This window comes from Malus domestica, chromosome 05 (genome assembly GCF_042453785.1).
Source record: "Malus domestica chromosome 05, GDT2T_hap1".
NCBI classification, from domain to species: Eukaryota; Viridiplantae; Streptophyta; class Magnoliopsida; order Rosales; family Rosaceae; genus Malus; species Malus domestica.
In genome coordinates, this window is record NC_091665.1 from 32772585 (window position 1) to 32844673 (window position 72089).

At 36.4% G+C, this 72089-nt stretch overlaps 3 protein-coding genes and 1 long non-coding RNA gene across 8 annotated transcripts; 2 read left to right on the top strand and 2 right to left on the bottom strand.

The window, feature by feature from the left end:
• Positions 1-8825: 8825 nt before the first annotated feature.
• LOC103435673 (uncharacterized) lies at positions 8826-12386 on the bottom strand. Its single transcript, XR_529457.4, has 2 exons — positions 12017-12386; positions 8826-11599 (listed from the first exon to the last, which is right to left on the bottom strand). It is a non-coding gene; the product is annotated as an uncharacterized lncRNA (long non-coding RNA).
• A 2875-nt stretch (positions 12387-15261) lies between these two features.
• LOC103419884 (ubiquitin carboxyl-terminal hydrolase 15-like) lies at positions 15262-22578 on the bottom strand. Of its 4 annotated transcripts, none has more exons than XM_070822607.1 (14): positions 22149-22578; positions 20967-21413; positions 19803-20238; positions 19234-19693; positions 19008-19156; positions 18787-18875; positions 18205-18290; positions 17940-18102; positions 17645-17768; positions 17347-17504; positions 17156-17240; positions 16716-16928; positions 16336-16397; positions 15262-16099 (listed from the first exon to the last, which is right to left on the bottom strand). In XM_070822607.1, the coding sequence occupies exons 2-14, from the start codon at positions 21260-21262 to the stop codon at positions 15448-15450; spliced, it is 2973 nt and encodes a 990-aa protein (XP_070678708.1). In that variant the 5' UTR covers positions 21263-21413; positions 22149-22578; the 3' UTR covers positions 15262-15447. The 4 variants fall into 4 exon arrangements, with proteins under 4 accessions (XP_070678708.1, XP_008356195.2, XP_017183458.2 ...); XM_008357973.4 differs by having other exon boundaries at positions 15262-16144; XM_017327969.3 differs by having other exon boundaries at positions 19785-20238; positions 22149-22499.
• Positions 22579-25519: 2941 nt separating this feature from the next.
• LOC103419883 (cationic amino acid transporter 8, vacuolar-like) lies at positions 25520-27733 on the top strand. The gene has a single exon (XM_008357972.3). It carries the CDS (start codon positions 25739-25741, stop codon positions 27506-27508), a length of 1770 nt encoding a protein of 589 aa, XP_008356194.2. The 5' UTR covers positions 25520-25738; the 3' UTR covers positions 27509-27733.
• Positions 27734-56635: 28902 nt separating this feature from the next.
• Positions 56636-58945, top strand: LOC103435672 (gibberellin 2-beta-dioxygenase 1-like). Of its 2 annotated transcripts, none has more exons than XM_008374069.4 (3): positions 56636-57230; positions 57487-57844; positions 58446-58945. In XM_008374069.4, exons 1-3 carry the CDS (start codon positions 56827-56829, stop codon positions 58695-58697), a joined length of 1014 nt encoding a protein of 337 aa, XP_008372291.2. In that variant the 5' UTR covers positions 56636-56826; the 3' UTR covers positions 58698-58945. The 2 variants fall into 2 exon arrangements, with proteins under 2 accessions (XP_008372291.2, XP_008372292.2); XM_008374070.4 differs by having other exon boundaries at positions 56638-57191.
• Positions 58946-72089: the final 13144 nt, after the last annotated feature.

The window sequence follows — 72089 nt, forward strand, 5'->3', positions numbered from 1 at the left end:
GCTTGTTTTTCTTCTTTTAGATTCCACCATCTAGTCCTTGGGCACTTCCAAGTCTTGTTCTTTTTTCTCACTCTTTTGATATGTACATCCATCACCAACAAGCGATGTTGATTAGCCACGCTCTCTCCTGGTATAACTTTGCAATCCTTACAAGTTATACGATCCCCTTTCCTCATTAGAAGAAAATCTATTTCTGTTTTTGACGACCCACTCTTGTAGGTGATCACATGTTCTTCTCTCTTCTTAAAGAAGGTGTTGGCTAAGAAGAGATCATATGCCATTGCAAAATCCAAGATAGCTTCCCCATCCTCGTTTCTCTCCCCAAAACCATGGCCACCATGAAAACCTCCATAGTTGCCTGTCTCCCTGCCCACGTGTCCATTTAAATCTCCTCCTATAAATAACTTCTCTGTCTGAGCAATTCCTTGCACCAAGTCTCCAAGGTCTTCCCAAAATTTCTCCTTCGAACTCGTATCCAACCCTACTTGAGGTGCGTACGCACTAATCACATTGATAAGTTCTTGTCCTATTACAATCTTGATTGCCATGATTCTATCTCCTACCCTCTTGACATCTACAACATCTTGTGTCAAGGTCTTGTCCACGATGATGCCAACACCGTTTCTCGTTCTATTTGTGCCCGAATACCATAGTTTAAACCCTGAGTTTTCTAGATCCTTTGCCTTACGACCAACCCACTTAGTTTCTTGTAGGCACATAATATTTATCCTTCTCCTCACCATAACTTCTACTACTTCCATAGATTTTCCCGTCAAGGTTCCTATATTCCACGTTCCTAAACGCATTTTGCTCTCTTGAACTCTACCCTTCTGTCCTAGCTTCTTCACCATTCCCCGTCTAATAGGATCAAAGTACTTCTTTTGTGTGTCCCGTGTAAAGTTGATAGGAGCATATGCTCCCAAACAACTTTGAGTGGAGTCGTTCGAAAAGAAGTTTCTATAGCCCCCTTGCTCATTTAACACTGCATCTGGGTGCCGATGGAGATACAGCGACCCTTGCTCACTTATCACTGTGCTCAGGCCACACAGCGCACCACTTACGGGTGACGCCTTTCAAAATTGTATTATCTTCCCCCAACTAATACCATAGTCTATTAATTTTTTTCTTCGCTTATAATTGATACGTTTCATGTTCGACTCATATGGGCGTTGGTGTTCTCTATCAATACTAGATTTAAACAAGGGCATTTTAAGAAACAATAGTAGATGAGAATACATATTGAGAAAGGGTTAATAAGATTGGTGATTTCGTAAGAAAACTAGTAAAGCTAACTTAGGTACTAGATTGAACATATTAAAGAATAATTAAGATCTAAAGAAAATGTGTAAAAAATGAAAAAAGAGTGCAAAAATCACTCCCTTTTTTGGGGTTGGAAGCTCTTCTTATCTTAAAATTTGAGTTTTCTTGGTTTATTTTATACACAATAAAGTTATCCACCAATAACTCCAAGTCCAAGCAAACAAGTTACCAATAATGCTAGCCCCCTTTGTACTACATTCAATTAAGGTCATCACTGACCAAGCGGTATAGGCCACTGTTAGCACCAATTTTTGTGCCACTGTCAGCACCAATTTGTGCAAAAATTGTCTCCGATGAAGGACAAAAATGAATCTGCCAAAAAGAACAGGACTAGTTTAGCCAAGGGTATATGCCACATATAGCAATTAAGCCATCAAGCCCCTTGGCATGCCCCAACATGGGTATCCCAACTCAAGATGAAAAGATTTAGTCTTGCATGGTTGGAGATGAAAAAAATTTAATCCTACAATAATAATTCTTTTAAATATTAATTTTTAAAGGACTAAAACACAGCTAAAGGTCGGCTACATTTAGCTTTCCATGACTGAAGATGACCTAACATTCACACATAAACCAACTAGCTTATAGTAGGAAAACAATAATATGTGGTACTGGAATATATGCATACGTGATATAATCCATTTATGTGTATAGTATTGATTGACGATATGATTGATAATTCCCTTTTTAAGGTATGTTATCAATAAAATATCCACGCATACTCTACCAAATAAACTGATTATACCACATAACAATACACTCGTACCAAACATCCAACATAAAAAAAAATTAGTACCAGAGAAATTGTAAGTTCAGATCCCCCCATATAGAGAAGGGACCTTAAATATTAGCACCATTAAGTTTACAAAATAAAATTCCAATTAAAAGGAACCCACAAGCTCATGAGTTCTGACCAAACCGAAATAAAGTACGAAAATAGTTATAAAAGAAACATGCATGAAAGGCAGACCTCCCGACTTCAGTTAAGCTTGATCAGTACCAACATAACTTCCTATCAGAACCCACCAGACGACCCAGATCTCTTCCAGGACCTGCGCATGTAAAAGAAGAACACCATTTTAATTACATGTGAAAGCCAAGATTTGATTAACAAAAGAAAAGTGAAATGATATATAGAAATTGTATAGTTATATACTAACCCTACCTAGCTAGAAATGGTGCCAATAGTAGTCGTCTTCCTTCCTCTCCCTCACCGCCAGAGGGACATAGGTCTTGGGGTCTTCACCCAGCTTTCTCTTCCGCCTAGCCGGAGCGCCCGATGGTTTGGTGTTCGTTGAAGCCGGAGTTGGTGAGCTGTTTTTAGGTGCCTCTTCCAAGGTATACCTACAACATATATTCACACATTAACTAATTAATTCTGAACCTGTTATTGTATATACGTACAGTGCTTAATTCAATGTCTAAGAATTCACACATAAAAATTAGAAAACGACAGCATAATCTGTAGCTAAACTGCGACAGCATATATGTGTATTTGTAAGTTGAGAAAACATAATAGGTTAGGGTTAGGTTTAAATAATTAAATAATTAATAAACTTCATTTACCCAGTATCAACTGTCTCCTGGGCTGGAAAGAACATGTTTGAACGAATCGGGAAATTATTATGATTCTCCCCATTCCTTTCCATCTGACCATGGAGTGCTAACCCCATCTGCCAAAGGTAAAATATTACCAAGGAGTTAATAAAACCAGGCAATATATATATGATACATCCTCACGGTAAAAGGGGGATATAATCAGCTCATATGCAAGTAGACTAATATATATTTTGTTAAATGGTAACTGAAAACACGACCATTTGCGATAAAATTTCCAAACCTGTTGGTCTAACATGTAGAGTATTGAAAACAAAATCGTTATATTGAAGCTGTTCAACTTACATTTGGAGCACCATGTAAATGATCGACGGTAATATTTCCAGAGCCATTCCCCAGGATAGCATCTAAATTGATTTCTGGCTCCACGTCATAAATGTGAATACTGTCGAGAAAGGATATAGGAGGCGAATTTGGTACATCTCTCAATTCATTAGAGGAACCTGTATCATCTAATTCGCTTTTGTGAGATTTAAATTCTCTAAAAATATGGAAAATACATTACCATATAGTTAATATGCACATAACAACATTCACAACTCCTATATATATATATATATACTCCACACCCTAAACTTGATACATATCAATCGATCTCCAACAAAGCACAAGAAATTGAAGTACTACTACAAAGTATAGGTTTATAATTGAGGAATGGTTAGGACTACAACATTCAGCATTTCCTCATTTTGTTTTGTATGCAATTGACTCTAATGTGGAAAACTAAAAGCAATTATTATGAGGGTAGAAATGGCAACAAGATATGAAATTCTTATACTAATTGCAATTGACTGTTTCATATTGTAGTGTATGAGGTTTAAAAACATGGACGTCATCATGTAAGACACGTAAGACGCAACCATACAGTTAATTGTTGTTTGTTCAAAAATATTATAGCCGTACTATCACGTGTCGCATAAGAAATCTTTATTAGGAGAAAATTAGGTCTTGAATAATTAAGAATCAATTCTAGCTATTAGATGATAAGAAAGATCTCTACTAGTTGGGGTAAATTAAGCTATGTGCCTTAGATTTGAGTCCAATAATCATTATGATTTAATTATTTCATGTTGGGATGAAATAATCATATCGTATGTCTTCACGAGGGATTCAGAACTAGTGAATTGATCCTTCTCTTTTGGCTGCAGACTTCGGTCAAGGAAAGATTCAAGCTAGCCTTTCTTCCTGGGCAATGAGGCTATCTTCAGGCCTTCCAGCTTAAACTAAAGGAGTTGAGTGAGTAGCGACTTCTTAACTTAATAAGTAGTTGAAATCAGACTATTTAGGAAAAGGCGCGCCTTTACGTCTTAACGAATCATTGGGATTCGGTGTCTGAAAGTGGAGTTCGTGATCCTTAATTAAGAGTTCAGTTAAATATAATCAAAATTGGGGGTATTTTGTTTGAATATTAGATCCCTCAATATTGTAGCAAATAACTTTGTGGGGATTAATTAGAGGGATTATGAAAATTAATTGGATATCTCTCACTAAAAAGGAACATTGGAAAATATAATTCTGAAAAAAAAATTAGCAAGAGAAATTGATTTGAATTTTAATATAATTTCCCTCCACCTAATGCTACACAAGATTTATCTTTTAATAATTATTTCCTTTCATATCGTTTTCCTTCTACAAATCCTTCGAATCACAACCCTCTTTCTCTTAATTAAATAATTAAATATATAAAAAAGACTTTCCAAGTGATTCAAACCCTTGTCACGAAAAAGTAAAAATAAAAACAATTCAAAAACCATCAATTTCTTGATATATATATATATATATATATATATTTTTTTTTTTTTTTTTTTTTTTTTTTTTTTTTTTGGGTGATAGATTCAGAACCTTCCCAGATTGAGAACAAATTAAACAAAAGGGCTATCCAGATAAACCAATTTTTATCTGATAATTAAAATCCAAACATTGACATGCGTGGATAAGATTAGCTTGCAGGGTGTCTCAAGATTTCACCTGCTAAACTGATAACATGTTTATCCACCGGATCACTCATTTGGAGGCTGCCGAGATCGTGAAAACCCTAAAAACAAAGATAGCCATACAAGTCCAAAAGGTCAGATAGATCATATATATAGACAAATGTGGGCATATATACGCGCACACAGATATGTAGCTTAAATCTAGGGAAGAAATCAACATGCCTGAGGAATTGAGCTGAGGAGAGAGAAGCAATTACAGACAGAGACTCTCAGACAGCTGCTGCTAGAAAATATGTTTGGCAATTGAGGGTTTCATATTACATGTATATATAGTGCTAGAGGCTTCCTCTTCCAAGGGTTTAATCGAAATTTAACTCCTCACCAACTCATCAAAAGACACCTGCAATTATAACGCTCATACAAGTCAGCATAAGCACTTACATCAGCTGCCATGTGGAAGCTAAGTGTCTTTGTTAAACCTAGTAGTTCATAGCCATGTCATTAAGTCTAGTAACATGTAAACATCTTGTGCATGCAGGTTTCTAAGTTTTTTTTATACGACAATATATTTACATTACGGTTCGGAATAAATTAGTTGCAAATATTATACATGAATATACATATATTGCTATTCTTCAAACAATTACTGGTTAATTTTTCTATGCTGTTAACATATGTATTATTACGAAAGAGTATGTAGTAGCTAGTAGAAAATCTAAAACAATTTTTTAATTTAAATTTCCAGAGTTTATCTCCAACGGTAAATATTTTTCCAATAATCCTGGCTCGCCCAAGCATGTATTCACTTTTTCCTCCTAAACCGTAACGCAAATAGTATTACGAAATATACGAGGTTTCATTTGACGGTGCACACATATTGTTCATATTTAACTTCAACAGTAAACTATTTTCCCGCGTAAGCGCTTGCGTACTCATGCGCTCTTTTCTCCTAAACCATAGCGTAATTAAACACATTAGATGTACGAGGTTTCATTTGACGGCGTTGTTGTTCATATTTTTCAAATTTTTGTATATTCTTGCTTACAATTAACATATATTTATTCAATATGTGACAATTACTGTTAGTATTGAGATTAGTTTGATGATACTCTTTTTTTGAGTACAAAAATTCTCCTAATAGCTCATGAAAAAATAAAATGAATTTTTTTTTCTTTTTCTTTTTGTTGGATTTGATAACAAAGTAAAAAGACGTTATTGCACATCAAAGCATATGGTTGACACTTGGCATCCAAATATATATCTCACGAGATAGTGATTTTTCCGAAGTGCAATCCAGATTACATACCTTAATTGTCACCTAGCATGAACGACATGTGTCCTATGTGGTTGGTGGTATCCTACATGGCCTGTATTTCTGAAGTGGAAATTTAATTTTCATTTCCAACAAGTTTTAATTATTTAAGGCAGGTCATTTATTTAGTCGCATTATTGTAACTTTGTTGGAGCCATAATTATTAATTAATTTTCTTTCCAATTAGTTGAGGATGTAAAATTGAATTCAATAAAAAAAAAAGCAAATCCAATTTTTCATGGTCTATTGGTAACAAGTTACAAGTGTATATATGATAATCCAACCGTTTTTAATGAATATTTAATATCAACTTTTTTATGTTTTGCATATAATGATAAATGATAAACGCGTATCTTTTTAAAGTGTAAAAAAAAGTGGGAAACTAGATTATAATTCTCAATAAGATCTATTTTCATTAAAGTTTGATGTTAGCTAGATTAAATATTGATATTGATCCTTTAATGTGTAATCAATATGTGTACAAAAGTTACAGTGTGCTATTAAATATCATGCATGTTTCTATAAAAACAAATACTTATCAATGTGGAGAGACCGTCCTAAAAAATTAGAAGAAAAAACCTTTACACAATGATCACGCTACACATATATTGCTTAAGTGGTAACAATATATATTTTTATGCGCGCGCGCGCACATATATATATATATATATATATATATATATATATATATATATAATTTGATACTATTAACAACGACTATAAGGTCGTGAGAATTGTCACTCTATTGGAGCAACCTGGGTTACCAACTTTAGGCGAGGTTTATTCCCTAGCCAAGGGTTCATGGACCAGTCTTGGTCGCATTTCTCCTGCATGTCTGATGGATAAAGCTGCTGCCAATGTTATTGTTAATGGGGCTCTTCATTGACCTGTGTCTCGAAACACAAAGGATGAACGTGACTATTTTATATTGAAATTTGACTTGGGCCGTGAGGTATTTCGTCGGATGTCTTTGCCACACACTTTTAAATGGAAGTTTGAGTTGGGATTGCGATTGACTGTTACAGGAGATGAAAAATCTGTTGCTCTGTTTATCTTGGATATGAGGTCTGAAGATTATGCTCTTGATATATGGGTAATGAAAGAGTGGCAGAAAGGATTCGTGGACCAAATTGATAACTCTCGGTCCACAAGGTCCAGAAAGATTTGCACCCAGGGCATTAGGTTTTAGAAAGTGTGGTGAAGTATCGATGTTGCTGAGCAAAGAATCAAGTCATGAATTGGCATCGCTGGACCTTGTGAGCAAAGAAGTTCGAAATCTTTGGATTTCCGGATTTCAATTTTGCTCTGCTCATTTTTATGAAGAGTGCCTCATCTTACTGGACAAGACCAATGCGGAGTCTTACTAAGAAATAGATAGAACAGGTAATTTGATTATAGCCGTGAGATCAGAACATTGATTGTTATGAACATTTTATTTCTTTGTGTTCCGGATTTTTATGTTCATCAACACTTCGACTGGTGACTAAATTGCTGCGGGTTCCTATCGTATTCATCAAGCTCCTGTTGAGAACATTGCATGTTGACTTGTTGTGGCTTCTTTCTCTTAGCTGATTGTCTTGCTTCTGTTGCTAGAACAAAATATATGACTAAAACATACTCTGCTCTCATGTAAACTCAATTGGGAAAGCAAGAAGTTGACATATCAACTTGGTGAGAAGGTCGTTTTGAGCTTTTGCTAATATAAGAACTCGTGATGAATTTAAACAGTGGAGTGATCATGTCGTTGCTGCTACCGTATGAAGTTAGTTTGTTCTTATTTCATGGTTTTATTTTCTGCGGTAAAAGAATATTAGAATTGTGCGATAGTTCATGCGTTAAATCCCTTTTCCTACGGATTTCATCTGTTCAATAATTTATTTTCCAGTTTAAGAGAAGTTTCATTTGCATTCCTTAGGAAGTTATGACAATCGATGCCAACTATAATTATGTACCAATTACTGCAGTGGTTTTCTTGTTTCATTTCGTTGCAGATTTGAAATGCAGTGACGTCCTTTGCCAGAAGTTCCTGATGTAACCATGCAATTCCCTGACGTGAAACTTCTTATGTGACATGCTGACATGGTCTCGTTTCCTTGTTTCTCTTATTGATGTTTTGTAGAGCGTTAAACGTTATGCCTGAAGTGCCTACGTGTGTTGCATTCACTTGGCACGGACATATTTGGTCCAGCAGCTCTTCGTTTGGTTTCGGAAGTTTGAAGCTCTGCACCTGTTTCTGTTAAATGCTTTTGCAATTTGATTTTCGAAATGCTACCCATATGCTAGTCACGGGATGTGAATTGAAAACAAAAAACAAGTTCAAATCCAAATAACTATTATACTAAAGAGCAAAATATTGTAGAAATATATAAAATATAAGAAAAATATGGACTAGTTTTTGTAAAACTGTCAAAGAAATTACTAAATTTCCCTACTCGAGTAATTAGTGATTTGCAGTTTGACCAAAACCAACTGGTATACATTGTAACGGGTGATGAACGGCTCCAGTCGTTACCAACCTAACCCGGTATACTTCAACACAACTGCAATTTTCATGTGAGTTCGGGTCATGTTAGCCGGTCGTGTTATTGTAACGGCTCCAGTCGTTACCAACCTAACCCGGTCATGTTTATTGTACGTACGTATGGTATGACATGTCTTAATTAATCTTAAACCGATCATGCAAGAGATGAACATCTTTTTACAATTCAAGACTCTGAGCGATGCGTTATGCCCTCTGTACACGTCTGGATTGTCTTCATAAATGTCCACCAAGCCAGTAATGCAGAGATCAAAATGTGGTTCCAAAAGACAACTTAGTATTTGAGGCTGATGATTTGCAGAATAAGTTTCGTGCTAAAGCTCAGGAGAGAAAAGTTCACCACTGGAAAGAAATTCAGTACCAAATAAAGCACGGATCTTATTCTCTAAATCGAATCAACTAGCTTTCCAAATAAAAATTGCCCATCAGATCAAAGAAATTACGAAGAAACTTAATGTTATCGCATTAAGTAGGAGTTTTCAGTTGGAAGAACTCTTAATTGAAGATCTATGGTTTAAAATTTGAGAGATGGCAAGTCATACATTTGCGCATGCAGATAATATAGTTGAGAAAAATAGATATAAAAGGGCAACCTTTTGACTCTTGTTGTATCCCATATATCAAGAAAATGTATCCATCGTTCCAATAATCGGGATGGAAGGATTGGGCAAAACCGAACTTGCCCAATTCGTTTTTCATGATGAGGAGGTGGCTCAAAATAATTTTCAGTAAAAATGTGGGTGTGTGTCAAACACATTGACTTGCAGACACTTGACAAAAAGATTATATTTCTGACACTATATAAACCCAAAAACCTTGGAAGAGATCAAATGCAAAAAATCATGAGGGAGAAAATAGATGGGAAAATATTCTTTTTTGTGTTGGATGATGTGTGGAATGAGAATCATGAGAAGTTGCTTAGCTTGAAAGAGTTACTGATAGGTGGTGCAAAAGGTAGTAGAATAATAATAACTACTCGTTGTGAAACTGTTGGCACAAGATTGGACATATCAAAGATGTAATTTTACAGGGTTTAGATAAATTGCTTATTTTTTAAGAGGATGACTTTTGAAGATGGAAGAGTCAGGGAATGCAACTATTAAGACAGTAGAAAGGAGATTGCAAGCAATTGTTTAGAAGTTCCACTTGCTATAAGAACGATAGGTCAGATAATATATGTTGAACAATTGGAAACAGAGTGGCTGATGTTAAGAATAAATAACTTTTAAGTATAAGTCGAGGAAATTGATATTTTACTCACGCCTAAGCTAAGTTACGATGTTCTCCCAACGCATTTGAAGCATTGTTTTGCTTGCTGTAGCTTATTTCCCACCCAATTATTAGATTTATGTGCAAAAATTAATTAAACTTTGGATGACACAAGGGTTCATTAAGTCTTTAGACGAAAATGACAATTTGAAAGATATTGGTTAAAGATATTTTATGTAATTACATTGGAGATCACTTTTCCTGCAAGTTTATTCTCTAAAATAATTACATAAAAAATATCTTCAAGGTAATTCCATAAAATATTTATAACCAATATCTTTCAAATTATTAATTTCATTTGAAGACTTAATGAAGCGTCATCACAAGTTTTATTAATTGATGCACAGAAATCTCATAATTGGGTATGAATAAGCTATAATAAGCAAAACAATGCTTGAAATTTGCTGGAAGACCATTGTAACTGAGAATGGGCAAAATATCAGTTTATTTTTTACTTATTCTTGAAAGCATTTTACCCTTAAAACTCAACCACTTTGTTTCCACATTGCAGCATACATCATCTGACATATCGTCCTTCATGACAAGCGAAACTCCTTGATAAATACTAACAGTCTCCTCCCTTGCTGTCTTAATTGTTGCATTCCTTGGTTTTTTTCTATCTTAAAAAGTCAATTCTCTTAAATAACAACCAAGATTTTATTTATCCAAACCCTTTAAAATGTATAGCTTGGATGTGTCTAATCTCGTACCAACAATTTCACTACGAGTAATTATTAGTATTCTACTCATTTTTGCAACACCTATCAGCAAAGCTATGTCACTTCTAAAGATTCTCATTCCATACATCATCTAACACAAGAAGGAACCTTTTCAAATCTATCTTCTTCCTGATTCTTTTTTGGCATTTGATTACCTCAAGATTTTTGGATTTTTCCTTAGTGCCAGATTAAATAATCTTTATGGCAAGTGTATTAAGTCAATGTGTGTTTAACACACACACCCACATTTTCAGCTAAAAATTACTTTTAACCACCCCTTTGTCATGGAAAAAGGGGTTGGACATTACAATTTTGCCCAATCCTCCTATACCAACTATCAAAGCAAAGAATATAATCTCTTGACATATGAGATTCAACAGGAGTTGAATCATTGCCCTTTTATCTCTCTCTCAACTACATTATCTGCATGCACAAACAAATGACTCACCCTCTCACTAATTTGAAACTGTAAGATCTCAAGTAAGCAACTCTTCTAACTAAAAACGTCTAAGTAATGCAAAAACATTAAATTTCTTTCTAATATCTTTGATCTTATGGGCAATCTTCATCCGAAAAACAAATTGGTTCGAACTAGGGAAGAAAATACGTACTTTCTTTAAACACTGTATTCCCTTCAGCCATGAAGGTTTTCACTGAGCTTCAGTACGGAATTCATCCAGCACGTCATCAACTTCGAAAACTAAATCACCTACACATTGGAGCCACACTTTGATCACTTCATAACTGGTTTGCTCATGGAGCACAAATTGGAGTTGGGCAACAATCAGCTCAAGTTTCTGCAGCTTATCTCCCACACCCCAAAGCAATCCAATCTCTTTGAAAGCAGGGAGCTCAAATCGTCCTCACCTTCAGCCATTGCTTTGATAATCTGATCAGAGGTAATGGTCAAGGTAAGACTAGAGTCTTGGAGAGATTAACCCATATTGAGCAAAGATTAAGGAACAACGTAGACTAATCGTCCCAAAACGCCAAGGAAAAATAAAAAAAAGAACACATTGGACAGATGATCTTAATATTGTTCAGGGATTAGATATTTCAAACTGTGATTGTTGACTGATCAACCAACCAAAGGGATTTACTCTTAAGAATGCCGTATAAGATATAACAGAATTAAGGTACCAATGAAACTTGAGATATAACCAGATAAATTACATGTGCAAAGCTTATAGCCCAATTTCTAAAAAGAAATGACAATCGAAACACTTAAAAGCTTAGCAAAGATCATATAAACAATCAAGCAATAGAAACACATATTTCGAAACTGATTTTTGAGTGAGCTAAGTACCTTAGGAGGAGGAACAAGGCAGCAAGCGGCTGAGGATGGAGGATCAAGGTCAGATGGATTGATGGTGGTGCGGCAGGCGAGCAGATGGGATCCGGGTCGGCGACTATGGATCGCTGTGTCGATCTGGCGGTGCGGGACGGATTTGGGTCTGGGCTTCATAAAACACGGATTTGGGTCAGGCCGTGGTTCAGGCGGACGGAAGATTCATCGCATCAAGGTTCTGTTTCACGACAGATGAGGCGGGATGCAGGGGCTCTGGGTGCAGGGGTGGAGGGTTGGCGCAGTGGTTCCTGCCAGCATTTATAGAGAAACTTAAAAAACCCTAATACCTAAAATATCAAAATTATTTAAATAATAAAAAACTTAGGATACTAATCTCATTCACTTTCAACACAGGCTGTCCAAAGCGTGTTCTTATCGAACCTGCCAGACACCATGGCTCCTTCTAGAATCTAAAAAATCTAATCAGATTTTTGAAGTGCTAATAATAATTTTCTTTCGATATATGTCGAGGATCCTTCTTGTAAGAGGGCCAGCCTTAGGTTGGTTCCAATCAGGTATCTCAACTTGTCATTCAGCCTTCAACTTGTTTACTTCCTTAAAGAGCTGTAGGACAAGAGGGTCCTAAATGAAATCATGTACCACTGAAGCTTTCTTTCGTAAGTGTTTTTATTGCCTAAACCCGTTTACATAAATCTTTCTCCCATGTGATATATTTTCCTTTTTTTCATACATTTTTCAATTTGTTTCTACCCTTTAGATTAATAAATCCAAGAAGGAATCAACGGACAAAAACCAAGCATAATTGCATAGAGATGCTAAAAGTGTGCACGCATCACTACCTTTTTTTGGTATGGTTGGTTTTAGATAGATATCTAGATAAGCATTAGAGCACTTCTAGCGTTGGCTGTAGCTCGGGGGACCGGCCAGCAAACAGGGCCTGAGAGCCCGGCCTATTGACTCCAGCATGTGGGAGCCCGAGGGCCAAGGTAGGCCTGAGCACCAAGCCTGTCACGCCAGCTCGCGAGCCCGAAGGTTATCTGACACAGGCTGACGTCAGCCCCTTTTGTTTTTTTTCGTTTTTTCTATCAGGCGCGTGCACTGCATCCGCGCGTGGGGGCGCATCACCCGACATATTTTCAACGAATGGGTCTTGCGGTGCAGTTTCAAATTGTTACCGTTAGGAAGCCACGTGGCTTCCCATGGTCTGTTGGATCTCAACATCAAGAAAATGTGAACCATCAGATTTGCAACGATAGAAAAAATAAAAAAATCTTATTTAATATCAACAATTGGATCTGAGATCAACGGTTGATATTATTCTCCTTTATAAATAAAAAAAATAGTTTTAAAATTCAGAAATGTTACCGTTGTGTCACGTGGCACAATCTGAAGTTTGTTTTTACTTTTCTATAAATACCTTCTACGCTCATCATCCTCTTCCATCTCATTTTGGGCCACTTGGAGATTGAACATTCCTTCTGATTGGTTAAATAATTCTTCCTCTTACTGATTGATTTCCCACATTATCCTTGAAAAAGAAGTCATTGTAAAAATGAAGCAAAAACTATGAATAATGATAGAGATTTTGGTGAAGAATGAAGTAGAAACTATGAATAATGATAGAGATCTTGAGAAAATTGGTGTGAGATTTGTGAGGATGGATAGTGGATTATATGGAGGATTCAGAAAGGATTATGTTGTAGATAATGTCATGTGTCATGCCGTCATTCGTTAAAAATCTGATGGAAATCTATCCTCAAAGATTGTGACACGTGGCACGACGTAATTGGTTAATAATTTTATCGAAAATCCATCACCAATAATTGTATTTTCGGATAATGACACGTGACGCAACGAGTACGATTAAAAATCTTTTCGGAAATCCATTACCAATAATTATCTTTTCGGATTTTATGACACATGGCGCAATGAGAACGATTAAAAATCTTATCCGAAATTACAAAAAAAATTATTTTGTATTATTTTATAACTTTTTGGATAATACCACGTGGCGCAACGAGAACGATTAAAAATCTTATCGGAAATTCATCACCAATAATTGTCTTTTTGGATTTTATGACACGTGGCGCAACGAGAACGATTAAAAATCTTATCCGAAATTACAAATAAAATTATTTTGTATTATTTTATAAATAAAAAAAATACTAATATTTTATTGCCTATTGCTAGGGCTATTGAACTGCAACGGTGGAGATGCAAAAGGCGGTTATTGTTCATTAAGGGCAGTTATTGTTCACTGGATGGATAACATAGTGTATTACCTAGGGGTTCCCACGCTGGAACTGCTTTTATATCGCGGACAAGAGTCCTTGATTAAACATTGGCGTGGAGTGTGTCTACTGCGGAAAATGCCTTCCATTCTTCTCGGTTTCATCGAGACGGATTTCAGGTATTGGAGAATAGAGTCACCCGTTATTATTCTCTTCATATTTTAATTTTTCTTTCTTAGTCACATGTCTACGTTGAGTAACGCTTTGCAAGAAATGGTGTCATTGGTACTAAAAGTGATAGGGTTGATGCTTAAAGTTAAAAGTGATAGGGCTGGTGCTTAAAGTTGTAGTGTAACACATTCAAACATTTTACTCTGTTTTAAGTTAACGATGTTCTTAAGAAAGTTAAAGCATATCCTATTCTCAAAGAGTGGTTCAACAATATTAACAATTGTTTAGTCGTTTGATTGTCAATATTTTTATTTTCACTTTGTCTAATAAACTATGGTTTGTTGCGCTTTTTAGATGATCTAATATCTTTATATTTAAATAATTTTTTGCAAGAATGACCTTTGAATGAAGAGCTAAAATATAGACAACTTCGATAATTGAAAATGGGTAGCCTCAACATGAAAAGTTGAGAACATATCCTTACAGAAGGACTGTTAACCCTACAACAAAATCTCCACTTAAATATTGAAAGCAATGAGAGGTGAAACAATAACTACTTCCAGCATGTTACAGTGGGAAGTCCATACCTGCTAATTATTTATACCTTCTTTTTCCTGTGCATAATGTTTTTTACTACTTACTAGTGTCAAACTTTCTCACAGTTTACCATCTAGCAATGGATTCCAAAGGTAGGCAGCCATGGATTTTAACTTTTCCAAGTAAAAGTAAAGAACATCTCCTTGAAAGAACTTCAGCTGGTAGCAAATAGTTTCACCAGATTTTATGAGCTACAGGTGAAACACAAGTTTATTCGTAAGCAAAAGATATTCCGAAGACAGATTGAAGCAAAGGAAAATCCCGGGACTCTACAATTTCCGGTGTTAATTAGATCGCTAACAAGAAGATTGTTACATTTACTTGTTTTGATATGAAACATGCCCCAATCAGCAATACATTGAAAACAAAAATGTTGGGGCACAGCTCCTACCAGACTAAATAATATATTCAATCAGTATCTCATATAGATTAGAGTTTACAATGATCCGAGGTTCGGTCAAGACTATATATTGGGTTAGTCCCATATCTTACAAACGAGCTGCATTTAGTATCCAGAGGGTGTTCAGTTTGTGAATCACTGACCTTTCTTGAATAGTTTCGTTTCTGTGCTCTGTCAACGGGATGGGTTGATGAGTACGAATCCAAAATAACACCCTTATCCTTGGAAACAAATCTAGTGTGTGGCCTACTATTTGAAAATTTTCTGCAGGATGCAGAACTGCGAGAATACTCCGGTGCATATAACGTGTTGAAAATTGAAGAGATTGGATCCATATTGCAAGCATCGGCACAATCCACAGTACTGAAAGAGTCTCTAGTACTCTCAGTCGTGAAAGAGGCCTCATCAGAACTTGTAAAAAGGGACCAATCACTTGACGTAGCATCAGAGAACTCCACGCCCATGGGCTCACCATATGTTTCCATCATTGGGAAAACATTCCCGTTAGAACTCCTATGGATGTCATTGGTGGTGCTGTTGCCAAAGCCATTTGCAATCTCTGGCCTGATATCATCTGGTAAATGCTCTGGACTAGCAAATTGGCTGCTGTGTTTGCTTTGGCCTGGCCTTGACTTCTGAGCTTTCGACGTGCATTGATTTTCGAAATTTGGAACTTGCTCCCTGATAGCTTTTCCAGAAAATCCTCTGTGAGGGCGGGGACAAGACCTGGGAAAGAAAGATGAATATGTAGAACACCACCAATTGAACCCCTCCCAGTTCACAACCACCTTAGTTCGTACTATCTACTAAATGCTAATATATTCCAACATACAATCATACGAATGCTAAAACCCCCAATAAAGAAACGGTAAGGAAAGAGATCATGGTGGGTTCTTTTCAATGCCAATAAGACTCACCTCATGTAAAATAAGATATATGCTCCTTCCATCATAACCTGGCTCATTGAAACGGGGTGAACCTGTTTATGAAGTACGACCAACCTTAGGACCCAAATTCATTGACGGAAAATAAAACAAGAAATATAAACTTCAATCATTCCTTTGTCTGTCAAGCATATGCACCAAGGGAAACCATGTCAACACTCAAAAGGCATAAATGCAAGGAAAGCAAATAAAAGGAATTCTAACCTAGAGATCCCCTTAATATTTACACGCACTCAGCAGGTATATTCAGATTGAACTTCCATTTTATTTGTGTTTAAGGAAAACAAATTTAAACCATTATCACAAAATCCCCAAACCCTTGCTCTAAAATGTTGATTAGAAAAGGCGTTTACCTCAGTGTCATCTATCCTGAACCAATCGCCTCGCATATCTTTCACATATGCCACATAATGTCCAGAGAAAGATGCATTCTGCGTATCCAAATGCACCACAACACCATAGAGCAAGTAAAGAGGAGGAATGTCACCCGTTCCAGTCATAAATGGAATCATATCCAGCATGTCTGGAAAAGTGATGCACTTGTTTATTTTTCCATATTTTCCCTCCTGGTGAAGAACCAGCTGTTATTTAGGATTCCAGCAACAGAAGTAGTGCCCAGCATATAAAACCAGAAAGCCCTACAGTTATCTAGCAGGAAGGTGCCAAATCTGAAAATCCTTTTTTCATGGGTGGAAGTTGGAAGCACGAGATGACTAGGGATTTGAATTGTGATTCGAACCAAAAACCAGAAAATTCTTCACTCTCAAGTCTCAATGCTAAATCTAATCAATACCTGAAATCTCTTCAAGACAATTGTGAGTATATTTGGCGCCTCATGTATGCTCAATTGCTTCCTGGCTCGAACATATGCAGCACACCTTTTCCACAAAAATGTGAGTTTGTAAGTCACTGAAGTTCTAAGGTAAAACTAAAAACTCATACATAACCTGGGTTCTAACAAATACTAAATTTGGGTTACCAGACCTTCCACATCTGTACATGTTTTCTCCATCCAAATCTTCAGGGGTTGTAAACTGAGTCAGCGCATCTTCAAGTGATTCAACCCAACCAAATATCTCTAAGGTAAGATCCATGATGTTCTCATATCGTTCCGACTCATGATGACATCTCAAACACTTGACCTGGTGGCATTAACATTGATATATCCATGATTAGTGTGGGCAAAGAAGAATATAACTTAAAAAACAAGGGAAACAAAGAGCAGTTCGATGAAAAAACGATTTATAACAACTTGAGAAGTGGGAAAATACGCAATAAGCACCTTTGATCTGAGATGTCCGCCAAATGTATGTTGTATAAAAGTTGTTTCTTGCAATCTAGGATCAACCTTGTTTTCACCACCCAGCCCCTCCAAGCATATAGATTGCATTGACGTAACTAGAAGCCTGGATAAATACCGCACACATGATAAACTAAAATTCCTCCCACAAAATTTGAAACTTCGATATTTTAAATTTAATTTCTAAAGCTGAATACATATGGAGGTTGGTACAGATACAAATGCTTGCACATCAGTATTAAGAAAAGGAACACATAACTGGTAAGTTTAGACAGACCTTAAGAATTCATGTGCATCTTCTTGACTTCCATCACCAATTTGGCAATTGATACTCCTCATATGAAAAAGAATTCGGCTAGGAGAAAGTGGGCCCCCACTTTCTCGTAACATCATCACATGTTGCTCCAGCTCACACATGAGACACCAATCTTTACCACAACCTAATACATATCACAGCAAAAGTGATTCAGATGTGCTTATAAACAAAATGCCGACATGTAAATTCATTGGAAGATTAAAGGGATACGACGAAAGGTAAGTACAGGCTCTTGAATGTGATCTGCGAAGCAAATAGATAATGAGAGGCTTTGTGCAGGTTAAACACTGCAAGACAGCATTTGCATAGCAACTGCAAGAAAAATAAATTATTATTAATCACGATAACCCAATGATACAACACATCAACTATGAAAAAAATTAATGGTTCAATTTCAGGACTTTATTTATATGAATCTGATTATCAACAACCCATCTGCATCTCCACAAAGTACATTAGTCACCTTTTAGTCAAACTTTATCTCTCTTCTATTACTATTAGTCGTATATTCTTTTATGTATAAAGAAATGTAAAGGTTATCATAAGAATTCAAAATCAGGAAATTACAGGCAGGCTATGCAGACAATCACCAAAAATTACAACACATGAACTAATGTATTACTAGAAGCAGTGCAATGAGATCAATACTTGTTTTACTTCTGATCTAGTCATGCTAATCAACAAAACTTCACCTCTTTATTTTACCGTTAAGTATGAATGGAGTATTCAATTCTAATCTATGAAAGAGTTCAAAAAGAAATTCTAATCCATGAAACTAATAATGCAAACATAAGCTATCATAATTTACCTGTTCCCACAATTCAAAAGGCCCCGAGGTGATAAGTCAAAGAATTCACACTGAAAGTACTTCACAAACTCATCATAAGGGAACAGGACCTGAGAGGCAAAGAATACATCAGTGACAAGTCCATTCAACTCAGAATCAGAAAAAGAATATAACTCATGGAGAAGGATAGTAAATAATTCAGGAGATATATTATGGTGATATATTCAAACAGAGATAGTGACCTTCTTAGTTTTCTGTCGGTAACCATTCACTTCGGGGACTTCCTGTCTGGTCAAGTTCTTTGGCTTCTTTAGATCCATCATTTTCATGATCCTACTGTTTGCAATTCCATTGCTACCCTGTGCAGTGGTATCTCTCATTCTAGTTACTTCTGCAGCACAAACATAGAGTTATAGCAACTATGAAGTGCAAAGGTATATTTACAGAGTAGTAGTTCAATAGACTGACTTGAATCTTCAGCAATATGTCCCTGCCTCTCTATCTCTGAGTAACACTGCTCTCCTGAGACTTCCATTGTTGAATTTGGCAATTTAGACACCTTTCTCCCAAGAGAATACGGAGCTCTTTTAACCTTTATGCTAGCCTTCATTGTTGTCATTTCAGCACATTTGAAATCTGTTGTTTCATCATTGGATAATATTTCCCCTTTAAGGGATTTTCCTCCATTTGGAATGAAGTCCAACCCATTTTCATGCACATCTATTCCACTTTTTGAAGAATATGCCGAGGATGTTAATCCAGAGTTGCTTCTTGATTCATATATGTTGCCATTTTGACCTTGAGACTTATCATTCTCATGCACCGTATTTCTTGAAGTAGCTTGTCCCTTCATATAACTATCAGAAATATTGACATTTTGCACCATAGGATTGCCCTCCCCTGCTAACTGAGTGTCATAATTTCTTAACTGCAGCCAACAGTACAACATAATTATCAGACATGAAATCACATAATGTATAGAAAGATTAATGATAGCAGAATAACAAAGTGACACAAACTTTATGCTCCATAAAAACCTCTTTTGATGAATTAACATTAGAAGATTCCAAATGGGTAGTCCAACCAAAAGATGTTTCTTCAGAAGAATCAAATGCAACTCCAACTTTTTTTCTTAATTCTCTCTGGGATTTTCTGGAAACCCGTTTGTCCACACTTCTTCTCTCCGGCATGGAAACTTGAGAGGTATCAACCGAAGAACAGTCAAGCATATCAGGGACACCAGTGCTTGTTGAAGGATAAATTATATTATCAGCTGGTGCTTGCTCTGCTAAAATCTGCTCCATCTTACTCCCAAAGTACTGTGAATTGATGCTGTCATTAGGTAAGAACTTCTCGTGAAATGATTCTCCAAATGAGACAGCCTTAGGAGATGAGCTTGAACAAGTAGGTTCCAACTGCAGACATTCTTGCCTGTGAACTTCCCTCCAATGAATTATTTGACAATTACCAGAACTGCATATAATCCATATAAACATTTAGGGACTGAGATCATGTTTGCACCTTTAGCTCATAAGGAGAAATATTTATTTGATAACACGTTCTTGCTGAAAAGTATCACATGTGTTTGCATGTTTCTGTTTTGCGGTTCTCCTTTTTACCATATTTGGTACAAGACCATGAAATCCCCAAATGAGCTACTTGATTTTAGTTAGCTGAATGTTGCACACTTTTTTTCCCTAGCTCGATCTTTAGTTCAGTGCTTGCATTCTAGTTCCCTTTCACAGAAGACTTTTAAGAGAAATATATATCATCCACAAGCATAATACTCTTTAACTATTAAAGTCACTCTTTCCCCAAAATCTAAATCATGGTTTAAGGTAAAATAAATAGATATTTGAGTTCACTGCTTGAATAAGGTGAAGACTAATTTGACCAAAAGGAACCAAATCAAGTTTTCATTTTTTTCTATTCCAAAACCACAGTTTGAGCACACAACACAAGCACCGATGTTAGTTTATATTATATAACCAAAGCAAGAAATTAAACAGAAGATACAGCTGTAATAGATCTTGAACAAAACACCAATCCTGTAGTGCATACGTCACAATGGTTGCAAGACTACAATTTTAAATTCAGTTTCAATCTCTTTAATCAGACAAGCATTTTTTTGTATTATTGAAATATAAAGGGAGAATATACTGACAGAAAATCTGTGTTCTTGCTATCAAATTAGAGCATACCAATATCTGACAGATTTGCATCTAGAGCAGCGGGTTGTAGCTGTACTATAGCATCTGGCACATACTTGAAGTCCATTCTTTGAAGGACTTGAGGAAGACACAGGAGGAATAACAGCAGCAACAGCCATTGCTTCTGCTCTGAGAGCTTCTTCTGCAGCCAGTTGAGCAAGCAAACTTACCCTGTCTCTCTTCTTTGATGAATCACTCCATTTTCCAAGTAAAACGTAAGCAACCAAAGGGAGTACAACGAAAACCAGAAACAGGACCGGTATATCAGCTTCCCTTGGCTCAAGCATGTCCTCACCAGCATACTCATGTCCAATACCCCGTCAAAGCCACTAACCGGGAGATGATCTCTCAAAGTTACAAAATTTAAAATAAATTGACATCTAGGTCGGCAGCATGAAGCGCAAGATAAATCATATTCCACGGGACCACCACTCCGACCTGTCAAATTTTCAGATTTAAATTTTTACAAAATATAGTTTTGGTTCAAAACATAAAATTCAAGACTACATTTTTCATTTTTGTTCAGAACATTACATATATTTACATTCAAATGACTAAATTCTGAGCCTTTGAATTCAAAACAGACTGGTCATTCAACTAAAAAGTAAATATGACCTACATTTACCATAACATTGTTGATATAGCTTGAATCTATTTTGGTTCAATGTGACTATTGTCGTCAAACATTTCATCAGTCCGATAAAACAGAATATACGAAATATTGCTTATCGAAACAATAACAGAACCAATGAACCCTAACGGGTTACAGAAGCAATGTGAACAGCAACAAATCTCTCCCATTTCAGCACACCCATTATTCAAAATCGAAATCTAAGAGAACCGATTTGAGATATTTATCATGTTTTCCCCAATCTTGGCACATACCACGGCATTCTGCTAACCAAATCCCTAAAAGGAGACCCAGCAGTGTTTCACCAAAATGCCAGAAACTCAAAATTTATCTAAAAACTTCTGCAAGAACATTACTTTGGCAAACTTACACTTCCACAATTGAACAAACCAGCTAATTATTCCTGTCATTTCAAATTTAATGAGAAAACAAAAGGGAACCCAGTACAGAACAAGCAATGCAAATCTGAGATGTAAGTACAAAATAGTGAAAAACCATTGGAAAAGTAGAGAGAGAGAATGGAGCAGCTAGAAGAAGCATACCAGATGCCCAAGCAAGAAATCTGAGCCAAACCCAACTCACACTCTGAGCTCTGCTTCCTCCCCTCCACTCTCCTCTTCTGGAAAAAAAAAATTGGTTCTTTGATTCCTCAGATGATAAGCTCAAACAAAACAAACAAAAACTCTTCTCTCTCTCTCTCTCTCTCTCTCTGGTTCTTCACTTCGTACTACGCAACTCACTTTTTAAAGCTCGGTAATTCTCCTCTCCATCCTCGCAAACCCACATCAGTGTGTGCTCATTGAGAATCTGGACACGTGGCGCGGACCCTTTGGACGCCAATCCTTCAGGTGCGCGGCCCACCAGACCCATGTTGCAGAGACATGATAAAAGTTGATTTGATTGATTGGTTTGAGGCCGTAGGATCTAGGCCGGAGGGGGTGGACTAGGGTCAAAAAAATGTTCAAATGATTTGACAAAAAAAAAAAAAAAAATTGTCCAAATGACATGATGGGGAGTTAGGGGTTGGGACCCGCCGGATGACGTTCCCAATAATTTTTAGCAGCGGGCCACGTTAATGGTCGATTTCCCGTGGGATTGAATTGAACTTTCGAAGAGAGGTAATTGTTTGCGGAGGCCAACCGGCCCGACCTGGTGAATTGAAAATTTGAGGGAAGGAGGAGAATCGTACTGCCTTTTTTACAATAAAGAATTCAAATTTTTGGGGGATCGTGTGATTTTTATGCCTCAATTTCAATAAGTATGCATGAAAATAAAGTAACTTAGATGGATTAGATATATTGTTGAGGTTCTGATCGATATCGATATATAAGAAACTAAACTCCGTACATGTCAATATCTTACACGATTTTACTTTACCACTTGAACTAATTTCGTAAACCTAACAATGTTTGCAATGTGCTTTTAGACTACATTTTGTTTTCATATGAGTTGCAAAAATAAAATGTATTGATCATGGAAAATGAGTAATTTGTAAATTCAGTATGGATTTTAACTCTAACAATAATGGGTTTTTAACCCTTTTGTAAATTCATTGTGGTGAAAATAATGCGTGTCAAAGTGTAATTTGGTTACAATTAACATGATATTTTTACTTCTACATTTGAGAGTTTAATTTTGACATATTTTATGACTGAAGAATGAGATTTGTAGACACATTTAACTAATGAGCGTAATCTACATAGCTTATAGCTTAGGCTTTTCATGTAGTAACACTATTTGTGGCATATTTGAATCCCTTTTACTATTTAAATATGCTTGTGTCCACTTTTGACCTACTCTATATATCCTTCCCGATGAGGCTGAGCCCCAACTAGTGCAATATGATTTGCCATTTAAATGAAAAGCCTCAAGGGATGGATCCAACCTCAGATTTAGTTTGACACGTTCATTTGTCGAGAAATAACACCTAAATATTTTTTAGCATGTATTGTTATGTAAAAATTTTTACTCCCACATTTGGGAGTTTAATTTCGACATATTCTATTATTGAAAAATGAGATTTGTAGACACCTTTAACTAATGAGTGTAACCTACATAGCTTATAGCTGAAGCTTTTCATGCGGTAACACTATTGTGGCAATATTTGAAGGACCTGGATTGTCTGCCCTCCCATTTCGGTGCCCTCCCGTGCTCTCCTATTTTGTGTGGTCACGGTTAAGCCACGTCAACATTTTATATTGTTTTTTTATAAAAATAATAAAACAAAAAATAATAATAATATAAAAAGTTGACGTGGTTTAACCGTGATCACACAAACAGGAATGCACCGAAATGGGAGGGCAGACAATCCAAGTCCTATTTGAATCCATTTTACTATTTAAATATGCTCGTTGTGACCACTTTTTACCTACCCTATAGGTCCTTCGCGAATAGGCTAAAGCCCCAATTAGTGCAATTGTAGTACACCTTGCGATCTCACGTGCTTCCGCAATAGGATTTACCATTTAAATGAAAAGCCTCAAGGGATGGATCCAACCTAAGACTTAGTTTGACATGTTCATTTGTCGAGAAATGACGCTTGAAGATTTTCTAGCATGTATTGTTGTGTAGAAATTTTGAACCAAACATCCAATTATCTATCATTTCATGACACTTGACAATCATGTTTTATGTGTGGAATAACTTTGACTTGTTCTGTACGCCCATAAATTTTACTTGGGGTGGGATTATGCGTTTTCCCCTAAATATGACATTACATCAATGTTTCATGTTTTTTCTTTCACAAGGTGATTTGCCATCCGTCCCTTGGGGCAGGGAATACCCTATTAACCTGAGAGCTTAGAGTATGCTTAATTTGACCTTAACATGAGGGGACAATGAATTACTCACTCACTCGACTCATCCATCATACAGTCAATCACTTTAACGCTTTGCTCCCTTGCCCACTTGATGTTTCATAATTGTGTAACGTATATAATAAGGATTTTTCCACTACCATCGATTAGGTGGTGGTGCTTGATTGATTGGGTTAATAGAGAACAATTTGCATAATGTTTCTAGATGGTAGTTGGCAATCATGTCCGTCAAGAAAAAATGGTTGCAGCTGAATGTGATATGGAGAATCATTTAGCTTGAGTCTTGTTTGCGTTCGATTAGTCATGATGATATAATGAGTCGTTTGCTTCCTCGATTGGTTAGGCAGTTTTGATTCCTACCAATTTCCTCTTATCATGATTCCAAAGCTAGATCCGTGTAAAGTTGTTTTATGCCTTGTGTTTCAAGGCATTAGACCTCATCCTACTCCAATCATTATGCTTCTCCATTTATCATAAGACCCTTCATCTAGATGTTAATTTTTAAGTTAAATTTCAACAGTTTTGTGCGTGATTCTTTTTGTTGCCATTGTTTAGTTATCATAAATGTGGATGTTGATCAATAGATTATAAATGGGTCTTCTTCATGTGAAAGAAATCGATTTATGGTTTCTTAACTTGTGATACGACGCTCCATATTTTTTGCCGATGTTTAAACTGTTAGTCATTTATGCTCCCTATCCGTTTTGATGTCATTTGAGTTTGACCCTCCCCTCCTGCTAGGCAGGTGTTGAGCCATGTGGCCCTTGTGGCTCTCTTGTTTGAGTAATTTTAGTTATTTTCCAATATATTTTCTTTCTAAATACTAACAGAATAAAACGTGACAAATGTGGCAGCCTTGTATGACGGTTAAATAAAACAAAACAAAAAAACAAATGGTAATAATATCATAATTACATCCCAAAATAAAAACAAAAACTAATGATCAAGATCAACCGCTAATTATAATGACCTGGATGGTCTGCCCTCTTTATCCCATACTATTCTCATCATTTTTTATTTCTATGATCACGGTTAACATTTTATATTGATTTTTTTATAAAATAATAAGAATATAAAATATTAATATAGTTTAATCATGATCAGAGAGGAGAAGGTTACAGGATGAGGGAGCGCAGGCAATCCAGCTCCAATTATAATTCCCCAGTAATTGTTTCCTTCCATAATTCACCCGCCATCAACCACCTCTTCGTCTCCAAGTCCAACTCCAACTCCAACTCCAACTCCAACACCAACACCAACACCAGCATCTGCAACACTTCAAAACCTACCAACCCTCAGAGCCGCCGTAAACCGCCATGGATTTACATCCCGTGCAGGAAGACCAGCAGGACCCAAAACCCAGAAGCTACTGGAGCAGATGGAGCAAGCAGGACTTCTTCCCAGAACCCTCATTCCAGAACTTCAATTCCTACAAGGACGCACTCTCCCACACCCCCTCCCGCCTTAAGGACCGCCTCTTCCACCGCTCCTCCGACTCCTTCGAGCTCCTCCAGCTCCCCAAACAGAGCGAGAATCGCATGAAGCGCTGCCTCACCTGGTGGGACTTAATCTGGCTCGGCGTCGGCTCCGTCGTTGGTTCAGGCATTTTCGTCATCACTGGGCAGGCAACCCGCGTGAACGCCGGTCCGGCCATTGTTCTCTCCTACGCCATCTCTGGCTTCTCTGCTTTGCTCTCGGTTTTGTGCTACTCAGAGTTCGCCGTCGAAGTCCCAGTTGCCGGCGGGTCGTTTTCGTATCTTCGGATCGAGTTGGGGGACTTTGTGGCGTTCATTGCTGTGGGGAACATCCTCCTGGAGGCTCTGGTGGGTTCGGCAGGGCTCGGAAGGTCTTGGTCTTCTTACTTTGCCAGCATTTTAAGGACTGATGACACCGATTTTCTGCGAATTCGTGTAAAGTCTCTGCCTGATGGGTTTAATCTTTTGGACCCAATAGCTGTTGTGGTGCTTTTGGTTGCTAATAGTATTGCAATAAGTGGGACTAGGAGGACTTCTGTGTTGAATTGGATTGCTTCCATAGCTAGTGGTTTGATCATAGTGTTTATATTGATTGTTGGGTTTGTTAAGGGAAAGACTGAGAATTTGGTGCCCTTTTTCCCATATGGGGCAAAGGGCGTTTTCGAGGCGGCTGCTGTTGTGTACTGGTCTTATACTGGTTTCGATATGGTTGCCAATATGGCCGAGGAAGCGAAGAAACCCTCGAGGGACATACCGGTTGGTTTGGTTGGTTCTATGAGTCTGATCACAGTGGTTTATTGCTTGATGGCTTTGGTGTTGAGTATGATGCAGAAATACACTCAAATCGATAAAGATGCCGCTTATTCGGTTGCTTTTGAGGCAATTGGGATGAGTTGGGCTAAGTACTTAGTGAGTATATGTGCCCTCAAGGGAATGACTACAAGTCTGCTGGTTGGGTCTATGGGGCAAGCTAGGTATACCACTCAGATTGCAAGAGCACATATGATCTCACCCTGGTTTGCTTTGGTTCACCCGAAAACTGGAACCCCCATTTATGCTACTGCATTGGTAACCTTAATTAGTGCGGTTGTTGCTCTATTCACTAGTCTGGATGTGCTGTCGAGCGTCTTCTCTTTCAGTACGCTCTGCATATTTATGTTTGTGGCTATTGCATTGCTTGTGAGGCGATATTATGTTAAGGATGTGACGCCAACGATTGATTTGGTCCAATTCCTTGTATGTTTGTTCTTAATAATCGGTGGTTCTACTGGAATTACGGCGGTTTGGGATAAAGGCATGCGCGGGTGGGTTTGGTATGTAGTGTTTTCTGTGATTTGGTTATCGGGGACTTTGTGGATGGCATTGCTTCCAAAGCACCGAGTTCCTAAGGTTTGGGGGGTTCCACTTGTTCCGTGGTTGCCTGCATTGTCGATTGGAATTAATGTTTTTCTCATTGGGTCTCTGGGTTATGTTGCATTCTGGAGGTTTTTCATTTGCACCGCAGTCATGGTTCTCTACTATTTGTTCGTCGGTGTACATGCAACATATGATGTAGCTCACCAGATTGAACAAGAACCAAAAACTGAAGAGGGAAATGAAATCGCTAGTTAAGAGGTGCTATGCTTGTCTACTAGTTGACGGTCGGTGTAGATGCAGCATATGATGTGGCTCAACAGATTGAACAAGAACGAAGAACCGACAGTATATCTCTTAAGAGAATTTGTGAGTATAAGTTATCGCGTTAGATTGTCTAGTTTTCCATATCTTCAGCTTCGTTTTTCATGTTGTTTTAGTTTCGAATAAAGTTAATGGGAACAAGGTAGTTTCTACGACGAAGGAAGTCAAGTTTCCACCATAAAATCAAAATGTGTCCCAACCCGTTGTATGCACATCTACGGTCCCTTAATTCTCCGACGCAGGATTCACAATGTCAAATATTGGCATGATTCTGTTTTCATCCAGAATCCAATTTTATGTGCGTTGGTTTTAGGTGAGGGGGAAACAAAATGCGAATGACTGTACATGTGCTTTATAGAATTGCTTCGCGTCTTTAGATTAATTGCTTAATTAAAATGTGTCGTGTAATTAACAACCGTAAGTAAATGACCACGGTCAAGATGAAGAAAATAATGAGACGACTACATGAGCAAAGAGAATGAGAGATAAAAGTTTATCAAAAGGTGCGGTTCTGCAACGAGGCGGACACACTACCCTAACCAACTGTTCTAACTCACATTTGCATTCCTCGAGTATAAATTTTAGGATCCTTGATTACTGAGAAATTGGACGAGTAACAGTCTAACAGTGTCAATAAGTTGTTCAAGTTGGTCATTGTTTCTTCATTTGGGTTGGAGCTCAAAATTTATTAGTTGCCCATTGGGAAATGGGTTGACATCTCAATTGGATTTCTCCATACTGGACTCCCCCGGCCCCAGGCACCTTATATTTGATGAGTTGTACTTGTGCAGGGTTTCTAGGTCCCTGGCCTATTTTGGGCCCTCCAATGCCACTTGTTTTCATTTTCTTAGGTTTTATTTTGGGTGCTTTAGATTTAGCGCCTTACAATTGTTGAACTCTAGATATAAACTCACCTATATTAAAGCATCTAAATAAAACCCAAATTTTGAATTTAATGCCATGTAAGATAAAAGATGTCCATACATTTAAATTTATTTACAACACCATGCCACCAACATTAATATGGCTATTATGGTTTTTTTTGTATACTTTTAATTTATTGTCTTTTGTTTGTCAACAACATTCAATTAGTTTAAGTTTTTTTTTTGCTTTTAATTTAAAAAAGAAAAAGAAAAAGAGAGAAGAAGTTCTTTTCTTCTTTTATGTGAAATTGCCTAATCCAAATCTAATTAGTTCAATATACATTCTATTGAAATAGTAGATACATTAACTTGTGAAAATTAAAAAAAAAAGGTAAAAATAAACTAGTAGATACATTGTTTTTTGTAAAAACTAAACAATAGTTACATTATTTTCATAAAAAAAAATAAACAGTGTGTAATTTTTTTTAAATTACACAATAGGTACACAGTTTTCGTAAAAATTAAATAATAGGTACTTTATTTTTGGAAGAAAAAAAAACTAGTAGAAACATTGTTTCTTTTAAAACTTAAACAATGAATTTATAAGGTAAATTAGTTTGCATGTATTTTGCATATATGGGTTTGTTATTATGTAGGTAAATTATTTTTCATGTATTTTACATATACTGGGTATATTATTTTTCTTTTTTTAAGCACTCTAACATTTTAAAAATTTAATAGTAGGTGCACTATTTGAATCAAATGTTTTTTTTGTAGTTAAATTATTTTGCATGAATTTTACATATATCAGGCATATATATATATATGTGTGTGTGTGTGTGTGTGAAATAATTTACCTACATTAATATGTAAAATATAATTTTATTGACTTAATTAAGCATGTATAATAACATATATTAGACATGTTTTATGTTATTATATATTAGGCAATGAATTTATAACATTAACCTTTTTTTTGTAAAATCATTAATTCTCCCTTACCATCCATCCGTATGGCATTAATTATGTACATCAAACATTTAAATAGGGTTTAAAGAAAAATTCAAATAGGGGTATTTTAGGCATCCAAATTTTTTTTACTATGTGAAGTTAAACATAATTAATGAATTTGCTGATGTGGAAGCTAGTCAATGGGTTTTATTTAGACCTGTAAACGGGTCGGGTTTATTGGGTTTGGGTCGGGTTCAACCCGACCCGTTAAGTTAACGGGTCACCCGAACCCAACCCGTTAAGCTAACGGGTCATCTGAACCCGACCCGTTAAGCTAACGGGTCACCCGTTTCACCCGTTAACACCCGTTAACAATTATTATTATTATTTTTTTTTGCATAAAGTTTATTTTTTGTTATTAAGACTTTACTAAAATTACTAAAATATCCTCAACTAACGGGTGCTAACGGGTGTTAACGGGTCCTAACGGGTCTAACGGGTTGACCCAAAGTGATCCGTTATTTAACGGGTTGTTAACGGGTTCACCCGTTAGCGACCCGACCCGTTAAGCATCCACCCAAATACAAATATTAACGGTTTGGGTCGGATCGGGTTAACGGGTTGGGTCCAAAATGCCAGGCCTAGTTTTATTCAAGAAAAAAACTTATGTCGGGTTTTATGTAGAGAAAATTAAGTTTTAGGGGCTAAAGTCATATTTTCAGTTTTATTTTCTTGGTTCACTTGCAATTTTCCTTCGTACCACCTAAATCTCAACCCTAATTTCACCATTTCTGCATTCACTTTCCACTTTTTTTTCACCATCTCCTCTATTTCCCATCATCCCCTATTCTCGAAATCCCAAGTCTTTGTAATTTTGGGGTGTTCAGACAACCTCATTGATCTCTTCACGAAGCTATTGCTGAAGTTTACTTTTCCGAAGTTTGTCCAAGGAGTTGGATTGCTTACATTGCCTCATTTACAATGCCAGTAGTTCTCAAGGGGAATTTTGTCAAAATCAAGGGAGTATGATGCAGTATACTCACTTGGCCTTAATGTATTATTTTTTCCTCATATCAGGAGCACTTTGTTCCACTAGTTTTTGCTAACCTAACGAGGTTTTAACGAGGCACCCACATCGGGTTGGTCATACCTTGACTTGTGCATTTACTGCCGTTTTCATCTCAAGCATTGATATTGCATTAACTCATCTTTTCTCCTTAGACTACAAGTTTGTCCCATTGAATTTACTGTAACTAGATTTTGGTGAGACTACGCTCCTAAGTGCATCACTACTTAAAGACTTGAGTATGCATTACATGTGCCTAACAAGAATATTTGATCAGTCGCTTCCATATTTTCTTGAATACCTAATGCAACTTCTTTAGTTCTACACACAAGGAGGAGTATTGCAGTTAATATTAAATAAGAATGTGATTGTATAAACTAAAAGTAAGAATCTTATAGGATCTAAAAGATCTTTTCCTTGTATAATTTGTTTCTCATCAGGGTTAGGGTTTGTTTCTTATTTATAAGTAAGTTAGGTTAATTACCTTTCATTTCCTGCAAGTCTTATATTGAGGATATTTATGTTAATCTCAATACGAAGCCAATGTTGGGTCACTCAGTATCATGGTCTAGTGGTATTCATCTTTACTTGGAAATGAGAGGTCTTAGGTTCGAATCTTGTGGATGGCGAATTTGATACCAAATTAGGCTGCCCATAGTGTGGCTTAGTTGAACTCCTTATTCCCATAGTGTAAACATTTTGATTGAAAGAGAAATAATCAAGCATAAGAGTGTAAAGGGCTAAAAGAGTTATTGATGCTCAACCAAGTTAAATCTGAGAGAGATGGTAAGTTTGTATTTATAAAGATGATTTACATCAATAAGTTACAAGTAGTGTTCAATAACAATTCTATAAATCCCTAAAGCTAGGAGATAATACAAAAGAGCATATCAGATAACTCTCAGCAGAGGTGACTTGAGTGAAGGAGTCACAATGAACAACCTTGAGGATATGTATTGGAGACCTATAGTTTATCACGCCCCTGCAAGCTGAGCAGACGACTGAGAATAGGAAGCTTGGAAAGAAGGAAACGAAACCAAGTGGAAGACAAACCCTTGGTGAGAAAGTCAGCCACCTGATCTTGAGAAGCAACATAGCCCACAACAATTTCCTTTCGAGTGACCTTTTCACGAACATAATGATAATCAACTTCTACATGGTGCATTCGTGCTTGGTAGACAAGATTAGAAGCAACGGCAAGAGCATTCATATTATCATACCATAATTGAGGTGGTGTAAGATAAAGATGAAGATAATGAAATAAGTTTCGAAACCAAGACAAAATGGCGACAGTATATGCTAGTTGACGATACTCGGCTTTAGTGCTGGAGCGAGAAACACCACGTTCCTTTTTTGAGCTCTGGGAAATCAAATTAGAACCAAGAAAAATATAGTAACCTCCTATGGACTGGCGATCATTAGGATCATCGACATAATCGACGTCGGCATAAGCAATGATAGAGAAAGAACTCGGACGATAGAGCAGGCCATGATCATGAGTGCCCTTAAGATAATGCAAAATGCATTTGACAGCAGCCCAATGTACTGTGGTGGTAGAGTGCATAAACTGGCAAACCTGGTTGACGGAAAAGGCAATGTCAGGACGGGTGAAGGGTAAATATTGAAGAGTTGTCGTGTAGAAGAAAGAGGGTCCCCGTCGTGCAGAAGAAGAAGAAAGCCAGGAGAAGATGTCGTGTGAATAGGTTTACAATCTGCCATGTTTGTGTGTGTGAGAAGGTCCTTGATGTATTTAGCCTGAGCTAAATGAAAACCAAAATATGTTCGTGTGACCTCCATACCGAGAAAATAATGGAGGGGCCTAAGATCTTTCATGGAAAACATTAAACCAAGTTGAGCAAAGAGTTTTGTAATCTATGCTATTGCCAGTAACCAAAATGTCATCTACGTAAATCAACAAATAAATAATGGTGGTACCATTAAAGTAGGTGAATAAAGATGAGTTAGCCTGAGAGGTAACCAACCCGAGTTCCTCGAGATAATTGGAAAAACACTAAAACCATGCTCATGGAGCTTGTTTGAGGCCATAAAGAAAACGTTGTAGTTTGCAAACATGAGTGGGCAATTGCGGATCAACAAAGCCTTGGGGTTGGTGCATATAAACATCTTCAGAAAGAGAGCCATGTAAGAACGCATTTTGAACATCCAATTGGCGAATGGACCAATTATAGTGAAGAGCAACAACAAAAAGAATTAATCTGATAGTGGCATGCGTAACCACATGACTAAACGTTTCTACATAGTTGATGCCTTCCTGTTGGTGGAAGCCGTTAGCAACGACACAGGCTTTGAACTATTCGACGGACCCATTGAAGTTGCATTTGATCTTGTATACCCATGTATTTGGAAGAACATTGAGATGGGGTTGAAATGGCACAAGTGTCCAGGTACCAGTTTGTTATAATGCCGTGAACTCTTCAGCCATTGCCCGACGCCACTGTGGACATTTATTAGCCTGTGTAAAACCTAAAGGCTCAACCAAAGAAGTTATGTCAGCAAGTAAAACATATCGAGGATTTGGTTTTTGAATGCCAGCTTTGGCCCGTATAGTCATGGGATGAGATGAGTGAATAGTCATCACTGGCACGGTAGTTGAGGTACCAATAGGCGCAAAAGTAAGAAAGGGATGGATCGTGGAGGGCATAAGAGAGTTTGTAGTATTACATGTGTGAAGGACTGAGATAGGAATAGTGGGTAGAGATTGAGGTGATGCATCAGGAGGTTGAGCAGATGGGGTATTGGAGACCAAGATAGGGATACTAAGTAGAGTGGAATGTGGGGTGGGGTTATGGGATAAGGTGACATGATGAGGATGCAGGGATCTGTTGATCGAGAGAGGTAGACTAGGTAGAGGTGAAAGTGGGGTAGGGTTATGGGATAAGGGGGCAAGATTACGATGCAGGGAAGTAGAAGAGGAGATAGAGTTAGGAGGTGTCAGGAGAGTGTCAAAGTTTAACACGTTTGTCGATGTGGAAGTCTGAGCTGGAGTAAGGACCATATCTTTGGAGGGAAAACATTTTTTTATCAAAAATAACATGGCGAGACATAAAAATTTTGCCCGTTGAGGGATCAAAACAACGGTAACCTTGCTAATTTGAAGAATATCCTAGGAAAATACATTTTTTAGACCGAATTTGAAGTTTATTTTGATTAAATGGGCAAAGATGTGGAAAACATGCACAACCAAAAACCTTTAAAAATTCATATTGTGGAGAAGTAGAGAATAATTTTTGAAAAGGCAATTCATTATGCAAAACTTTGGTGGGTAAGCGATTAATCAAATAATTTGCAGTGTGAAAAGCATATACCCAAAATATGGTTGGGAGTCATGCATGAGCAAGGAGAGTAAGGCCAGTTTCAACCAAATGACGATGTTTATGTTCTGCAAGTCCGTTTTGTTCAGGGTGATGAAGGTATGTAAAGCGATGATGAATGCCTTTAGATGTTAAATAATTTTTAAAATTGTGACTCATACATTCTCCACCTCTACCAGTTTGAAACGATTTTATTGTCCTACTAAACATATTTTCAACGAGTTTCTAAAAAGAAACAAAAATATTAAACACGTCAGATTTAAGTTTTAAACGATATAACCAAGAGTAATGTGAATAATCATCAATAAAAACCACATAATATTTATATCCATCAATCGAGTAAGACGGGGAAGTCCATACATCGGAATGAATTAAATCTAAAGGAAATTTTGAAATTGAACTAGAAAGCGAAAATGGAAGTTTGTGACTTTTGCCTAGAGGACAAGAATGACATAGAGCAGAAGTCACAGGACCATGAATAGGCAATTTATTCTTAGCAACTAAAAACTTTAAAATAGAGCTAGATGGATGGCCTAGTCTAGGATGCCACACTGTATCCGACACGCGACCACCAAAAAATGCAAAAACGCCATGTTGTTGTTAGGATGAAATACTGGAAAATTGATAGTTACCATTCTTATTCCGGCATTGCAAAAGGATCCTCCCTGTGGTGAGATCTTGAACATGATAAGAATAGGGATATAAGGTTACTGAACAGATGTTGTCAATGGTAAAACGATTTATAGAAATGACATTGGTTGAGGCATTGGGACAATATAAAGTGTAGGTGAGATTAAAGGTAGTTGTGGGAGTGCGAATACTGGAATGACCAATTTTAGAAATGAGCAAACCTGTGCCTCCAACTACACCATTCACATGACTATTGCCATTGTAGTCTTGGGGTTCAACCACCTGTGCCAAATCATTTGTAATATGGGAATTAGCTCCAGAATCAAAGAGCCAATGTTGAGCATGGGGAGTAGCCACAGGTGGAGGGTCTTGGACATGAGCAACAGCGGCAAAAACTTGAAATTTGGGAGCAGGAACACGTCATTCGTATGCCATGTTCATATGATTGTAGCAATTGATAACAGAATGACCAGGTTTATGGCAGATTTGGTAGTGAACACGTCCAGGTGAATTGAAAACATTTCCTTGCCGAGGAGCATCACTAAGGACCCCATCTTTAGGAGCATGAGTTCCTGGTTAGCGAACCATGCCACGACCACCATGACTAGCAGCAGCCTGAAAACCACGCCCAGCAGGCTGAAAACCATGACTAGCGGCGGCTTAAAAGCCACATCTTCCACGTCCAGCAACAAGGGCAATAGGAACATCATCGACATGAAAGACATGACTCATTTTCTGTTGATGTTCGGCACCGAGAAGCAAGGCTTCCAAAGCGCTATATAAGATGGCATCTTCTCGAGCTTGAGCAGACAACACGATGTTTTCATACGTAGGACCAACGTTATTGAAAACGATGGCCACTAAGTCCGAGTGTGAAACGGGAGACTCCGAGAGAGAGAGAGGGTGTCAGCAAGAGAGTTCACTCGATCCAAAAAATCAGCAATGGATGAATCACCACGATGAGTGAGGGTGTCAGCGAGAGAAGTCACTCCGGAGTTGCAAAAGACGACCAGTGGACGTTGAAGCATAACGCTTACGAAGAGAAGTCCAAGCGGAGTGAGAACTAGTTTTGCCAATAAGAGAGGCCAAAACCGTGGGGTGAACGGACTTCGAAGGCTGGGTTAACAATATCTGTGAGAGTACCAGAGGTATCTTGGAGAAACGTCGAAGGACACTGACTAGTGCCATCAACAAATGGAACTAGGTTTATGCTACGAAGTAGGGGAAGAATTTGTGCATGCCAAAGGGGATAATTTGTACGATCAAGTTTAATCGTCAAAAAATTGGAGACATTGGGAAGAACGGAGGTGGGTAGGGCAGAAAAGGATGAGTATGAGGATGAGGAGGTTGAGGAGGCCATGTTGAAAAAAAAAATTGATGTTGTTGTCGTGAGACTTTCTTAGCTCTTAGATACCATGAAAGAGAAATAATCAATCATAAGAGTGTAAAGGGCTAAAAGAGTTATTGATGCTCAACTCGGTTAAATCTGAGAGAGACGGTAAGTTTGTATTTATAGAGATGATTTACATCAATAAGTTACAAGTAGTGTTCAATACAAATAAAAATTCTATAAATCCCTAAATCTAGGAGATAATACAAAAGAGCATATCAGATAACTCTCAGCAAAGGTAACTTAAGTGAAGGAGTCACAGCGAACAACCTTGAGGATATGTATTAGAGACCTATAGTTTATCATCGATGTACTCAATAAAAAAAAAAGAAGTCAATGTTGGAGAACATGAAATATTTCAGAGAGGAGCGAGCGTTTGCTTTGCTCACGCTGGATTTGTTCTAAGCTCCCTATACATTCCATCTTGAGAGACAAGAATACACATAAAAAAATTTCTCAACGTATACCCTAAAATATAAACACATCGTGCACTCATATTTATTACACATAAATTAGTAACTTGTGTAAACTCGGACAAAAGGCTTTTGCATCACTATTGTACCTAAACCTAGAATCAAAGTAGTACATTATTTTGGTTCACAAAAGAAAGAAAATGAAAAATGGGAACTTGGTCTAAATATAATAATCGTTATTAGTCAAAGACTCATAACCTATAGCACTGTTTGAGAAAATGTAGAAATATAGAGAATAATCTGAAAGATGACATTGAGGTACGACTTAAATCGTTTCCTTAAAGTGTTATTTGCCCCTACTCGAATGAGTTTGCTAAAGGGTTATTGACAAATCACTTCTAGGATACAACAAAGTATGAAATATTCGATTAGCAAAACCGAATTATATTCCCTTAGAAATAACTAGAATGAAATTGTATGAATGTGATGGAGAGAGTAGAGAGCAAGGAATGTATAAATAAATTTCTGAAATTGTGTATGGAACATTATCCCACAATAGGTATTTATAGGCATTAAGCACCCATTCATCGAGTTCTTTCATTTTAGTTGAAGATATACAACCCTTCTTAATAGTGTTGATCCAAAAGACATGTCTTCTATTTAGAATTTAAAAAAAATAATTTTAACTTATTACATCTTTTAATTTTACTCATATAATTTGAGTAAACATAATATTTTTAACCAAGAATTATAACCATTCAATAAAATATACAAAGGTTGAATGTTCAACCTTGCCGTCCGTAGGCTTCTTACGCACTGCAGCAGCAGCCTTTCCCTATTGTACATACACAAATGCTGCACAATGCAGCACCAAGTCTATACATACATTATATATATATATATATATTGATACACACACAAAATAATAATAATAATTTATATATGTATTATTGAAATCTCTAACAAGCACTAGCTTAAAATGCATAATTTAAAATGTGTCGGATAAGAACTTTGCAGTGATTACTTAACTGACTATTTAAAAAAGATAAAATATGAACTAAAGGGGACTTACTGACTCAACAGTCATATCTCAGCTCATCACGCGGCAATCCATTTTGACCACCATGTTCAAGTTGTGTGAGTCATTGATTGTCAACATCGTTGACTAATAATGGAGTAGAATCTTTACACTTCACATTGTTATACATTATTTTTAGATATTACGAGTGAAGGAATGTGCTTGTTCTAGATCGAGGAAGAAATGCTTTCGTGAACATCTGTCAAATATTGGGATATTTAGTCGTGACAGATGTAATAATATCCGACGTGCATTTGATTAGGGCATATGTGGAATAAGATGCACACGCTGATTGTGAAATAACTATATATGACTAGACTAATGGAATTGGATTTTATTAGGATTCAAATTGTAGAGATTCTAGAAATTCTTACATTTTAGTGATTCAATATGTATCGTATAGTTAGAAATTATTTGATTTTTTTTATTTAAAATTAAACACAAATAATACATGATAAAAAATAATCACATAATATATAATAAACGATTAAGATATGAAGATCTCTAGAATTTCTGTGAATCCGAAGATTATCTTATTCCTAGTCTAATCCCATTCCACTTTTTCATGAATCGTCTGCCAGAATAGGACTTCGACATGACTAAATAAAAATCTGCATTCACTTGTTTTTAAGAAACATAAATAATTCATTGATACAACAACAACAACAACAAAGCCTTTTCCTATTAAGTGGGGTCGGCTAATAAATAATTCATTGATAGAAAAAAAAAAAAGGTACAATACTTGAATTCCCGATGTAAATGCAATCTGGTTGGAAGTCAATCTCAAACAAAATAGTCCTCCCAAGGATAACCACTATGAAATTCGGTGGATTATCAAATCAAAAACAAGGACTAGCTATACATCCGATCCATGCTTGTGTTAATTTCATAGCATTTCTCTTCTACCGTTTGCCCTTGGTGAGTGGTGACAGAAAATGGCATTGGGCTAGTTACGGGCTTTAATTTTTTGAGTTTGTTGTATCCAGTTAATTAGGTTTACTCTAAAAGCCTTCTCGGTTCTATGCGTTCTAGTTCAAAAATTAAACTTTAAATGATGTATTCGTGAATCGTTTTTTTTGTGTGTGATGATATCATATTATCAAATAAAAATTCAATTTTTTTTTCTTTTTTTGGTGGACTTCATATGCTGTGGAATTTGACGTTGGTCGATTTTTCTTTTTCACTTGTGTTTCTCGCTGCATCATGTATGTTGTATTTTTATCTTTCTAATTAAAATTTATAGTATACATAAAACTAGCTATTAGTGTAATGTTATTCCTATTTTGATATAGAAAAAGCTCTCAATTTTGAATCTTGTGTATGTATCCAAACTTAAAAGCAATTGAACTATAATAATACCTTGAAACTTAAGGACACTAATAAATGTGTTCTATAACAATAGCAACAGTGCAACAACTAAAATAATATTTGTTCTCTCCATGGGCGTGCTTTTTGGTCATAGTTCACATATGGGTGTTGTGTTAATAAGGCAAGACATAATTGAGCGCTTATTTGTGCCTTCGTTCTGACATGTCTAACAAACCTTTTCAACTGATTGGACACTACTTGGTAATGATGCTCAATACCATATTTATTTTTATAAAAAAAATTGAAATTTTTTTTCTCAGGAATTACATCGGGTACGGATCATCTTTTACTCGAACCCGGCCATGGCCAAAGCCTTAGCATCTGGGTTGCTGTTCCAGAACTCCTAGCAGAGAAAAAAACACGCCTGAGAAATTGGAGCTGTAATACATGAGCACAGTGGAATACACGGTTCGAGCGAAAAACGGTCAAATATATTGAGAGGACGAGGGTTTACTGTGGTCATATCCCGACTTCCCTTCCGAAAGGGATGGAGGAATTGAAATAAAAAAGAATCCACAAAATTATTTCTTAATTTTAATTATTAAAATGTATATTTGTAAATTGACCAACGACCAAGTCCCCTTTTGACCTGAAATCTGAAACCTGTGGTACCTTGCTACCTAAAAACATATTGGACACTCGATCACTTTCTTTGTCAACTGCATTTCCAATAGAAAGCACACACGTGGCTTGAAAATAGCACATAGATTTTACACCTATTATGGTCCAAGCTTTCGATGAGTCTTGACTAGGAGAGAAACTAGTGACCTCCAAACCATCGTGGATCGTTTATTTAAAGGATCTCGTTTTCGTTCAGTATTTTTGGTGGGATATTATATATGCTTCCAGAGACATTAGCCGGCCCTATGCTCTTTACAAATGCTTTCAATGAATTAAGACTTGTGCTTCCATTTCAAGATTTTCTCAATTAAAGTTCTGGCCTACCTCCTCAACTTTCTTTTCCTGGATGACCTTATTCATTGATCACAGTTAATGCTGGGTAAACGGTTTCTGAAATTGCCTTATTGTATTTGTATTCTACGTCAAGACGACTATGACATTTTGATAATACTTAATTTTCATCTAACACATACATTGTCACGACGTATAAGTATTATTGTATCTCTTTCTAACACGTTTCCTTTCTCGATACTTTTCTAACACTTTTACATTACGTATCGTCATAGCGTTGTACTCTTACTCACAATTTTGTTTCACGTGTCGACATATCGTCGTGATCTCTCTGACACTTACACATCACGTGTCATCATTCTGTATCATCAAAATCTTTGATTTTTACCCAAGGGAAAGTGAATACTACAGAAAGGTAAGAGCGAGATTTTTTGTATTGCAAGAAATGCACTTGATTTGTTTCACTTGAGGATACTGGAGCACTTGAAGCCGCAAATTCTCATACAATGAATCAAAACTAAAGATCGTTAACAAAAATGTGATTCCAACAATGAAATTTGGCAGTACATTCTTAACTTTGCATATGAGATAGTTTCTTGGTTAATGAATAAAGTTGTAATCACATCAAGCTCAATACACTTTGGAAAATTGGTGGCATTTATAGTGTAGGGCAGCATGCATATGATTATGAAAGTATATCAAACTCCCAAGGGATCTGTATCTTTTTTTTATAAAGTTTAACTATTATTAGTGGGAGGGAGAAGTTTGAAACTATTACAATAATTATCATTGGGAGAGGAGAATTTGGAATGTATGATGCATGGGTAGAAATCTAACATCTTATTCAATAAGATATTAATTAGACAACTATGGAAAAATGTAAGCGAGTCTGAAAAGTAGAAAAAAGAAATGTGAGAAAGTAAGTGAAAAGTAGAAAGAGAGACGTGAGAAAATAAGTGTAGTACTTTTATTTTGTGAAGATGTGATGGCATTCAATTTCCTCATGTCATTTTCCATCTTTAAACCCTAGCTAGCTAATGGTGTATGGGAAGAAAAGGGGGATTTGAGGTCTGTTCATTTTTAGGCTCAAAAAGCTCATCCATAGAACAACATTTAGGTCAAAGGTGAATCTTCATTTCCTCGAATATGGGTAACATCAAAATTGAAGCGCAAAAACATGCATCATAGGCTGTTTTATGTCCAAATTATCCTAATGTCGAGCAGTGAAATTTCACTTTTTATCCTATGGAACATGCAATGATTTGTCTACTGAACTAGAAAACTAGTTAAAAGTATACCTGAATGACAAGCAAATATTTCCTATGATTCTGTGGACTAGAAAAAACTATATGGAGCAGTATGAGATTGTAATTTATTAGTTAGAATACAGCTTAGATAAGAATAGTATTTTTCACATTTCATTTTATCCCTTTGCACATTTTTCTTTGGTTTTATAGCTTTGTTTAGTAACTTTGTTCGCTCGATTACTAACAGCACAAAATAAGATGAAAATCTGAAGAAAAAAGGGTGAAACTTACTCCTCTTCAGATAATAGTAAGATCATTTCCAGTGGAAATGTAAAATTGTAAAGGTTAATTATGACTGATGATTGATATGGCAATTTAAAGTATGATATCAAGTTTAGTGTTTCTCCCACCGAATAGTTAAATATTATTTTTATTAGCGTAGAGTTTTAAATGGCTGTATGTTCTCTCATGGGGAACCTACATGTTTCCCACTTATGATTAATGTATCTTTCACCATACGAACATCATAATCGAAATCGTTCATTCTTTATCACCATCTGAATATTTGCAAAAAAAAAAAAAAAACATTCAATTTGGAGATTTTATACGGATTATGCTAGATGTTGGTGATGTGGGTCATTCATATGCAACAAACAAATTCACGGTTCATCAAAAGGTTGCTACTTGTTATCAATATTGTCGATTGGTTTGATATGCAAGGATGGCTAAACGATCTCCAGATTGAATGAGTTCTTTGCGATATAGTATGTAGACGATGATAAAGAGAATGAAGAATTTCGATTATGTTGTTTGTATGGTGAAGATATGTTAATTATAAGTAGAAGGGCAAGTAAGTTCCCCTCATGATGAAAAACACACACATAATCGGCTGAAATGCTAATGTTAGGGCCTGCCTTGAGGGTAGCCGAAGTAGGCGGCCGCCTAGAACCCCTACACTGAAGAAGCCTTCAATTTATGTATATATCTGTGTGCGTGTGCGTGCGACCCAATTTATGTATATATATGTGTGTGTGTGTGTGTGTGTGTGTAAATTAATATTACAAACCTTGTGTCTGTTCAAATAAGAAGTTCACAGACTTTCAGTCTTTGTCTAAATATAATAAGCCATTGGGCTGAACGACTGAACCTAACATTTGTAAGATTTACTTGTTTTATAATTAATGGAATGAAAAAACAACAAACTTGTTTCATAAGTGGAAGTGATAAGCTGCAGACAAGGATAGCTTGAAGAGTTTTTGTATCAATCTTGAAGTACTTGTGAAACATGGTGAGTATTTTGATATTGATGGAAAATACTAATTTCTGGAGCTAAGAATCTTGAGATAACTTTACTGAAAGAAATAAATCGAGCAATGGAAGTGTTGAACTATTTGAGAAAAATGGATGGTTGTTTCCCGAATGCATGGGTTGTTTACAGAATTTGGTTAGTTAACTATATCAGTTACAGTTTCCTTTGTAGAAAAAAGTTACACAAAATTAAGATTGATTAATTCTTATCATCGATCAACTATGTCAAAAGAAAGATTGAATATGTTTGTACCACCCTTGATTAATCAATAACTACCAAGCACAGGTTAACTTCATACTTTCAAGGACCCATCCAGGGGTTTAGGCTAAGGCACCCCTGCCAAAGCACAAGAGTTTCCTTTCACCCAGGAGGCCAATCACAACACGACACGTGTCAACATCGGAATAAAACTCCTAGAGTCCCACATTGATCGTGGACGAAAGCCAGAGACTCTCCTCAACTATAAAAGAAGATCATTTTCCTACAATGAAGAATGAATGCCATTACTGTACTTAAACTCATCATTAGAACTCACTAATGATGATTATGCTTGAACCTATGTATTGTGTAAACCCTTCACTATTAATTAGAACTCCCCTGCCCCGTGGACATAGCCAAACTTAAGGTGAACCACGTACATCTTGTATTTGCTTCACTATCTCTATCTCTTTACATATCATCATTATTAGGTGATCGGAGCAACCAAGCAAAGGTCACAAACTTAACGCTTTACATTGTTCCAAAGTCTCACTGATTTTGTGCATAGACATTTGGCGTCGTCTGTGAGAATGACACTTATTCATACTCTCTCTAGCTTGGTCAAGCTGGTTTCCATCGTTTGTACACTTTCATTTGATCAGGCATCTTTCTCCAACATGGGAAGCGAAGGAAGCCACAAGACACAAAACGACACCCCTTTTGTGCCTAGCGTGAGACAACGAAGGAAGGAAAGAAAGAAATTTTCTCTTTAGGCTAAGGTCAAAGAGCTTAAGGCTCAAAACAATAAGATAACAATGAAGAATAAGAATCTCTAAGAACAGTATGAGAAACTCTTCGAGATGCTCCATGAGGCTAAACAAACTCAATCTCACGAGCCCATCGCCCATGTGGATGTTAACCATCACTTGGGTGCTCCCCAACTTAGAGGGTCACTGGTCTTCAACATGGATATTCCTAATGAGGAGCAAACTACCCATCAATGTGTTGATAAACGCGAGACTTTTCTTAACCCATATGCTTTGACTCGAAGTAGGAGAAGTGGAGGGAGACACCTCATTGTAAAAGAAGTAGAAGGATCAAAGGTTGTTTACTGCGACAGTTAAGACTTCATAAAGCAGCGTCAAGGAAACCCATCCACATAAACTTAAGGATCAAAGACCTAAAGGTCATCGAATGGCTCAGTCCCCTACCATAATGTAGGCCATCTCCCAATCCAAGAAAAGAACGACAAGCCTTAGGGAAACAAGTGGGCGTAAAAGACTCGAGGGACTCGGGGTATTTTCAACATGCACATCAGTACGTTGAATCTAAGGAAAAATAACATGTCTTTGACTAAGCTTTCCTACTTTCAAGAAATGATGAAAACTTACGAAAGAGGGTTCCAATGATGTCTGACTTTACTCAGAACCCATTATTTTGCAGCTCATCGAGAAAGTGAACAAGATGAAGGCCGAGAGTCAAACCAAGATACCTGACTGGAATCAGCCAATGCCAGACCCTATAGCAAGGAGGATCATCTGCATTCATCTACAAGGAAAAACGAAACAGAAGTTTGGTTTACAATCATATACTGGGAGGGAAGATCCAATTGAACATATCCACATCTTTGAATTCACCAGGGCATACTGAAGACACAATGATGAAGAATGATGTCTCATTTTTCCTTCAACTTTCTATGGTGGACTTCTTAATTGGCACTGTCATATTCAACTGAATATTGTAGATTCCTTTACTGAGCTAAGAAGACTCTTCGTGGCTCAACACATATTCCAAGATGATCGCTTACACTCTGCTAACAAGTTATACACCATTTGTCAGAAGTCAGATGAGTCATTGCGTGAATATGCTAGTCGCTTCAGCCACGAGTACTCTCGTTGCGCTAAGGCAGATGATAAAATAGCACTTAGGGCCTTTACAGTTGGCATGCATGAATACTTCTTCAAGTACATGATCAATGTTAACACTTGGAAGACTTACTGTAAGGTGGTTATGCAAACTTACAATCATGCCTTTGCCGAGGCAAAGACATACCAAAGGAACCCACCTATGGTTAATCCCTATCAACAAATAGAGAGTGGAAGTCAAGTTGTACCAAGTGAGAAGGCCATTCAGACACCTATTGCATCCTCTCTTACCTCACTTAGCTACCCGCTAAATGACCAAACGTATTTGTCTCTTAACAAAAGGAAGGATTTTTACCTTCAGCAAGCTCATTATAACAAGAAAGACAAATGTTCATATCAAGACAACCAGGGGTGAACGAACTTTCAACTATTATGACCATGGAGTCAAGCCTCGTTTTTTCAAAGTGGGGGACTAGGTGCTGAAGGAAATGCTATTATAAGAAGACATACACATTACAAATGTTTTGACCTTTAACCGTTTAAGATCCCTTGTAACACAAGCCATTCAAAAAATATTTAATGAAGAGGGAATTCAGACAATTTCGTCTGAGTTTTTTACATTCCTAGCATTGGAACACTTAATCTACGATGACCTACCTCTATACTCTAACTCAGAGCTTCAACATGCATACTTTGACACAAAGTAAGTGAAACTAAGTATTACAACCAACATGGTTCACATATCCAAACAATGGATTCCTTTATGCATAGCAAAACATCCATAAGCATCACTCATGTCAATCAACATAAACATCAAACATTTTAACACATTCATACATAAGCTAAATGAGCTTCGAATATGTGTAACATACATTTTTCATTCGGCAACTTGCCATTCTTGTCATCAACTAGGTGGTGAAGAAACTCACCTTCGTATCATCAACCAAGCGATGAAAGGTACAACCCGTACTCTAATATCTTTTGGCAACTTGCCACTCTTACCACTAACTAGGTGATGAAGGAACTCACCTTCGTATCACCAACCAGGCGATAAAGAGTACAACTAGTGCTATTAGTAAACATTTTTGCCTCGGCAACTCACCATTCTTCCCACCAACTAGGTGAGGAGTGGTATAACTTGTACATGTGAACACTTAGCATTCACAAATAATAAAAAACCCTCAAGCCTTACAAGCCAAAATGGGATAAACAAGCTTAACTCAACCCAACTAGGGGAGCACTTATCCCCAACAAGGGTTATAGTTACCAACAAAGTCTTATTACAAGCCAACAAAGGCTTCAGTGCATGGTATACAAACCTTCTTGCATCTGCTCCAAACATTTACCTTCTGTAACAATACAAACACTATAACTCGTAGAAAGCTTCGCACATTCTTGACTCTTGATTAAGATTGTGCGAAGCAAAATCAATTTATATGGTTCTTCTGAATCTTCAACTACTACAATAAGTGGTTTGCCTCGCATACTCTTGCTCAAGAGTGTGGAAGCAAAATCTATATATGTGGTTTCTCCCACATTTTCTTGTCCCTAGTTAAAAAAAGACAATTTTTTTTTGCTAAAAAACTAAATAAAAAAATTCTAAAATTAATTAATTAATCATTATTTTGATAGTTATTAATTTTTTAATTATTAATTTTGACATATAGAGAAGGCCAACAAAGCTTCAACACATAGGAGGCAACTACAAATGTCACAAGCTCCACACACTCTTGATCAAGTTAGTGTGAAACAAAATCAATTTATGGTGCCCTAGTAATAGCTTCAACTCTTCAAGCTATGTGCCTAAGCAAAAAACTTCACCTACAGAGCCTCAACCAAAAAGCTTCACATACAAAACCTCAACAAAAAAGCTTCATTACAAAGCTTCAACCAAAAAACTTCAACACTACAATATGTAGAAAGCTTCACACACTCTTGATCAAGACAATGTGAAGCAAAATCAATTTATGGTGTCATACGAATAGCTTCCACTATTCAAGCTATGTCCCAAAGGAAAAAGCTTCAACTACATTTTCTCTTCTCACCAAAACAGAAAGAAGGAATTGGGCTTAAGAAAATATACATACAAAAGGCTACATCAAAAAAAAAAAAAAAAAAAAAGAGAGAGAAATTTTTAAGTCTTTTTTCTTCAATGACTCAAGAATATCAAGCCACCTCTTTCGGCTATCTTCCTCGCTTGGAAACTTGGGGGACTCATACTATATGCTACTACACTTCGGCACTCGAAAGTTTCGTGATTACTCAGTGACTTGGATTTTGCAAGTCCCCAACCGAGAAGCTTTCCTCATTCAGGAACTAATTAGGAGAGCACTGTTTGTACCATACTTGACTAATCCCGAAACTACCAAGCACCGATCAACTTTATACATTCAAAAACCCACTGAGGGGTTCATGCTAAGGCACCCATGTCGAAGCACAAGAGTTTCCCTCCACCCAGGAGGCCAATCACAACACTATACATGCCAACGTCAAAATAAAGCTCCTAGAGTCCCACATTGACCACGGACGAAAGCCGAAGACTCTTCTCAACTATAAAAGAAGATCATTCTCCTACAATGAAGGACGAATGCCATTATTGTACTTAAACTCATCATTAGAACCCACTAATGATGATTATGCTTGAACCTATGTATTGTGTAAACCCTTCACTTTTAATGAGAACTTCTCTACTCCGTGGACGTAGCCAAACTTAGGATGAACCATGTATTTCTTGTGTTTACTTCCCTATCTCTATCTTTTTACATATCATCATCACTAGGTGACTGAAGCAACCAAGCGAAGGTCACAAACTTGACACTTTACGTTGTTCCAAAGTTTCATTGATTTTGTGCATCAACATAATAGATTAGCTATTTTATCAATCGATAAAAAAATATAAAAAATTGAAAAATTAGATTTGCGTCTAGAAATGCAAGACGTGTGTAGTTAAGTAATGTTTGCATATCTTTTTTCTTATGATATTAAATTTTAATGGTGTTTGATTGTAGAATAGACTTTTTTTTTTATGTATTTAGCGAATTCTTTTTTAATACATATCAATATACAAATGATCGGTGGTCTAAGAATTCTAGAGCCCAATCCGAAGGCTTGCCTAAGACTATCAAATTCTCTAGGCTGACCTTGACCAGTGAAATAAGGGACCCACTATTAAACTAATAAAAATTATCTTTTCATTAGTATCAAATTTGACACGTAACCACAAAAATTTCAAATTCAGTCAGCAAATAACACTTAAATTAAAATGACTTTTAATATCAAATATGTTTGCTGTCATATCCACCAAGAATTTAAATCTGCGTTTGAGATGCTCTCAACCTTTCTTTTACTAGTTAATTACATGGTCTATGGACATGTGTACATACAAATGGTCATAAGCTTAATTAATACATATGTTTGTAGGGTTTCATGTTGTCGTGAGTTGAACAAGTGGTCGTTCACTCATTTTGCATGCTTATTGCCCTATCTTTATCTTGGGTTAAATACTTTAGCTTGACTAAATTTTCATCATTTCATTGACGTATCAAGAGGTGGATGAATATCGTTTGGCTTCTGCCACTCGTTTATTTGCATTTATTTCTTCATATTATTTCATATATAAGAGATGAGCACACGGTCACCTTTTTAAAAAGACAATAACAATTTCTCTGATTCAAATGCTTAAAGATTAGGTCATCAAGCACAACCCAATCTTTATCACATTCCTGTTAATATATCTCATTAAAATTTATCCAAAACAATTTGGGTAGGTTATTACATATGGGGAGATGAGATTCATGAGAACGTGAGATCCTAGCGGGACACGTTATAATCATCATGATAAGAAGCATCGACCGGAAGCGAGTAGGAGTAGCCAAAGCTAGTACGAAAGCAAAGGTGATGGGAAATGTGAGAGAGAGAGAGAGAGAGAGAGAGAGAGTTGGCCAAGTTGGCGTGCAACCCATAACAGTAACAAGTGTGCCAGTGCCGACAGCAAATAACAATAATATAGTAAGGGAATATTATATTCCCACATTCTAAATTGTTTTTTTTTTGTTTTTTTTAATTTTTTAATATTTTTATATCAATTATTAGTGGTGTATAGAAAATATTAAAAAATTAAAAAAATATGAGAAAAGTCTGATACTCCTCATGTATTTTTGGGGAATTTCATTTTTGTCTGAACTCACAATAATACAACTTAATAGAAATAAAATTCTGTTAAAGTGGATGACAAGTGTCAAATAAATAGAAATAAGACATAGAAGGAGACACCATTTTAAAGACAGCAGATCCCTGTCAAATAAATAAAAAAGACATAGAAGGAGACACTATCTCCGGTCAAGGATCTGCTGTCCCTGACAGATTGGGATAGCAAAGGCTTACGTACGACCTCTCCTTCTGAGCGGGAGAAGTTGCTAGAAACATGGTCGAGATGGGCAGGTGGGGAGAGGGGGCTTCTCTCTGCTTCCATTGCAAAAGCAAAACTCGCCAATTTCCTACTTTGATAACCGTCTGTTCAACTGGAGGACTTTCTTTGAACACGTATGTGTATGATATATGATGCTCTCTTATTGTCCCAAAATTGGGACTTTGAAACGTGGGTTCTAATTGTCAACATGAAATTTACTTGAGAATTTGAGGTAGCTAGAGAGCTCGCAACTCGCAATTTTTTCTACGCAAAGGTAATATTATGAAGGAGAGAATCAACAAAAGATTTTTTAGTGGTTTTAACAGTAAAGTTTTTGCGTGCTTCTAACTTCAGCAGTTAAATTTGTTCCGGTAATTTTGTGTACTTACAACTATATTCTCTTCATTGGACAAAATATTTATTTTGGAGTTAGGACTTGAATGAATTTGGGTAAGAGATGGAGACAATCATAGAGGCAAATAAATTTTTTCACTTCTCAAACAATGTTTAAGCTATGTAGAAGTTTTGAGTTAAAACTCATTATTCCACAACAAAATTAATTTGGCTCTTCAATAGTTGAGAAGGAGTTTCTTTTCATTTTACTTCGTGGTCGATTTAGGGAATTTTGGACTTATGATCAGAATAGTTAAAATTACAAATTACTCTATAAAGATCATATTTTAAAAATAATAAAATATAAAATCATTTAATCATAAAGTAAACAAAAACAAATGGATGGATTTGGTACCTCTCGGTCAAGCAATACATAGATTATGGAAAAAAAATTAAAAATCCCGAAACATCTATCATTTAGTAAGCTGGTGGATAGGCAGATCAAGAAGTATTGGATTCTCTTTTGGATAGGCTCTAAAAGGAAAAGGAAGGCTGGAATGCCAACATGCGTCTATTATTGAATTCAATTCACCTGACCCGATGGTACCCATTTTTGGAACGTCCAGTGCCAAAGTCATTGAATGGGTAAGTCACCAATCTCTAAAACGGACTATGTAATGTATTTTATCTGTTGGATTACAAGTGGGCATTTTAACAGAGGTTTTTATTATATCAATCTACCCTTGTGGGGGTCGGGGGGGGGGGGGAGACCGTCTACCGTTGATTGACTAAACAACTTTAGTTTTAATTTATCTTATGTGGGGATGATCTTTGATTTATAATATAATCAATTCCAATTATAAACACAAGTTTTGTGAATTGAACAAGAAGTAAATTGAGGAGAAACTCCTCTCAATATTAAGGAGTGTTGAGATTGATCCCACGTCAGGAAAAGAATGAACCTTACATGTGCTTATACGTAGTTGGTTACTTCTCATATTATCAATTGGTTTTATGGTGGTTTTATGGTGGAACCCTAAATTTGTTCATGGTCTTAGAGCATGTTGTCCCATGTAAGACGCTCAAAGACCACACATGTTTTACGTCACTTAATTTGTGTTGTTCATGCTCTAGGCTTGAAAATTCGCCACTTGTGATGGGGTGGGTTGAGAGTCAATCTCACATGGGGATAAGAAGGGACGTTACTTGTGCTTAAAAGTAGTTGGACTACTCCCCATATTACCAACTAATTTTATAGTATAACCTCAACTTTCTTCAAAAAGTCAAGGTCCTCTCTTCCATAATCTTTAAAATTCATTTGTAACGAGAGAGAAATTGTTTGAAGAGGGAAAAACCAACTCTCACATGGATATTTTTCTTTTTCTAACAATTTTAGCCACCAACTTGCGTTCGAATCTTTGCTAGATGTAACACAATGCCAAAATTTCATAATATAACAATTTTAGCCACCAACTTGCGTTCGAATCTTTGCTAGATGTAACCCAATGCCAAAATTTCATAAGCTTGATAAATATTGGCGTATGTCTAGTGCCCTATGATGGTGAGCATCTAGCTTCATCAATGTTTATCTTCAAAGTAGTTGCTTTTTTAAGGAGCTCTTTCGGTTAGTCTTATCACTTAAAAATAGATAGAAATAGCATGTTGTGACGACATTTATGTCATTTTCTGAACAAAATTACTCAAGTGGCTTATACTTTCTTAGTTTACGAATGTTGTTAATTGGGGTCATCAATGATTTGTGCAGAATATTTCCATGCATGCATATGACGTCTTTTCATTGACAAGGCACGGGAATAAGGAATTCATACGGTTTACCAACCGTTAACATAAGGTTTTTATTTATTTATTTATTATTATTATTTTTAAGGCCATATAAGTTGTTCTCCTTTTACATACACTCAATTCCAAAAATCGTAAACTTCCTCAACTTGAACTTTTGGATAATGTTTATTAACTTTGTGCCAATCAAATGAAGATAAATATAAAACTGGTTCTCACATTTGGTATAAAAGTATCACCATACCAGAGGTTAATTGATTAATTTCATTCAATTTTAACTATATATATATATATATATATATATATATATATTAGTCTTACTATTAATGAAAACCATCTTACATGGTTTCCACACTCGGTAAATTGGGGACCTTTAAAAAGAACCTAGACACGGAACGATGTGTAGGCATAAAAGCTAAATCTTCCTTTAACTAACAATATATATATATATATATATATATATATATATATATATTAGTCTGACTATTAATGAAAACCATGTAACATGGTTTTCACACTCGGTAAATTGGGGACCAAAGCCTTTAAAAAGAACCTAGACACGGAACGATGTGTAGGCATAAAAGCTAAATCTTCCTTTAAAAGAAAAAGATATTTATAATGTTCTTATCTAAATTACTCATTAGATATCGGTCGATGCCAAATAGTATTATTTTGAAAATTATATTATCAAATGGGTAAATCTAAAATATGTATTTTGAACATATTGTAAACACGAAAATTCTATGACAAATAAAACAAAAGAACACGTGTACAAAATAATAATATTAATGTAAATGTAGGGATACAATCTCTTTACAACTTTGAATCCTATTATTCGATCTCCAAAATGTAATGTATGTGTTGTCGATCCAAGGGTCGTGCTGAGACTCTTGGCAATGGAGGAACCGGCATGTGTAGAGGTGCTTGGTGGTTCTTCAAGGGTTTGATGGAGAACGCAGAGAGTTTTCCGAGTTTTCTTGAGTGTTTGGGGAGTTTGATAGCTTCAGCGTCTGAGTGTGAATGATTTCTAGACACTTTCTTTGTCTTGGAGCCTCGTATTTATAGACTCTCCAAACCTTGCATGTGGATGGATTTGGCCTTGATTGTGGGCTTGATTAATTGACGAAAGAACCATGACTCGATTTGTTGGCTCGTTCGTAATTTGACTCCATCAATTAACATTGATTTAATTAAATCAAAATCAAATATTCCACCAAGTGTTTGCATCCTTCTTGACTTGTCCAATTTTGATAAGTCACATCCATGTGTACGATTTGTGAGACGCATGGTACCTACCGCGTATGCCTTGGCATGTCAAACTTTAATGTGTTGGTGAACATTTATTTCATCGAAATTTCGATGTCTACAAATACATTCTTTTTTTTATAACCTAATGTATCAATCTGAATATGGATCTCAAACTGTACAAACATGACAAATCAAAATATCAAATTAAACTACTAAAATTTCACTAATATTAGCAAGACTACATAATCAAGTGTTATATATCACCATTTGTTTCTAGTTGTAGTCGCTCTCTCACCCTGTCGAGAAAAGCCTTCAGTTCGTAATTGTGATCGCTCTCTCACTTTGTCGAGAGATTTTTTGGTTGTGGTCATAGTTGTGGTTTATTTAATCTTGGATTCTAGAGCGGTGATTGTTGTTCAGATCTGAGGTGGTGTTGTTTATGGTCTGTACGCTCAACAAAAGACTATGAGAAGGAAACTCAACGTTTGTTGAAGGGGACTCCAAGCAGTGCTTCTTAGCCAACGATTGCAAAACCATCAGAGATTGGTACGGTCTTTTCCTCGTGGAGCATCGAAAATAGTTCTTGGGCTTGCAATGTTCTAGTTTGTGCGACTAGTTTAAGGTTTAGGACTAAGAGTCCTCCATGATTGAAGAATATATTATACTTTTGATGTATTTGGAAGGTTGTGATGTTCTTTTGACATGTGTGGGCTCTTGAGTTGTTTTAAAAGGCACATTTAATATGTATGTCGTATGAACGTGTTTTTTATACTATTTTTAATGAAATTTCTTTCGCTAAAAATAGGTGTTATATACAAATCACATTTTGGATGACATATAATGAGAAACAATTATAAAAATGTTCTTTAAAATAAAATTACTTGTCGCTCTTTGTAATTTTAGAAGAAAGCTGCTAGACCCACTGCACTGCACAACTCTATTTTCCCACCAACTTTTTAATAAAAAAGTTAATTACACATATGACCCTGTGTTAAATGACTTCTAAAAACCTAATAAATTGATATTAATCTATTTTCAGCCAAAAGAAATGAAAATTTAAAGAACGCAAAGAGAATTAATGCATAGCTTTCTTCAAACTGGAAGAAAACAAAACTGCAAAATTAGAATAAAAATAAGAAGAAAATGGAAGAGCCTAGCTATCCGTTTCAGAAAACACACTCTCCTCTAAATCGTTTCCGATCAAAATTTCAAAAATTCGTTTTTGAACTACTATTGTTTCGAATCCAAACGATGTAATTGAGATTTGTCAAGGGAAGCGTTTTGGAGATCCAACAGATTCTTCGTCGATATCAGCATTGAATGCAATGAGGAGGAAGATTGAGAGTATCTTTTTGTAGTCTCTGGTGTCAGCGCAAAGCGTGGTGTCACACAGGACGCCGTCGGCAAGCAGAAGGTGCTCAAGGGCGGGTTCACGATGCATGGTGAAAGGGGGTTGCAGTCAAATTGTGTTAGGCGGTGTGGGGGTCGGGTGGGTAGTTGCGTGAGCTTATTTTTCAGTTCTAGTTTTAAATTTTGTTTGAAATAGTTAAATTGATGCAAGGACATTTTAAAGATTTTGAGGAGTGAAAAAGGACAAACTGAATTTTTTAACATTTTATGGATGGTGAGAATATGAAATGGGGTGGGCAAATAAAGTAGTGGGGTGGATTTACCAGTTCTCTTTAAGAAAAATTAGATTCAGTTCAACATAAAAAAAACAATTAAGACTATATAAATATATTATTTTTTCTTTATAGTTCTTGTGGTAAGCATCTTTAATGGTACCATATAGTTAAAAGTTTACTATACAAACTTATATGACATGTTTTCTAATTATTTACCTCGTCAAAAAGTTGGTCACTTCAATAATAGATTAAGCAAACCAAGTAGAATAAATTGGCTTACGTTATTTCCTTTCATCTTTTTGTTAGTTGTTGGAAACAAAAAGGGTAAGACCATATAGAATATATTATTGGCCTAGCAGCACCTCTTCATCATAGTTAGTAAAATATGGAATATCATTCGATAAATTTGCAAAAATAATATTTTGAAAAATTTGGCCTATTTTTAATTTTAATATTTATTTATTAAAAATATATATTTTTATTTAATTAATATTATGTTAAAAATATATGTAAAATGCATGAATTTTATATGTATTATAAAAAAATGTGTCCTATTTATAGAATGAGGATCTCAGGGATCCTCAAATTATGTCTATTCATCGTATATTGTACGGTCAATTTTTTCCATGTACTGTTCATGTTTAATTTTAAATAAAAATAGTTAAAATAATTTCTAATTGTACGATGTACGATAAACGGACACGATTTGAGAAGAGGATCCTCATTCCTATTTATAGGCTTAAGATGTGCATAGAAATACGTCCTGACTAATTACATATTATATATTTATCCAAAAGTGAACAATCATATAATAAATAATATTTACAATATCTTAGTATTTTTTTTTCTTATTTTATGTTTCACTAGCCTCTTGGCCTTCACTCATGCAAGCCAATTGACTTATTTAATTTTTTTAGTTTAAAAGAGTATTTTTTTATTGTTTTATAACGTAAAAAAATAACATGAAGAAATGCTTGTCGGGGATGTATTTAGTAGAATATGGCATATCATGCAGTTTCCTTCGAGGCTCTTATAGATACGAAAACATGATATATGAGTAAATGAATTATAACTATTTGAGAATAGATTGAGTTCGGGCAGAAAATTCTGAAATGTAAAGTTAATATATCTATTTATTGAGAAATCATATGAAAAGTGTTTAGATAATTTATACTAGTATATGCCCATATACAAAATGTGTGTGAAATTTTTTACTTTTATTTTTAAATTGGAAGAGAGAGGAAGAGAGTGAGAGAGAACGTCGGAGTGGGGAGAGAGGGAGAGAGGGAGAGAGGTTTGTTTTTTATTTTTTATTTTATTTTAATTAGAAATGATAAAATCACTTGTATGTGAAGCTTGAAGAGAAAACAACAAAAATTTGTATAATTACGTTACTGTCTTTAACTTTTTTTGTTTTGATATGTATAGTTTAGATGCAAGTCAATATATCTATATGTAGTGGGAAATCGTATGAAAAGTGTACATACCCCTATCTATATGTAAAGGAAATATGCTTTTATGTTCGAAAAACACTAGTTAAGAAGACCACGTATGTAAGCCACTTACTTGTATTATTGTCTATGGGAGAGATGATTAAAATTATAAAATATGGTATCTCTAGCATCATAATAGTGACTAATTATTTATCTATATCTTAATTTAATTTTTAAAAATTTGATGAAAGCGTTCACTCATAATAGTACTAGTTGATAAGAGTTGCTTTCGAAACATGACAAAAAAAAAAAAAAACTTAAATTGTTTATCCTTCCAATTCCAGTAAGATGCAACTATGTCTAGCTATTTTATAAGTTGGCGATCAAAATTTATAAGGTAGAACTTATAGTGGGTCTTGAAAAACAAGTAATTTTAGGTTCATTAGAGTTTTCATTGGTTGGAATGTCCATTTATTTTGGTAGATTTATTTCCTTCTCAATTTAAAAAATAAAATAATTAAAATTTTTAAATATTATCCACCAACCATAATCTGATAATTAGTTCCAATTATTTACTTATTTCAAAATTTTATTGTCATACTTATTTGCGTGCATGCGAGAGGCCGACTAACTACACTAATGTAATTTACGCATTTTATATCTCTGTTATTGTTTAGGACATGTGTCCAGGGAGATTAATTATATTAAATGTAATTCGTGCATCCCATATCTTTCTTAATGCTTACAACAAAAGACTTGAATCTCTTGTCAAAACAAAAAAGAAGACTTGAATCTGAAAAATACTTCTTACCCATTCAGCTAGAACTTATAACTTGAATCTCTTGTCAAAACAAAAAAGAAGACTTGAATCTGAAAAATACTTCTTATCCCATTTAGCTATAACTTACAGCCTTTTTCATTTTATGTAGAAAACGATATGAAATATAAGGAAATAAAAAATAGAGGATAAATATTCAATGAACCCACCATATCATATGTATCCATTTCCTCTGTGTTCAAATTGACTGTGATGTCCTTTTCAGGGGAGAGCAGTCAGCGTATAGTCACTACTCATTAGATCCCTTTGGAAGGTGATGGCATTTAAAAGATTGAAGATTAGTCATAATAAATTTTCAAATAAAGTTATAAATCTCTACTAATTAATAAAACACTCATTGTCAATCAAAATTCTATAAAATTATCAGTTTAACTCTCTAATTAAAACAGAATATAAATCAGAAATATGGGGTAGAAATGTAATTTCACACAACCAAATTTTGTTTTTTTGTTTTTCAAAACCTCACATATATGTAATCCTAACATATCTCTAATTAAAAAAAAATAAAAAAACTTTCAACTCTCACATTCTATCACTCTCTCCCTCTCTCCTTCTATTTCAAAAACAAAAAGTAAAAAAAAATTCTCACATACTTTGTGTGTGCCCATATGCTAGTAATAAATTAATATAAAAACACTGTGATTGTGTTCTATGTACACTAAAAAGTTGTCATCCCTTAAAATATTAATTCCATGAAGGTTCCAAGCCCTTTCTCTATGTTCCCCTATAAATAGCCAAGAACCTAAAGCCAGTTACCTCCAAGTGCCCTCCTACTCAAGCCATATCAACTTTGTTCAGATTATCAAAATCCCACCATCCATCACCTCACCAATATTCCCCCATCTTCTTCTCTAGAATTCTCATCTTTCAACCCCTTCTCACTCTCTTCTTTTATCTCCCTCTTTTTTGACACATTAGATACAACATAAAATAACAAGTACTGCAATGGTGTTTGTGACCAAACCACCTAATGAGAACTTTTCTTATGCTAGAACCAGCAACAATGTCTCCAAATTATTTTCTGGGATTCCTCTGGTAGACCTCACAAAACCAGACTCCAAACAACTCATTGTCAAGGCCTGTGAGGAGTATGGTTTCTTCAAGATCATCAACCATGGTGTTCCAACGGATTTCATTACCAGATTGGAATCTGAGGCCATCAAATTCTTCTCCATGCCACTCTCTGAGAAGGAAAAGGCGGGGCCTCCTAATCCGTTGGGATATGGGAACAATCATATTGGGAAGAATGGTGATGTTGGGTGGGTAGAGTACCTCCTCCTCACAACCAATACAGAGTCCAATTCCCAGAGGTTTCTATCAGTTTTTGGAAATAGCGCAGAAGAGTTTTGGTATCTTATTCAATCATAACTTCTTGACAAAAAAAGTTATCCAATCATAACTTGAATTTAATTCCAAAGTTTTGATCTTTTCTAATAGGGAAATAATTTTTATACACCCCTTTCCCTCCCTGCAGTACACAACCCCCCTTTGTTTTTTTGGTATTTAGCAGAAATAAATATGATGTGCGGAAATCATTTTCCTGTTTTAATGATAAGCTCTTAACAAAAAGGTCTTATCTTTGATTTTATTTGGTTGTAATTGCAGTTCTGCTTTGAATGATTACATATCAGCTGTGAAGAAAATGGCCTGTGAGATTCTAGAGCTGATGGCTGAAGGGTTGAAGATTCAACCAAGAAATGTGTTAAGCAAACTTCTGATGGATGAACAGAGTGACTCTTGTTTCAGGCTCAATCACTACCCACTATGCCCAGAGCTTCAAGGTTTGAGTAGTGCCAGTGCCAGAAATGTGATTGGATTTGGAGAGCACACAGACCCACAAATCATTTCTGTGCTAAGATCCAACAACACATCTGGCCTCCAAATTTCTTTGGGAGATGGGAGTTGGATTTCAGTCCCCCCTGATCAGAACTCCTTCTTCATCAATGTTGGTGACTCTTTACAGGTACTACTACTGTCTAGTAAATATATTTGAGAAAATGTTTTCGCACGCTTCTTATTACTTTTAGAACGAGAAAAATGAGAAAAACATGTGCGGAAATAAGAAACTTTCCTAATTATTTCCTTGCTTTTAATTTGTTTTTCCTTATACTGACCGCTACTGATTTAATAATAGGGAACTTTAACGAAAAACTTCCGGTACTGTTCATTTTAACGAAAAACTACATTTTTACACTAACAAGTCAATCTTGGTACTATTCACTTTACCTTTTATTTTGTCCTTATCATTAAAACTCAAAGTTTTCAAGCCCGTTTCATTAGTTTTCCTTTAATAATAATTACGAAGATCCCAATCAGTTTCCTGTAGAGAAAGATTCCTATTTTACTCTCAATTCCCTGTTACCCTGGATAAGATATGAATACCATCCCCCTTTATTTTTTTTACTGGGTTCTTAATGATTGCTATTTGCTTTTCTGCCCATCACAAAAATATAAACTCTGTGAGAAGAAAATAAAAAGTAGAAGAGTCTCCCTGGTTTGTTCGATTTTCTGGGAACGAGGGAAGTATTATCCCTTACTAATTAGGGTTTTTGGTGAATTTGCAGGTTTTGACTAATGGGAGGTTTCAAAGTGTGAGGCACAGGGTTTTGGCAAATGGTTTAAAATCAAGAGTGTCAATGATTTATTTTGGGGGACCACCCTTGAGTGAGAAGATAGCTCCATTGCAATCTGTCATGAACGGAGAGGAGGAAAGCCTCTACGAAGAGTTTACATGGTTTGAGTACAAAAAATCTGCGTGCAGCTCAAGACTTGCAGATAACAGGCTTGGACACTTTGAGAGAATTGCAGCCTCATAAATCACATCACAACAGACAAAGAAAACCCTAGTTCTTGCTAAAAGAAATAGGGTTTTTCAATCTCAGTACTCAGAAATCAGGATAGGTTAAGACCATAATTTTATCAAATTTCCCATAGATGGCATACTCTGTTCGATCCCCCCTGTTTTGCCCCTTCCTCCAATTTTATTCTCCCCCCTTTCTACCAAGTAATGCTTCATGTAACTAGCTACCTCTCTTGTTAGATATACAACATGCTCATCCCCCCACCTTTTTTTCTTTTTTTTGCGCTTGCTCTTACTTTCTGTAGTTTTTTTTTTTTCTTCTTCTTTTGAAAGAACCTCAACGTAACGAAGGATCTTTATTCATGGTTTGAAAAGGACAACGTGGAAACGTAAAATTTGGTCCTAGGCTATAATCATTAACTACGAGTTTTATTTTGGTGTAGTTTATAAATTTATAGAAAGTTCATCTTTTTGTGTGTTTACCATTCTATTTTTATAGTTTTTATTAAAAGAACTTCAACGGAACAAGAGAGTTTTACTCATTATTCGAAAAAGACAACTCGAGAACATAAAACTTGACCCCGACTACAATCATCAACCGTGAGAGCTATTTTTATTTTTATTTTCTTCCTAGTTTTTAAATCTATGGAAATAGGTGGATTGTTGATGAGAATGTCCCCACAGGATATTTTGTTCATCTTCATCTACAACTGTCTATCATAAAGCTTTTATGGTAAAAGAATTATTGTAGTCTTTGAATCTATTATGTCGTACGAAGTGATTGCCTCACTTCCTCCCCTCTCTTTCTTCTCTCTAATAATCAGGTCAATTGCAAACCATGGGCTTGTGGTGCACACAAAATCATGACTACTTATTCATTAGTGTAATCGATAAGAATTCGATAGTTACCAACACCTACATTCCTGAGTAGTGAGTACAATGATTTTGATGTCATTTTATAACGTATATGGCCATCGCCAGTCAGAACTCAAGATTAATCAGTTTGTGTCAAATGAGTTGTACTAGCCTCAGTTGCATTTGAATAAATAATTAAAAATGCTTTTGAAAATGTATGAAAGAATTCAAATAAACAAAAGTGTATTTTCTACAACATTTTTGTGGGTACATTGGCCAAACAAGCCAACAAACAAATAATCTACACAACAAAGAAAAAAGGAAAAGAAAATTAAGCTAGAGAAATTCAAGAATTCTTAAGGTTGTATTTTGTTTCATATAACCAAAATGATATTTTAAACTATTAAACCTGCAAAAAGGAGATTTGAACTTGGACCTAAGGTACATGCACATTTTTCTAATTATAAACGATATTATTACTCTCAGCAAAACTAAGAGGAGGGGAAAGAGTTTTAACTTGGACGCAGTTAGTAAAAAATGAATACCTTATCTACTAAGGCAATCTAGTACTTACAAGGGACATGCGTGTTGCCCTAACCAGTTGGTCAAGCCTACATATGGGTTAAGGTTGTAATTATATCAAGATGGTCACACCATGATATTTTTGTTTTCATTTTTAGGTTGGCTACAATGTTTTTTAGTAGAGCAATAGCGTTAGTGGGTAAATAGTTAGGGTATATGGTAATTGTTGGGGATCAAACTCTCACCAAGGTGAATAAATATAATTGTTTTCCGCCATTACGACATATACAAGGTTGTAAGCCAAGTTTTTTATTTGGGTCTAGGATCTTTATACTAGAGCTCTTTTTTTATTATTTCTTTCTGCCATATCCTTAATAGCGGGTTGGTTACACCTGCAAGGCTGCAACCGAAATGGAAACCGAGCGTTTCGTGGTTTAAAAATGTCAAATCTCATCTAAGTCACCACTTGTCAGGACCATTTAGAGTGAGTACCTTGGCTTGGACAGGACATTTAGTTCATGTCGCTATTCTTGGATTCAGGGGAGAAAATGTTCGATGGAGGCAAGTCCAGAAAATGAAAACCCATCAAAATAGACTTGGAGCAAAACAGCTTTTGTACCCAAACTGTTATATGGTCCTCGACAAAGTTCACATTCTCTGATGGAAGAGACCTCTTTTACTTCACATTTTGTAATATGATTCTTCACCAGTTTACTAATTTATTATCATCGCGATCGATAATTATAATGTTCATATGTAACATTGTGTTTGTCTTACTTCACCATAAGTAGATACCACAGTCAATTCGGCCAACCTCAGAAAAAATTGTTGATAGTTTTTCGAGGACAAGAAAGGAAAGTACCTGGTAGGACTTTTCTGAAGGATGGCAACTATCCCATGTTCCAAAACATGTACTCTGAGTCGTTCGAACACGTTTACCCCTAACAGTTGCACAGAAATCCGTCTTCTAAGTCTGCCGTTCCACAACATGCTTAATCCACCACTTTGAGTCCTGTACGCGAAACCATGCAATTGAGCAACAAAGGATGCGCAAATTAATTATAAGCTTCACCTTACAACACCCTATAAGTGAGTTAATTTCGTACGTAATGGTTGACAATGAGAGTTTTTATTTTTTATTTTTAATAATACATATTTTCTCTCACAAATTTTTGACTGTATTATGTATACAAAGTGTCAATCGGTTGGGTTCCGAACTAGATCAAGAGATGGATTATAGACATCAAGGTAGACAAAATAGAGATTTAAGGCTTAAATTTCATGTATTGCATAATTGGGAATATATTACATACAATCCTTGTTCTCCAAGGTAAACTAAAAAAAGGACATAAGAAATATCCTTCCTAATAAAGGACTCTAATATTTACACAATATTTACATTCCTATTTGAAAACTAACTCACGCAACACTCCCCCTTAAGTTGGAGCATAGATGTCACACATGCCCAACTTGATAAGTGAGTCATAAAAAACTGTACTACACATGGCATGAGTGAGGATGTCTGCAAGCTGCTCTTCTGAGTTCACAAACGGTATTGACACAATCTTCTTCTCGAGCTTTTCCTTAATGAAATGTTGATCCACCTCCACATGCTTCGTTCTGTCATGTTGCACCGGATTTTCTGCAATCTCTCGTGCCGACTTATTGTCATAATACAACTTTGTCTCCTCCTTTGGTTTGAAACCAAGACCCCAAAGCAACTTACGTAACCAAAGAACTTCACACACTCCATGTGACATACCTCTGAATTCGGCCTCCGCAGAAGACCTAGACACCACATGTTGTTTCTTACTTCTCCAAGTGACCAAATTTCAACCAACAAACGTAAAATATCCAGAACTAGAACACCTATCAATCACATCACCTGCCCAATTAGCATCAGTGAACCCCTCAATTTCCAGATGACTGGAATTTTTATACAGGATTCCTTTCCTTGGGCCGACTTTAAATACGCCAAGATACGCATAATAGCAGTCATATGATCCACACTTGGTGAGTGCATAAATTGACTCACCACACTCACTGCATAGGCCATATCTGGACGGGTATAAGCTAAATAAATTAGTCTTCCTACCAGCCTTTGATATCTGCCTTTATCCATTGATTTTTGATCCAGATAAATCCCTAGGTGATGTTTCTCCACAATAGGCGCATCCACAGGTTTACATCCAAGTATACATGTTTCCTCTAAAAAATCAAGAACATACTTCCTTTGAGATAAGAAAATACCTTGGGACAAACGAGCCACCTCAACTCCCAGAAAATACTTTAAGTCACCCAAAGTTTTCATCTCGAACTCGGCCGCAAGGTTCTTCTCCAGTTTTACAATCCCATCTGAATCATCCCCTGTTATTATCATATCATCGACATAAATAATCAAGGCTGTTACTTTACCGTTCCTTCACTTCACAAATAGAGTATGATCAAAATGACTCTGATAATACCCATTATTCCTCATGGTTTGAGTGAATCTTCTAAACCATGCACGAGGTGACTGCTTAAGCCCATAAAGAGACTTCCGCAATTGGCCCCTTCCTGTTTTTCCTCCATTATCATATCCTGGAGGAAAGTCCATATACACTTCCTCCTCCAAATGTCCATGAAGAAACGCATTTTTGACATCAAACTGTTTCAATGGCCAATTCAAATTCGTAGCTAATGATATAAGAACTCGTACCGTATTCATCTTAGCTGCTGGAGAAAAAGTTTCCTGGTAATCAACACCATACATTTGAGTATATCCTTTTGCCACCAACCATGCCTTATAACTGTCGAGTGACTCATCAACTTTGTATTTAACTGTGAAAACCCATCGGCATCCAACTGGCTTCTTCCCCTTCGACTACTATACTACTTCCCATGTATTATTTTTCTGCAGTGCCTTCATCTCTTCATCCATTGCTTCCGCCCATTCTCGACTCTTCAAAGCGTCCTCTATTCGAGTTGGCACTTGAATTGACTCCACATTGTTCACCCAAGCTTGGCGTTCAGGTGAAAGGTTATTACACGACACATAATTAGCTATGGGATACTTTACTTTTCCATATGGAGAGAACGTGTCAGGAGGTACACCACGATTTTACCTTGGTGGCACTTTATATGTACTTATAACATCATTAGTTACATGAGCATCATTGGTACTTACCTCGGTGATATTCAGAGAAGACGTATTCGACAATGGCACGATCAAGCGAGAAAAAAAGGGAAGCTTCGGCACAAAATTCATGGCTGCTGGCTTTGGCAGATGCTTGTGGCGAGGCTAGCTCGACCTCGGTAGCAGCTGGCTGAAACCCACCAATTTCCTCGACGGCAATAAGTGGCTGCCCACCTATGTCACTCTCGGCAGGAAGATGCCGAGACCCTACTTCCTCTCTCGGCATAGTATTATCATCTCCCCCTGAAGGGCTTACATCTTGGACATCCAACCATCCAAACACACCATCAAGGTTACAAATAGCACTCTCCCTCCTGGGATCGGAAGGTGAGTATTCGGGAGTATAAAAATATTCTGATTCAGACAAGTCTAGCGTTTGGAAGGCTTTTATTGAGAGAGTGCGTTTGAGTGTGAGAGCTTGGAGTTGAAGAGCATTGTTGCATTGTTGACCGACTCTGAACATCATCCTCTCTGTATGTCCCCACCCAGAGTCCTCTGAAATGGCACACACCCTATCACTGGTATACTCATCATTCCAATTCTTCTTGCTTCGAGTCCATAAAGGGCGTGTTTACCTATCGGGATTGGAATCGAGAGAAACGGAATTGGACATTCCCCAATGCATTCCGACGTTTACTAGCAATTAGGGAATCAAAATTTCTGTGGGGACCACCCAATATCAGGAATTCAACTCCAGAATTGCCCGGAATTGGATTACCTCTATAGAGGTAGTATTTGAGTTTCGGGTAGAACACTCCATCATGAATCAAAATTTTGTACCCAAAATACCCATGTATACTATCAAAGCTTCGTGCTGTTTCCAGAAAACCAAGCCCCTCTGCGTCCACAGCACCCAACAAAAGAAGAAGAAGAAGAGGAAGACGACGATGATGAAGAAGAAAAAGCAGTGAACCTGAAGCAACTTACTGGAAGGGGAAGAAAGCCCACGTAGCTACAGTGACATGAGAAAATGCAGAGTCGTCGTGTACTCTCTCTCGCCTCTCTCTCTTCTGTGTGTGTAGAGCAGAATATGGAACAACGACGAACGCGATTGGAACGGTGCCGCAACGACGAACGCGATGTGGAACGATGCCGCAACGAGATCTGGTCAAGCAGCTGCAGAGAAAAATGGGGGAAACAGGGAGAGAGAGAAAAGGAAGTAAATTTGATCTTAATAGGGTTTAGGATGAAGCAAATAAAAAATGATCAAATTTGGACAATTCTATGTGATTAAAGACTCTTCTACATATGTCTAGAGCTTCTCTACCAGCAAGAATACATATTTGTAAATTCTGTATAGTAATCAAAATAAAAATAAAACGATAAAAATTTTATTTAAAATAAATTGGTTAAAATAGGGGCATTTTAGTAATTGCGTTAGTTTTCATTCCGATTCATGTGAATCAGTAAACACTTTATACAGTTTAATGTCATTTCTACTCCGATTCCAGACAGTTTTAGTAAACAACTACAACAGGAATCTGATTCTGATTCCACCTCATTTCAATTCCTCCTCAATCCAATTCCTCCTCAATTCAATTCCCCTCAATTTGATTACAGATTAGTAAACGCGCCCAAAGTTCCTGAAATTTTGCATTCAATCACCCCATTAAAATTTCACACACACAAAAAACGATGCATATAATTCAATTAAACAGACCCATCTTCCCACTTATTAGTAAAGCTTCAAGGACAAGCTAGTTCATATTAGCATGTCAAGTAGTTTCTTGTTTATATACCAGTCAACCTTAATCTGATATGTTTTATTAATTTTGTCCAATGACTCCACATTTAACTCAAGTCGTTCATATTTGTGTCAGATGAATGAACATAATAAAGGAAAGGGATCCTCTCTGGATCCCTTCTACCTAATCCTCCTCATCAAACAATCCGGATCCTTGAAATTTGATCCAACGGCTATAAACAGGGATCCACTCTAAAAGTTATAATAACTTTAGCCGTTGGATCAAATTTTAAGGATCAACTTTGGCTTTTTATTTATTATCTAATTGCATTTAATCAGAGTTTCAATGTCGTTGTTATTGCCCGGGTCGACAATCGAATATAACACAAGTACTGCCGGAACTGTTTTGCTTTTGTGTAGAGTCATCGTAGCACAAGGATTTATCTTACACAATTAATGTGACTATAACTACAATGATCAACGAAAACAATGATGAACGAGGCAAAGTTTTCTGGGAAAGGGAGAGCAACTTAGTTGTACTGAAATATTTTAAGGTCTAGCTCATGTTATTTCCTCTCTCTCAATCTTGCATATATAAACAGTTCATGCATGTACGTGTTGGATGCTTTTGTTATGGTCAAAGCTAGCTGTGTATCTGTGTAATCATGCATGACGCATGTGTTAACAAATGAAAGATTAAGGGATTTGCAGAAAGAGTATGGAATAAGAAGAAGCTTGAGACTCAAGAATTACAGAGAGAGGAGATTTCTTATTAATATCACACAGTTAAAACTGATAGAGGTTTTGCTGTTTTATACACAACTAGTATCGAATGCTTTCTAACAGAATCTTGACAATTCATCCTAACAAACCAACTGTTATAACAGACAACTTAACAATCCTAACAATCAGCTCTCCTTTATCTGATGACAAGTGTCGTTCTTAGAGCCTTTGATTTCATCACTCTTATATTCCCCCTCAAGATCATGCGAGGAGCTAAGCATGAGATTGCCACAGTGCTGGTTAAACAGTGGAGCGGAGAGGCCTTTGGTTAGAATATCTGCAGAAGATACATGCTGAACTTGAAGATCTCCTCTGGTTACCCTTTCACGAACAAAGTGGCAGTGAATCTCTATGTGTTTAGCCTTACAGTGAAATACTGGATTTGTAGACAAAATTATGGCAGATATATTGTCACAGTAAATCATGGGAGGCTGTGTAATTGGCACATGCAAATGACAAAATAATTGCCTAATCCAAGCTAACTCAGCTGTTCTTTCCTGTTTCCCTATCATTCCTTTTGAATGAGATATGCTTGTAGTTTTACCACATTGGACTAAACGTAACTAGGAATCTAATACCGGATTATTTCCCAGAAGGGGGGAGACTTCCACATGAAGAGTCTTCACAGGGCACTCTTTTTCCCACTCTAAAATGTACAAAGTTGGCTCTCACAATCAACTTAAAATGATCGGAACCTTCCCCCACCTTTGTAAAATAAAATCACTTCTGACCCCCTACCCAACACCCACAAAAAAAAAGAAAAAAGAAAAAAAAAACAGTTTAAGTATAATCACTTAAATATTTAGATCACGCTTGACACACAGGATTAGACTAGATTTCACGTGCAATTAAGGAAAGAATATATGGATACAGTCTTCTTACTGGGAAGATTAGGATGAACTATTCATAAGAGGTTGGTTTCTAAAAGTTATCTAATTCCCCGAGTAAGATGATGACATCCCCATTCTCCCTGAGTTACACATAATTAAATTTAATTAGTCATTTAACTGTCTAACTAGTGTAGTCCTACATATTCAAATATGGCCTTAGTGGAAACTGGAAACACAAAACGAACTCCTGAATATAGCTCAAGCTGAGTGAAACAGGTCCAAGAATTGTAAGATACGTATTAACCATAATCATAAAATATACTAGCAAAGAAGCTCGCACTCTGCTGCGGGTTAAAACTTTAACCAAAATTTAGCACTCATTTCTAAATTATTCAAAAATAAATGAAAGCAACTGAATCCACATAATATTTATTATTCATCTATAATATAGTCCGACAACAAAGTTTTATATATAACTTGACTAATCCATATCATTTCATAAAAAAAAAGAAGCATTTTTATCTTTACTATCACAGAACGTGTTGGTTTTATATGTTTAAGATAAATAAGATAGGTTTGGTTTACAAAGAGAGAGGGATTATTTGTTGCGTAAAAGGAGAGCTTAACTCTTTCAATTCTATAACGTAAAGGAAAAGACTTGTGAGAGAGGAGGGTGGTTGACTGCATTGGAATGTAAAATTGCTGGTAAGAATAATTATTTTACAGCAAATACTAATCATGTCTTAAAAAAGAGACAAAGTTGAATAACGGCACCTAATAATAATTGATATTCAGACGTTAGAAACTGCTTATCTACATTGACACATATATTACTATACACAAAGGAACACATTCACTGTAAAACATTTTATAAATTAATAGAACAGCTAAACAAACAGGGTAAAATAGTTTTTTAAGCTACATTACATTCGATTTACTTTACATCAAAAGCATATTTGCAATCCAAGGGGAAGATTTCTAAATTACATTTATATACATTTCTAAAAGTCTCCCACATTGTTTAGTTGTTTGCACTTGTATTATACTAATTCTATGTTAAAAGTTCTATGTACAACAAAAAAAGTAGATTTGAACGACTAAAAGGACAAACTTTCAAGTCCCAAATATATATAGTTTCAAAAATTGCCCAAATTATTTTTCATGTTACTTCTCTGTTCTTGGGCTCATAAAAAAAATTTCCCATTTGTTCTATATTGTCACAAAGAACTTCAATCATCTTTGCACTTCTTCTTGCTCTAGATTGGAATTTTTTGTATAAGAAATATGATAAAATTGGAGTTATGAGAATACATGTGTTAATAACAAACATATGTAATGTACTCGATTTTGGAAGCAGTAAAGACCATTTCAAATTTGATTGGAGGCGCTTTGTTCCTGAGAGATTTGATGGGAAATCTTCATTGTCCGATGTATTTTGTTCATCTATTTCTTTGGTAATTTCAGTTTCCCTTAAATTCATATAAACATAAGAGAGATTAATACATTAGTAACTGTCAGGTTATTTGAAAATATAGATAAAAATGAGATACTAACAGTGAAAATTCTTACCTTTTATGTTTTTTTTTCTAGTCTTAGAGCTGAAAAGACCCTTCCGAACTGAACTTTTTGTAGGCAATGTTGTGACAACAATGGGTGAAATGGTGGAAGAGAGATGTTTTAACTTTTTTTTCAGAAAGTGGTGGGGTCGATGAAAAATTTTGAGCAGCCGTATCTTCCTCCTCAAATTCAATCATTGATTCATAAGAAGCTTTGGAGCTTGATTGAATAACTTGTATTTTGTCGTTGAAAATCGCTTGGATCAAGAAATCATTTTTCAAATTTCCGAATTGAAGTTGAAAATTTTTGATTTGTCCACGAAATTGGAGAATTGCATCCGGTAATTCTTGTTGATCAGTAAACCCTTTTTCGACAACTAAGTCAAAGCATGAAGTTCTAAATAAATGTTCTGCTTGTTGCCATCGATGATGGCACTGGTCTCATCGCTGGCGTCTTCAAGGATTAAAGTTACTTTGAACCTAAGTATATGACAGACAAGTATAACGCTTATGAAATAAGTTATAAACAGGGGAGGGTACTTAAATATTATGAAAGTAGTTGTAAACATTTGCCTTACCAGGGGAGGGGAGTTTGGACACCGTGCTTTAGAAAAATTTGCACGTCATTGTTTTTGTTGATGCACAAAATCAGTGAGGACTTTGGTACAACAGAAAGTGTTAAGTTTATGACCTTCGCTAGATTGCTCCGGTCACTAGTGTGGATAAGTATGTAAATGGATAGAGACAGGGAAGCAAACACAAGATGTACGTGGTTCACCCAGATTGGCTACGTCCACGGAGTAGAGGAGTTCTCATTAATTGTGAAGGGTTTGCATAAGTACATAGGTTCAAGCTCTCCTTTTGTGAGTACTAGTGAATGATTTAGTTCAAATAACATTAGGAAATATTGTGAGAGAATGATCTCTATTTACAGAAGAGAGTTTCTAGTTTCATTCTAACATTGACACATGTCGTGTTGTGATTGGTTTCTGATGTTAACACGTGTCGCGTTATGATTGGCTTCTGATGTCAAATCGTGTCGTGCTATGATTGGCCTCCTGGTTGGAAGGAAACTCTTTTGGGTCATTGACGGTATAACGTTGACCGGTGCTCAGTAGTTTCGGGATTGGTCAAGTATGGTACAAACAGTGCTCCCCTAAGTTCCCGAGTGAGGGAAGCTCCTCAGTTAGGGACTTGCAAGATCCAAGCTATTGAGTAATCACGAAACTTCTAAGTACCGAAGTGTAGTATCATTTTCATTTGCCTTATCTGTCTCATATGTAGATGTGGCATCTTCTCTGGAAGTACTTTTCCTCCATCCAAGGGTGGTATCTTTAACCGATGAAGATGCACAAGGTAATGTATCAATTTCACTTGAAGCTTACTTGTAGTTTCGGGCTTGGTCAAGTGCGATACAAACCCTATAGTAGGAGCCCCCCAAGTCGCCGAGCTAGGAGATTTACCGAAGGAGGTAACAGACAAGGTAAGCAATCAGACTTCTAAGCAAGCAACCTGGATCAGAGGTTCGACTTTGGCTTCCGGTTGATTGTTCTCATTCTCCTTGTGTCATAAATAGCACCAAGGATAAGGAGAAGCAAATAGAGAAGATATGATATGAGATACTTTTGCTTTTGAAGAAGTAACTTTCCACAGGCTTATTCTTGAACTGGGCTAGAGGGTTTTATGATTTCCTCTAGAGTATAAGGTCGACTCAAGAATTTGAGGGTCAAAATAAGTCTATTAAATCTAGAGTACGTTCGACCCTGATGATATGGGATACTTTTGCTTTTGACAAAGTAGTGGATGTATCAGCACGTGTTCTGTTACGCTTGTCTCCACATGGTTCCTTGTATCTTTCTCACTTGCCCTATTTGTTCCTCAAGCAGATGTGGTATCTTTTCTGGAAGCATAAGATGTTGAAGATGAGTACTCGAGAGCAATGCCAGGTAAGTAATCAGGCAAGGGGTTCTAGGCAGTCAGTTCTTGATTGGAAGCTTGATTTCAAGTGCTGACTGATTGCTCTCTTTCTCCTTGTATTGCAGGTAAGAACAAGGCCAAAGGAAAAGATAGGGAAAAAGCATGATATGGGATACTCTTGCTTTTAACCCTGATGATATGAGATACTCTTGCTCTAGTGTGGCTTGTTTGCAGAGGTATTATCGGGAGGAAAAGAAGCTGAGTATTTCAGGAGACTCTGCTGAGAGTGCCCTCTCGGATGTGAAGAAAAGTTAAGCATTTTTTTTTATTTGCAGGTGTGCCTGGCTGTGGAGGATGAAGGTCGACATATATAGGAGTCTCCCTAACAACAAGTAGTAGTGCTATTCCTTTACCCTTCATGGTCATAGCAATGTAGTGGGAGCTGCAAGCTTCACGTGTTTTAACTTTGTCAGGCACTTTGAAAAAAGTGGTATGTGGTATTTGGAAAGTTGATATTGCGTGTGAAGATTGTAGATAAGCTTTATCCAAAGAAATCTGGCTCTCGTAGTTCGAAGAGCAGTGCCTCTTCGATTTTCAAACAAGCAATCATGTTGGGGATCTGGCTCTCGAGATTCAGAGAACGGTGCCTCTTAGATTTTTGAGAAAGCAATCTTGTTGAGAGTCTGGCTCTCGAGATTCGGAGAGTAGTGCCTCTTTGATTTTTGAGAAAGTAATCCTGTTGGGAGTCTGGCTCTCGAGATTCGGAGGGCGGTGCCTCTTCGATTTTTAAGCACGTAATCCTGTTGGGAGTCTGACTCTCGAGATTCAGAGAGCAGTGCCTGTTCGATTTTTTAGAAAGCAATCTTGTTGGGAGTTTGACTCTTGAGATTCGGAGAATAGTGTCTCTTCGATTTTTGAGAAAGTAATCCTGGTGGGAGTCTGGCTTCCAAGATTTGGAGGGCGGTGCCTCTTCGATTTTTGAGCACGTAATCCTGTTGGGAGTCTGGCTTTCAAGATTCGGAGAGCGGTACCTCTTCGATTTTTGAGCAAGCAATCTTGTTGGGAGTGTTTTCTCGAATATGAGTAAAGGTTGGGGATTTTTGCCAGTCTGCCTTGCCACGGAGCACGGAGGTTGACATACATTGTGACTTTCTAGTTATCAAGCAGTGGTGCTGTTCCTTTACCTTTGTGGGTAATAGTAGGGTAGCTGGACCTTCAAAATTTATGTGTCTAACCTTTGTCAGAGATCTTTGGCAAAGTTATATGTGGTACCCGAAGAGCTAATGTTGCGTGTGGAAAGTGGTGCCTCTTCAGAATCCGGAGAGTGGTGCCTCTTCGATTTTTGAACCAACGACCTTGTTGCCCTTTCTTTTATAAGGGCACCAATTGTGTGCAAGAAGTACATTCAGAGAGTTATTGCTTGTAGGAATTTTCCCCTTACTTCAGAGATTTATTGCACCTCATTTCTCCTTTATCATTTCTGAGAATGTCTGGCCCATCTGACTGTCGTTTTGACTTGAACTTTGGTGAAGAGGCAGCCATGCCTTCTCAAGACAACATATGACGTCCATCCTTCTTATCCCCTACTGGTCCTCTTACCGTTGGGGACTCTGTGATGAAGAATGATATGACTACTGCGGTGGTGGTCAGGAACCTTCTCACTCCCAAAGATAACAGACTACTTTCCAAACGATCTGACTAGTTGGCTATTAAGGATTCTCTGGCTCTCAGTGTTCAGTGTGCAGGTTCTGTGTCTAATATGGCCCAACGCGTATTTGCTCAAACCCGCCAAGTTGAATCATTGGCGGCTGAAGTGATAAGTCTCAAATAGGAGATCAGAGGGCTCAAGCATGAGAATAAACAGTTGCACATACTTGTACATGACTATGCTACAAACATGAAGAGGAAGCTCGAACAGCTGCAGGAATCTAATGGTTAGATTTTACTTGATCATCAGAGGTTTGTGGGTTTATTCCAAAGGCATTTATTGCCTTCGTCTTCTGGGGCTGTACTGCGTAATGAAGCTCCAAATGATCAACCTTTGGTGCCTCATTCTTCTGAGCTTCTGCTTAGTACTGAGGCTCCG

Bases quoted from the DNA above. Each gene is read 5' to 3' on its own strand.
- LOC103419884 (XM_017327968.3), bottom strand. From the start codon at position 21,262: ATGCTTGAGCCAAGGGAAGCTGATATACCGGTCCTGTTTCTGGTTTTC. The intron at 19,694-19,784 runs GTTTGTGTCACT...TGTTGGCTGCAG, and splicing joins AGGTTTTTATGGAGCATAAA to TTAAGAAATTATGACACTCA. The intron at 18,876-19,007 runs GTCACTATCTCT...TTTGCCTCTCAG, and splicing joins ACCGACAGAAAACTAAGAAG to GTCCTGTTCCCTTATGATGA.
- LOC103435672 (XM_008374069.4), top strand. From the start codon at position 56,827: ATGGTGTTTGTGACCAAACCACCTAATGAGAACTTTTCTTATGCTAGA. The intron at 57,231-57,486 runs GTATCTTATTCA...TTGTAATTGCAG, and splicing joins AATAGCGCAGAAGAGTTTTG to TTCTGCTTTGAATGATTACA. The intron at 57,845-58,445 runs GTACTACTACTG...GTGAATTTGCAG, and splicing joins ATGTTGGTGACTCTTTACAG to GTTTTGACTAATGGGAGGTT.
- LOC103419883 (XM_008357972.3), top strand. From the start codon at position 25,739: ATGGATTTACATCCCGTGCAGGAAGACCAGCAGGACCCAAAACCCAGA.